Source organism: Syzygium oleosum, unplaced genomic scaffold (genome assembly GCF_021117445.2).
Source record: "Syzygium oleosum isolate NSW1041296 unplaced genomic scaffold, Sole_v2.1 Sole_v2.49, whole genome shotgun sequence".
NCBI classification, from domain to species: domain Eukaryota; kingdom Viridiplantae; phylum Streptophyta; class Magnoliopsida; order Myrtales; family Myrtaceae; genus Syzygium; species Syzygium oleosum.
The window spans coordinates 722,759-790,406 of record NW_026607533.1 but is presented as its reverse complement, the minus strand read 5'-3'; the positions used below and the strand labels follow the sequence as shown (position 1 = coordinate 790,406).

Below are 67,648 nucleotides of genomic sequence, written 5' to 3'. Positions count from 1 at the left end.
TTTTTGAAAGCTGGGGCTGCTGAAGTTTTAGCAATGATTTGGCGATTGTCTGTATTACTAAGTACTAGTGTGTGGACAATGAATGGAGAAAGATTTTAGAAAGCTGGGGCTGCTGAAGTTTTAGCAATATCACTTACTTTCCAGGATGTTGCAGTCATCGGTTTTTGAAAGTTTGCAGATTGTTTAAGAGCTTTACATGGTTAACATAGCAAAATTGGTCACAGTGGGAACCAAACAAATGACATTTTAACGTGAATATGAGATTTTCTACCCTCGGTATTTGCTTAAGATCTTTCTTGAAATGGGACAACAAGCTACAATCTACAATCTACAGATGTGGTGTTTGTGGGGGATTTTGGCATTCGGGATTGATAATTTTTCTGGCACTAGTGAAGGATGGATGCTGCTTCTTTGCATTTGTCGATTTAGTAGACTCAGCGAGGGGGTAGGGGCTGTTTTACGGTCACCAGGAGTCCGTCATTTGTTTCTTCTGGGGCAGTTTTGCTCGCACGGGTTGAGAAACTGAAGGTGGCTGCTCCTATTCTGATATGTAGCTAGCTGATTTGAAGGTAAAGGTAGGCTTGAAATTTAAAACAGCGAGGCATTGAGGTCCTATATGCTAATTTGCATCAGCTATTGACAGTGATGATGCAGAGAGGAACGCCAGACTGATCTTCTAAACGAAGAGGTGTTATCTTTGAAGCATGCACATCGACGCAAACTAATCGAAGATGGACATAATTACGCGTATCTGAATTCTGATCTGGACTTCTCGGGCACCTAATCTGCGATCCGCAATGAGCCTCTCATCTTTGTTCCAACGAGAAGTTTAAACAAACTGAATCTCCGAAAGACAGTACGCAACTATTAATGCCATACCATTATTTTTCTTTTAAACTCTCTACCTGAATCCAACTGATGAATCAAGACTCAAGATCAATGAGCAAGTCTGGGCGGGTCGGATTATGTTGGGTCGAGTCGTGTCGGGTACCGAGCTTAGAAGTGCTTGCTCTAGTCTTGCCCATCATACATAACTTATCAAATGTCATTCACAGGTTACAATTACAGTATTGGAGTTCAAGTGAAAGAGATGGATAGAGGGAGAGGGAGAGGGAGAGGTTTGCCTGCCTTTTGGATAGAAAGAGAGTGGAGGTGGGGGTTGGATGCTCCATAATCACATGATGAGATTGGAAGAGCAAAGGGGTCTTTCTTCTTCTCTTTTTCCACATGTGGATGTGGGTGAGAGCTGTGATTGCTGTGTGAGTGGGTAACACAAGAATTATGCCTCACCGGTTCTTTCGCTTCTCTCTCTCTCTCCCTCTTTTTTTATTAATTTTTTGTTTTCAGGTTTTCCAAGGATAATTAGTTCTTAATTACATCGAAATAGATTACTTAATTACTACATACCCTGCACTCCCTCCAAGTAGATCCCATGTATGTTGGCCTGTGAAAAAGCAGCTGCTTTCAGCACTGGAGTGGAATGTACTATCATCAAGCATCAACCAAACCTTTAGCTACAGAATTGAATAACGAAGTGGAATGAAACGGGAAATGAAGTCGGTGGTAATGGACAAGTTTAAGGGACAGAAAGAACAAGATGGGTTTGCTATTTTTCACCTCGTTTTCGACTTATCTTTTTAAGGCACTAGTGTAGTCATTGATTTCGATGAAATGCATGTTGCTAAGTCGCACCGCACGAGGACTGCGTGTCGTAGAAGAGACTGAAATATTTAGGGTGAGTTTGAGAGAACTTTATCATTTCAAAAGCTTATTTAGAGAAAAATGTTCCGAGTCGAAGTACGGCAAGTGAAAGTGATTGACTGTTTGACGATTGTAACTGGGAAAAATATGTTGGGAAGAAATTTTGATATGATTGCCCTTTGGAAAAGACTATGGGTCTGCATAATAACGTTTATGTTCCCAGAAACAATTTTTTTATCAGAAATAGTTTTTTCTATTTCTATTTCTTGGAACAGTTTCTGAGCAAAAAATAGCGTTTAGTAATTGCACAAAATTTCTATTCCTGAAATAGAAAAAGAATAGAAACGCGTTTAGGGCGCGAATGATCCATTTCTATTCCATGGACGAGTTTCTCCCTTCAGGGTTACCGGCGGAGGACGGCGGGTGGCGGTGGGGGGCGGAGGACGGTGGTCGGCGGCGGCAGAGGATGGCAGCCGGCGGTGGGAGGCAGTGGAGCACGGCGGTCAGCGGCGGAGCACGGTGGCGTCGGGCGGCGGTGACGACAGCTGGGGGCGCGGCGGGAGGTGGCTGGCGGTGGAGGGTGGCCATCGTCGGTCGATGGAGCACGGCGGCTGGTGGCGAAGGATGGCGGCCGATGGTGGGTGACCGTGCGGCGTCGGGTGGCCGAGGCGGGAGGCGGCCTGGCGGCCGAGGGCGGCCAATGGCCGGGTGGTGGCCGGCATCGGGTGGTGGAGCACAATGGCCGGCGGAGGAGGATGGCGGCCGGTTGATGGCGGCGGCGGCGGAGGACGGCAACCGGTGGTGGGTGATCGCCGGTGTCCGGTGGTTGGCGGGGAGGCGGCCCGCCGGTGGCGGCCGGTGTCGGGCGATGGAGCACGGCGGCCAGCGGTGGAGGACGGCGGCCGGTGGCGGGTAGCGACAAGCGTCGAGCGGCGGAGAACAGTGGTCGACGGCAAGAGGCGGCCGGCGAGCGTTGGCCGGCGGGCGTTGGCCGGCGGGAGTCGGCGGCGGAAGGCGGGCGGTAGGTGGTGGCGAAGGACGGCGAGAGGCGACGGTGGGCGGGTTGCGGCCGATGGATTGTTTCTTATTTTTGGAGAATTCTAGAAAAAAAATCATTTCTTTTTTTCTTGTTCCAGAAACAAGAAGCAGATTTTTTTTGCTTCTTGTTTCTGTTTCAAATCTATTTCTGGAATACTTTTTTGTTCCAGAAACAAAAAAATAGATTTTTTTTACTAAACGGATTTCTGTTCTTTTTCTGTTCCGGGGAACAAAAGAACAGAAAAATAAAGAAACAGAAACGTTACTAAACAGACCCTATATGTCAAAAGTCCTTTGATGTTTTATGTGGTGTTTAATGGGGACAATTTAAGTTTTTTACTTTTTAATTTGTTCAAAATTGGAAAAAAAAAGAAACAATGATAGCGATTTTTACAGTTTGAATGTTGAAAAAATATTTAACAAGTTTGTAAATGTTAAAAAAAATCATATTTGACAAATATAGCATTGTATTAATGAATTGGTGAATGTAAAAAAAAAAAAACATTGAAGTGGACTCTTTCTCAATTAAAAAGGGAATAATTTCCTTATAACAAACATGATCACATATGCCATGGAAAGGAAGACGAACTCTCCAAAATTATAAGCATCCTCAATTTTATACTAAACTTATAGCAATTTCGTGACCTTGTTACGTCAGACAATGTGTTATCAAATTGAAGCACCGACCCCTCATTTAAATCAATGGTTCAAATACATGTCCATAAATGGGATTCGGCTCATGGTGTTTCGCCGTACATAATTGTATAAAGTCACTGTTGCTACCAACAACTTTTAGTTGCTTTTTTGTATGGATAGCTTGCCATATTCTTTTGAGTCCTCCACTCCTTTTTCAATACGCCAAAGGCTCGCTCAATTTCTGATCGGTACGAGGAATGGGCACGGTCGAGAACTTCTCGATATCCTGTAAGTTTAGAGTCCCGTTAAAACTCTTAACAAATAATATCTAACTTATGTGTGTGGCCCCAACTAATAGTTATAGGCATCTACTAAATAATATTATACCCACACATATATAATTCAAAATTAAACAAAATATACCACATATGTATTAATGCCTTTGAGTTGGTACTCTTGAGATAAGCTGAGCACTTGTGGTTACCCGATGGAATCACCTTTTTACCCTTTGGTAACTCTAGATCTAAACTAGACAATTAAGGTCAAAATGCATTCATTGGTGTCCCCAGTTATAAAAAGAAGATGTCAAAAGCATTGGTTGCAACTTGCATTCTCTTGATCTCGAAGCACCCAATGATTGCTTTCGAGTGTCGAGTGGTTGTTGCGTGGGTAAATATAAAAGGGTCACGCAGATATTAATGTGCTTAAATCAGGCGTTAATAAAGAGGCAAAGCCAAAAAACAATGCATGAAATTCATATAAAAGAAAAATTAACCTTATTGTGGAAAGACCAGCTAACATGCCAGCTTCTATCTTATCATTCGTCACAACCCCTCCATATATATTTATATATATATATTTTTTGCTAAATCCATATATATATATTTGTATATGTATATGTTTATATAACCTGTAATGCCTCCCCAACCACTGTAATGATTTTAATTTACTTTACTTAAAGAGTATTGGCCCCAAAAAAAAAATGTACTTTGGCCTATACTTTATATACGATTTTTCTACGTCATTTATATGTGAAATATAATTGCACTTTCTCACCCTTTTTTAAATACACTATCAACTGCTATGTAAAATACACTATATTGAATACTTTATTAGATACACTGTTTTTTTTTTTTTTTCAAATACACCATCGACAATTCGAACATCGGGTGACGATTTTCTGCACAGCACGAGCACGCAACTCAGCCTCGGCACGAGATTAGCAAATTCGGATTTGCGATACTTGTGCGATAATTATGTTAGCTCTAGCGACACAATTAATATACAAAAATGCATTACCCGAAATTAACCGGTTCAGTCTGTTCTTGCGAAAGATTACGTAAGACCTGACAAGTCGCACGTTCCTAATTAAACGCTTAGTATATGATAATTTGATCACTTTAACTATAACTAAGTTTTGGTTTTTTTTTGTTTCCCTTTTTTATATATAGATTTATAATTGAATTTCATTTTTGACTGCACAAAGATGAAGCATAATAACCAATCCTGAAAATTGGGCAGCATTACTTTTTTCTAAAATAATTTTGACTGCTACGACTACGAGAGCAAAATTAGTCGTCGTAGACAACCCAAGCTTAGAATAAATGGAAAGAAAAAAAGAAGAGAGAAAAAGAAACAAATGCCAGCATTTTCTTGTTGAAAGTAATTGCTTAAGGCACCTAACTCCTCCTTAATTAGTCCATTTGCTTGAATTTTCTCAGGCATTGCAGGCTGACTGGAGAAGGACTTAGGAAGACTTTCACCCCATTCAAAGTTGCATGTAGCTCGTGTTTCATCGATCATTATCGGTACAGAAACGCCCGACCAATGTGACAAGCAAGCGATGCACGATATTTCAACACACGAGGCAAACTATCTAGTAAAACCCTCGCGACAAATCTCAAATCGAGAAAAATCCGACTTTGCTCGTGCCCTCCGTATCGTCATCGACGGGGTTCCGGTTCCGTGCGGCCCGAATTCTCTTGCTTTTGAGATGTGGTCCGAGCTCCCTGCTTCCGTAAGAACCACCAAAACTGTTATGGTTCCGGACCGTACGGAAAAAGCTATTCGATCGCGTTAAAAGCCGATCCGTTTCACGATAGAATTAATCGGGAATTCACAAATAAACCCAGCCCTTTTGCTTGGACTAATAATTAAGGTCGGGGTGACCTCCGATTTGATCATAAGCTTTTTATATAAAATTAATATCTCTTAATCAAAATTAATGGTGAAGCTATGGGATTAGTTGGGAGAGATTTTGGCCTATAATTAAACAGCAAATGAATGAAATATAAAAAAAATTAAGAAAAAAAGGACCGGCCATTTGCCACCGAAACATGCCTAAAAACAATGACTGTTTTTTTAGTGGGGTGCACGAAGGGGTGTTGCTGACTTAATTGCCCAAATATTCTCGGTCAATTTTTTCAATTTATTAATATTTTGCCCATTTTATTTGGTTATATAAGTAATTTCGTTTATTAAGACTTTACCAAATTTTGGGTTTTCTCCATTTTCTTTATTCTCTTTTGTAGCTCGATTGCACAGACAAGTTGATATCGTGAATCCATGATCTGATAAGTTTCTGTAGTTCGTGCACCATCTTTCTTTTGATTGGACTTGTAGATATTTGTGCATGTAGAAATATAATATGTGTTTGTTCGACGAAAAAATAGTCCGGGAAATCACTCTAAGAAAAAAAAAAAGAGATCTTAGAAATGACACGCCGTTGTTGTTCACGGGGCTAATTGATTTTATGATGAATTCAGTGCGGGAATCCAAACACTTTGTGATCGCCTAACAAGTGCAATGACTTTGTGGACATGTCGAGCCAAGAAAAAGTTCTAGCACATTTTCATGAAAATCTGGAGCAGGATCGTCGGCTTAACGACAAAGTAACGAATTTGGGCTTAGTCAGAGCTCCATGACAAGAAATAAATCTCAATAAGAGTGAAATCCTAAAGTTCAATGCCAAGTAGCCTCAAGTATTATCATTATTTCCCCCAAAAATTACATAATTTTGGCAGCTAAAGCCCGTAAAAAAACATTATTAATTTCGAGCACATCTCCCTAAATGAAGAAAGAAGAAGAAGAAGGAAAATAAGACAATATAGAATAACAATATCATTATTGGAAAAAAAATGAATGAACTTTGTGTTTGGACATCACAAGAGGAAAGAAAAAATGGCCAAGAAAATGACCACCAAAAAATGTGAAAAAAAACATGGTATGCATTAATGATCAAGAGAACGACCCTTACTACACAAGGCAAAATATTGACGCAACTCCCTCTCTCCGCGTACGGAAAAAAGAGAGAGAGAGAGAGGGAGAAGGAAAGAAAAAGGGTGGGGGGGAAAAAGACTGCATTGACCCTTAAAAAGTCAACGCAATTCTCCATTGCAAACCCCCAAAATCCAACCAACACCCATGAGATTGCCTTGCCTTACCTTGCCTTGCCTTGCATACAACCCTTTGCATCAAACATTCTCCTCACCATCCTTGTTGATTTGTCCCCTCCCTCCCTCTTTTATTGTATATTTTTCACCCCTTTTCTCCCCCTCCCCTAAGTAATCTAAAGTCTCCCATGTATGATCGTATTGTGTACATGGCTTTGCCCAAAAGGAGGCAAGCAATCTTTCATCCTTTCCACATATGGAGTTGCACATCAAGATGAAGAGCACCCAATGCCCTTTTGATCGAAAGAGAACATTCCGGTGTTTAGCCAAAAAGACCGACCGAAATTCCGAAATTAAATCCACCTGCGACGCGGCATGGCAATAAAAGGGGTTATTTACAGTCGAGCCGTGTCGCGAATGACAGTAATCTGGTGAACTGGTAAATTGCATTTTTGTTGCCTTGTCTGGAGAAGCTTTCTAGCTTCCGGCGCTCTAACGGGCTTTATCGACGGGTTTGTTAATCTCGCAACTACCCTTTTTATCGAGGAAATGTGAATCCATCTGGCATGCCAACATGTTTAGAAGGTAACACTCGTATCTTGTCTGGCTAGATGGATTTAGGAATGTGGATGTAGGTTCGGGATTACATACCCTGAATGCCATGTTTTTATTGGACTCCACTTACCAAGTCCGGCGATGATGGGATATGAAGCGACTAGGCTCGTATTGATTTGAAGGTAACACTCATATCTTGTCTGGCGAGATAAATTTAGGGACGATGACGTAGAGTCGGGATTACATACCCCCCAAGTGTCGTATTTTTATTGGATGCCAGTTACCTAGCGGGGTGATGACCGGACATGTAGCAACCGGGCTCGTATTATTTGGAATAGAACACTCATAGCTTGTTTGGCGAGATAAAGTTAGGAATGATGATGTAGGGTCAAAATTACATACCCCCGAATGCCGTGTTTTTATTGGACGCTAGTTACCTAGGCCGGTGATGACGGGATATGTAGCAATCGGGCTCGTATTATTTGGAAGGTGACACTCATATCTCATCTGGCGAGATAAATTTATGGATGAGGATGCATGGTCGGGATCACATGCCCCCGAACGCCGCGTTTTCACCGAACACCCACTTACCGAGTCGGCCGACGACGGGACACGGCAACAACCGCGCTCGTGCATTTTCCCGCCGCCCCGTCTCGACCCGCCGACCGCCGAACCCGAGGAAGAAACTCGACCCGATCGCCCCCGATCGACACCCCGGGGGGAGAGGAGGAAGTCAGCAAGATCGACGGCCAGTCTCCTCCGCCAATGGGATGGCACAGGGGACAACAGCCCGGTGCGAGCAGGCAACACGGCCATGTCTCTCCAATAAGTATAAAAGGGAGCGAAAAGCCAAACCATCTCTCCTCCATTTTTATCACCAGATCAGCGCTGAAAAATACCCAAAAGAGAAATTTCTCATTTTTTCTGCTCCTCCCTTTCCCTTCTTCCCCCAATTTCTTCAAACCAAATCCATCTCTCACCCGCATTGTAAAAAAGAGAAAAAGATCGAATTTTTTCTCGAAAATTCGTAAAAAAAAAAAGGGAAATTCCATTATCAAAGTCTATATATACTCCATTCACCGGATGCTGCAATCCTTCTTCTTCTTCTCTCTCTTTCTTCTCAGCTCTTCCTCTTCCTCCTTCTCTCTCTCTTTCTGAGGAAAAAGGAAGGAAGAAAGTGGGGGAAAAAATAAAGAAAAATAAAAAAAGAAAAAGCATATTTTGGTTTCCTGGGCACTTGAATATGCATTTGGAATTTTATCGGGAATAAAAACGATTGATTCACGGACACGGGCTGTGGTTTGGTGGGGTGGGGTGGGGGGGCATATGGAGATCATGCCCTCAGTTCCGGCTGTTGTTCTTGTTCTGGTCGTCAGATCTTAGCGGTGTCGTCGCGAGATTCGGCGTCTCCCGGGTTTGTGTCCTGATCGGTGCGAATCTGGACGTGGGTCGTTTTCGATTTTCAAGAATTGGGTGGTTTTTGGATCTTGATGGATTGGATGGGCTCGGTTGTTTGTTTTGATTAGGTGGGATTGAGTTCTGGGGTCGGCGAGGCGAGGATCTTATGCTGCTTCGGTCTTGAATCTGAAGATTGTACTTTTTTTTTGATAATTTATTTGTTTGGCTTGGCATCGAGCTCGCGGTTCGTGCTCATCTGTCGACAGAAGGTATTGATATGTGTTCTGGGATTGGTCGTGTGTGTGCATTTTTTATTGCTCCTTTTCGGTTTTTGGGTGGATGGTGTTTAGGTGAATTCGGTTCTGATTCGTGGACAGTTTTTGTTTGCTCGATTTGGATGATTTATCGGTTTTCAATTGTGGATTGAAATCGGGTGGATCTTATACGGACTGTGTGGTTTCTAGTGGAAATGGGTTTTTCATTCCGTCTTTGAAGTGCTCACCTTTTGCTCTCTTGGTATTGTGAGTATTTCGGATTGAGTGGCGTGTGTTTTGATTGATGAGATGATTATCTTGAATTGTAGAGGCAATGCAATCTGATAATGGGAAGCTATTCATCGGTGGAATATCGTGGGACACAAATGAGGACAGATTGAAGGAGTACTTTGGTGCTTATGGAGAGGTGGTGGAGGCAATCATCATGAAGGATCGAACCACGGGTCGTGCCCGCGGTTTCGGTTTTGTCGTTTTTGCGGATCCGGCTGTTGCCGAAAGAGTCATCAAGGATAAGCACAACATCGATGGCCGGATGGTGAGTGAGTGATCTCAGCAAGTCTACTTATTACTCTGATATTTCTTTCTCGAGGGTTAATTATGAATTGTTATACATGGTGATGTAAATGCTTTGACTTTCTATTGAGATTACAAGTCCAACATTGTAATTGCAGGATTCTGTATTCAACTAAATTCGAAACTCAATGTGATATTTGCAAACACTTCCTTTTTCTTTTTTTTTCCCTTCTCCTTCTGTATGAGTACATTCTTTGTCCCATATTCTCTCAATTGGAGATTTCGGAGCTAGTACGTTGCAGTTACATGAGGTTTATTCTTGATCATCAAGTTCTGTGTCCTCAGGTCGAGGCTAAGAAAGCTGTTCCTAGGGATGACCAGAATATTCTGAGTAGGAACAGCGGCAGCATTCATAGTTCTCCTGGCCCTGGCCGCACCAAGAAGATTTTTGTAGGAGGTTTAGCATCCACAGTAACTGAGAGTGACTTTAAGAAGTACTTCGAGCAATTTGGTACAGTCACAGATGTTGTGGTAATGTATGATCACAACACCCAGAGGCCTAGAGGCTTTGGGTTTATCACTTATGATACAGAGGAAGCTGTGGACAAGGTGTTGCTCAATACTTTTCATGAACTGAATGGCAAAATGGTTGAGGTGAAGAGAGCAGTTCCCAAGGAGCTATCACCAGGTCCAAGTCGTAGCCCACTTGGTGGGTATAATTATGGGATGAGTCGTGTCAATAGCTTTCTCAGTGGATACACTCAGGGATATACCCCAAGTGCTGTGGGAGGATATGGACTTAGGATGGATGGTAGGTTTAGTCCGGTTGCAGGAGGTCGAAGTGGATACCCAGCATTTGGCATGAATTTTGAGACAGGGCTTAACCCAAATTACGGCGGCAATACAAATTTCAGTAACAACATCAGCTATGGCCGGGGACTGAATCCTTATTACGTTGGCAATTCCAATAGATTTAACAGCACAGTTGGATACGAAGGAGGCAATGGAGGAAGCTCTTCCTTCTTCAGTTCAGTGACTCGGAATCTCTGGGGAAATGGGGGCCTGAATCAGGCCACGAACCCTACAAGCTCCAACACCAATACAGGAGGAAATTTGGGCATCGGAGGAAACAGCTTTGGCGGTAGTGCTATTAATTGGACCTCCTCACCAATTACTGCTCAAGGCGGTGGAAACAGCGCCTCCAATGATAGTGCAAATTTTGGTTATGGAGGTGGTAGCAACAGCTACGCATTGGGCAGTGTGGGGTATGGAAGAAACAGCAGATCTGGTGGCCCCTTGACATCATCATATGGTACATCAAATGGTGCTTATGATGGTGCCTTTGCAGACCTTTATGCAAGTGGTTCAGTGTATGGTGATGCTACTTGGCGCCCGCCAAATCCTGAGAGGGGAGGATCTGGTTCATTTGGTTATGGAATTGGCAATGCTGCTTCAGATGTTTCAGCTAAAAGTTCTCCAGGTTATGTTGGTGATTACAGCGTCAATAAGAGAGTGAACTAGAGGTAATGTCTCACTCTGAGATCTCCATGCAATTTATTAAACTCCTCTTAGTACTTCTTAACGATTCCTCAACAAAGATTTTTTTTTGAAAGAACCTTTTATTTTCCTTTCCATATGTCAAGGGGAAGAACAATTCTTTTATCCTGGTATATTTGTTTGATCATTCTTTTAGGGGCGCATTTCAGATTAGTCAGTTGTTTTGATTCTAATGTTTGCAATAGTTGAACAATATTGCTCTGAGACAAATATTCTACACTGTTAAAAGAAATACTCATTATCCATTAATTTCGTCTCCCCTATCTCTATTACAGTCTATCACAAATGCCACCAGTTCTTCCCTTTTTTTGGATTGCTAGCCATCATTCTTCTGCCATGACTAAGCCTGTTCCTGAAGTAGATGATTTTATGTCCTCAAATTAAGGAAAAAAATAGATAACTATTACGCGAGATTCTAATCTGTTGTTATTGGGGTTTTTCTTAAGATGATCCTAAATGATGAAATCCCAGGGTGTCCCACTGATTCCTCTGGCCCAGTAGGACAATAGGTATAACTTCATTTACTTATGAGGTTGCTTGGTATGTGAAAGTTTTACATATGGCTTAGAACCCTATTATGTCATCTCTGAAGATCCTTTGGACCATCCAATTTGACAGTGTTGGCTGTTAATTCCTGGTGGTGCTACACCATGCTGCCACGATTTATCCTTTGGCATATGGTGATAGGCTGATTGCACTGTTTTCTCCTTAATAATGTAATGGTTATGTGTGATTTTTTTGTGGGGTGGATAAGTAAGTGCATAAGAAGCTTAACTTTTACCTGGTGAAGCTTTTCCAACAGCATATGTGCTGAGAATTTTCTCGAGGGCTTTATCTCCTACTATGGCTGTATTTGGGCGGGTTTGTGTTGGGCGAGATAGTTGTGTTAAGAACCTTAACTTTCACATGGCTGAGCTTTAGGTCGTAGCTGCATGTGCACGAGAACTTTCTTGAAGAGTTTAGCTTCTGTAATTAATGCAGTTGCGCATGCATTCAGAATTGCAAATTTCAATTGAACCTTTATTTCATGGTTGTCTTAAAGATCCACTGCAAGTATTTTCAGGGATAATGAGGGTAAATGTAAAATTTGTCTGTCTACTCTTTTGGTGCTACCAGTACCAGCTGTGCTGTGATTCCTGGGTATATGCTCACAAATTCATCTGACCCTTGATTCCGGATTAGGATATCAAAACATTTAAGCTTGTCTTGAGTACTATTTGACCTTTGCATGTACTTAATATGACCCAAAAGCGGAACTAGGATTCCTTGTGAAATTGAAACTGAGGCCATGAAACTGTCAAAACTTTCATGAATGAAATGGTCAATATGCTTTTTATTTCTCTACTCATATGTTTTGAGATAACATCTTGGAAAATTTTACATAATTTGCAACAAGATTTATTAAATGCATTGATTCAGCTCAGTTTTAGAAGTCTACGTGTGAGATGCAGGAGCACAACTAGATTTATCAAGTACTAGTTTCTGGTTGATTAGTGAATAATATGAAACCCCTAAAACATTTTCATGTCTGTGTATGGCTTGATGGCTTAATATACTAGTGAAGGTTAAATTTTTTTTCTGTTGTAGCAGAGCACAGACTGAAAATGTCAACTTGCGAAATCATGAACTTTGTGCTGCTTTTGGGTTAAGTTTGTTTGAAATTATGTGCTTAAAAACACTAGTTTCTAGTCCATAGTGACAGACGAGTTTTCATGCTAGGGAGCAAATGTCATAGTAGTACTAAATTATTACCCTCATATTGGCAGCTTCTGGCACTTCTTCTGCTGTTGTGCTACTTTAAGTTCTCTCTGTCTCTGTCTCTCTCTCTCTCACGCAAGCCAATGCATTGGCAAATGCTAATATATTAGAAATGCTATTTGAGGTGCTTTTACGTTCCAAGAGTCTGTTGCATTGACTTTGTCTACTCTCCAACATGTGTATGCTGATAATTCCTTTGTTTCCTACTTGAAAGAAAAGGTACATAAGCACACCCCTGTTTAATGAAAGTTAATGGACTCCCCATGCTTTCTGAAATCTGCTGTGCACTCCCATTAAATGTGGAGGATTGGTTCCATTTTCAAGAGAAATACCCCTTGTGTGTTGGAGTGCAGTGGAAAACCCTCTCTTAATTTCGTTGGAGTAGACAGTGTTTGTGAAATTATCTTTAGAATATTATATACAATTGGGTTTTGGGTTTGTTTAATTCAATGTGGGAATGATTCAGTTTAGACCTTCCTCCCAATGTTTCTCTTAGCTCTCTTCTTCACGTCCTTCATTTCCAACAAAAATCAAGAGAGGGAAATAAAGAGATATGGCTACACAGGAGTAAAGCATTCATTTTCCTTTTAATGAAACCGACAATATAGTTAAGGTCTTATATGCTCATTCAATTATATCTCGATATCCATCTAGTATGATGTATGGAATATATGACAAGGTGGAGTGTTCGAGGATGTCGATTGATAGGTCATGTCTTAGAGGCCCAAGTTGTATGTCCAAATGCTTATTTCTACACCAACTAATATTCCTTGTTTGTTTATGTTAGTGTAGAGGAAGGATAATCTATGGTCTTTCCAAACCATCGTGAGAGAGAGAGAGAGAGAGAGAGAGAGAGAGAGAGAGAGAGAGGGAGAGAGGCATTTTCTTAATGAAGGAAAATGGATCCTGGATTGGGTCTATTGGATTTTCACGTGTTGATATTCGGGAGGAGATGGTTGTAACACTAGACAGACAATGAGGGCATTGAATACTTGTTCCATCTGAAGTTGAATTGCTTTTTTAGTGTGCGGCTGTGATTGATGGACTTTTGTCGTGCTTAAGCATTTATCTGTCGGGATGTATCAGTAGTGAATGTTGACCGTATTATATTTAGAATTTATAACCATTTCGTGGTCCAAGTTAAAAGTTTGAATCACCTTTATCACATGAGACATCGTAGCTAGTACTTGTTGGTTTTTTCCTGATGATTGTGTATCACATGTATGCATATGTGTTTCACGCATGCTTCTGTAGAGGTGTCAATTTGCTCCAACTGAGGTCGTTATCCTCCTGTCCTTGTCTACATGTTGAAGTTCAGGCAGCTTTTGTATAGAAATATTATTTCTTGTTGGAAAGTGAAAATCCTTTGTATCACCATTTCATGTTAGAAGTTGCTTTCATTCAACAGTAATTTATTGTTGCACAGAGATCCATCTTTTCTTCCTTTAATTTAAGTATTTAGTAATTGTGTATACAAAATATTCAGCATTTTGATCTAACAAGTTTGCCTTTTTTTTGCATCAGGCATTGCTTCCTAGGGAGATCATCTCCATACATTCAGAATGCAGTAGGTGAAGAAGAAATTGGTGAAGCTGGTGAACTATGATCTGGGATATCTCTCTAAAACTTTGGTCAAAGAAATTGGTTGTTTAGAGCTAACGGGATTGTCTTTTGGAAAATTAAACTTACAGATAGAAGTTACACAAGGATTTTGTGTTGAGGCTTGAGTTTTTTGAGGTACAACTTTAGGTTGTTTTCTGCTACTTGAGTGATGTAAAATTAGATTTCGGATATAGTCGGAAATGTATCATGCATCCTTGGTGAGGTGGCGATACATAGAAGCATAGACTGATAAAATTTTTCCCCTAGATTTTTATTTCCTCAATTGTCTGGCAAGGTTGTGAGTTCTTGTCCAGGTTCCTTTCTTTCTGCAGATTGTAACTGGAATTCTTGATTTACTAGTGTGAAAACGTTAAGGGATACCCATGTAGGGTCCCGGGAATAAGCTACTACATAATTCGATTCTTTCTTCCGTGGATACTATTAATGAGACACATTTGAGCTTTATTTGATTGCAAAGTCTAAGTTTGTCATCAAGTTACTTCATATTTGCGCGGTTTGAACTTTATTTCATCTCGTGGTACGAAGTACTTCTTTGACATATCCGCTTATGCGTTTGCTTGTGGTAATCCAGGATTTTGGTGTAGATTAGTTTCTTATTCTTTTTTTCACGTTCTTGGTAAAAAGTTGTTTTAATCCTTGTAAACTTATCTTTTGCTGTCATACACATTCCATTCTGTTGACTAGTTTCTGTTACTCTGGTTAATGTGGTTGTCATCTCACTTCGTTTCTTCACTGGGTTAACCAGATCTCTAGGAAAAGCATCAGTCACTGATGTGTTTGTATACATAAGATGTCAAACTTGATTTCTTTTTCATATGGGGAAGTTTCCAGTACAGTGCACTCACTGGTAATCATGTGCTTGATGGCCTAACATAGAAGGAAAGTGTGTGGAACATAGCAGGTTTGTGAGCTGTGATGGAGCTCTCTGGTCCCATTGGCTGAGTAATATTTTCTTCTTAGGGACAATGAGATGATGATAATGACAATCTTCTCATGGTCCAACAGATCATGCACTAGCTATGCTCAGGTCCCAATAGGTAGATTTTTTTAGAAAGGCATCTCTCTCCCTCTCTCAAGTGATCACCCTTTATTTGCATCATCTTTTTGAAAGCCCTCTAATGATGAAGATGACCTAAAGAGAGACCGCCTTGGCATCGTCGCAATCGATGGCGATTTGCATGTTGTGAAAGAAGCACATCATGGATTTTACCAAAAAGAAAGAGGCATTTGTGGAGGTGGAATGTCACCTTTGTACTCTTTTCAGTCTTCAAGCTAAATTTGTAGCCAAAATTCCTGGCGTCATAGCGGGTAATCGATTTTATGTACTTTTCATTTACGAAAGCTGGGTGATCCAAAATTTGAGCAAGTAATTATCCTCTAACTAGTAGGGAATACCCTCATCCTTCTTCAATCTCAAATCCTTGTTTCATGAATAGCAGTTACCTATTCATTTGAGGTTTTGATTCTCTTGAACAATGTCATAATGGCATAAAAGAGAAGGCGAGATACGAAATGGTGCGCAGCGGAGCACAATGAACCACATTGCTGATCTCTTGCGATAGGACTTTTTGGTTGCTGTCATCGCCGTGTTGCTCTAGAACCTCGATGAAGTGCTTTGAATATGCATTTTACTTCTCATCTGTGAGAATTCATTAGCTAAACAATTGTGTTTTTGACTAAGGTACAGAATCCCCCCATTCAGCTATCATGTTGAGCATACTCTGATGCAAGTCGACGAGTCGGCTCTGAAACCAATGGTGTGAGAGCAAAAGCACCAGATTGAAAAGATAAATAGAATCACTCGAAACCGAGAACCACATCATCAGCTCTCGCAGAATTAGGAATGTGTATAACAGAGGAAACAGATTTCTCAGACATGAAAGCCTGGATCTGATGAGACTCTTTAACCTGACAATAGTTGTATTTCTCGAAATGCAATCAACCGATTTAGGAATGATGAAAGAAAAGAGTTTCGTATTACACTCCGAGTTGCTATCGAATTTTTTCTGTGAGCTAATTCAATCTGTAGCTTCCACTCGCTTTCTCAGAACCACCAATCAGTCCCTCTCTCCTCATCTTCTCTTCCTTGGACTTCCTACAGAAAATCACCCAGCTATTGACCTCTAATGCTATGCAAGCACCAATCAAAGATGACAGGCACAAACAGTAGCTCAGCTTCTCATAGGACCTGCCTAAGCCCATTGCTTCAAATCCTTGGAAGACATTCACGACTCCTATTACCACACAAGCATACCCAACAAAGTGGTGGTATGATTTCCAGTATTTCCTGAACTTGTGCGTGGTCCGGGGCCTGAAAAGAAGCGCCAGCATCTGGAGCGCGCCGAGGCAAAAAGCCGCAAACCCGAGCTTCCGGTGGAGCCCGTACACCACTCCTGGAGACAATTCCCCGAGCCTAATCCCGATGCCGAACCCGACAGTTCCAAGGAAGAAGGCGGACAGTTGTATCCCGGCATGAGCAAAGAACCACGCGGGTCCTAGCGCCTGCACATGCCTCAGGTACCGGGCGATCACCACTCCGGTAGGGAGCAGGATTCCCCAGGCGATGGCATTTATGGTCCCGTGAACCGTCTTTAGAGTTCCAATGTTGCTGTGCCGAGAAGCGGCGGATCCCGACAGGACATCAATCGTGGCAATGGATGAGAGATCATTCTCGGTGGTCGGGTGAATGGTTGGTGAATAGCCTTGGACATATAGTCCGCGGTTCCAAACGAAATGGATTCCTGTCTTGTTCGGAGTAAGCTTTAATGTGACATAAATTTGAATTTGAGCTCCATTGTGGACCGTGGCCAGTTTCCCGCCGTAGAGCGTGGCGGAAGACGACAAGAGGTGGACGTCGTCAAGCGGGCGAGAAAGAAGCGGTGCCTTTTGGAGCTTGACCGTCGGGTCCAGGACAAATGGGAGGAGCACGATCTGGCCTGAGTTCGGGTCCGGGAAGGCGATAAGCGCGCGAGTCCCGGTCATCTCGGCGGAGGTGGGGTTGATCCCCCACCCGACCCAACCGGACGGGGAGATGAAGGTGCCGAAGAAGGCGAGGTCGAGGGTCGCATTGCGGGGGTGGAAGGTCCAGGCCAGGGAAGCTTGCTGGGTGGGGAGGGAGGTGCATTTCTGGAAAGACTTGGTGGATGTAGTGGTGGTGCAGTGAGCAGAGAAGGCAGGTTCAGGACAGGAGGACAGGAGGAGAGCGAGGAAGAAGATCAGATGATGAATTGGCATGGTCATTGTGAATTGTGGAAGAGAAGATGGTGAGATGAAGTTGAAGATGAGTTGGGTACCCTGAGTGACAAGCTCTTGTTGGTGACATTTTTATGTGATGGGTTGGTTGTTGAGGAATTTTTGGGAAGTGAAAGTGATTGCTCATCATAGCTACTCAGGAAGCTGACTAGAAAAGTTTTTTAGTGCTTGGCTTTGAAGGTAAGATAGCCCTCAAAGATGACAATTCTTGTCATTTTTTTCCTTCTTGTCCTACAAATGCTCTTTTCACTTGACATGAGTTCATTATGTTGTGCTTCACTTTGAAGCTAAGTTATTACATGTCCAAAACGACTTTTTGGACATGAGAATGAGAGGTTTCGACACTTTGTATGCCCGAACTGTGACAGAATATCTCACTAATTAATATGGCGACGACGAGGATCGATTGTTAAGAACCTTATAGTGGAATATTGAGGTGGCATCATGACATTCGCTATATACAATCAACAAACAATGATTACTAAAGATAATGGGGGAGATAAATTCAAATGGTTCTCCAAGCATGCATTTGCAATATGATGGGACTACTTTTTATTTTATTTTGGTTCGATCATTTATAACTGCACCATCCCGAGTGCAAAAATGCAACTTTATGGACATCACATAAGCTGATCTAATCTCGATAAATCTATAGATAGAAATTATTTGATCTATGAAATGTTCACTCTATTGATACTAATGAATAATATCTAATCGGTTTGTCCCAAAAATATTGAATCACAATTCATTAGGGAAAAATTATCCAAATAGTCATAAATTTATTGTACTTTTGCCAGTTTAATCCTAAATTCTCATAAATTTTTTGTCGATTTGCCAATTGAGTCTATTCAGCTGATTTTGGTCGGAATTCTTTAATGTGAACGCCGACTGTCTTACGTGGTATGGTCGTGCTGATGTGGAATTTTTTTTTTAAATATTTAATATGTCTTGATAGTTTATTGATTTTTATGATTTTTTTTTCCTTTTTTCTTCTGTCTGGGCAATGGTTGCCATCGCCTGCCACAAATGAGGCTTGGTCGAGAGAGGGCTCTCCTTACCAGATTTGGTGAGGCTGGCTCTCGCCTAGGCTAGGGTAGCCTTGCTGGGCGTTGCCCGGGCGAAAGCGATGCCCGGTAAGGGGAACCCTCGCCAGGGCTTGCCCACACCGACTGGGCCTCGCCCGTGATGGCGATGGCGATGGCGATGGCAACCCTCGCCCAAGTGAGCTCAGCCCGCTTGGTCATATCTGGGGGTCGGCCATTGCCTTATGTCTAGAAGATGATCACCGGTAAAAGGAGGAAGAAAAAAGGGAAAAGAAAAGAAAAAAAGAAAGTAAAAAAATAAAAATAAAAAAAATAAAAAGATATAATTAAAAATTATCTATTTCCGGCTGATTATTTTACGTGGTGCAGCCAGCGTCTATGCCACCAATGAACTCAATTGGAAATTAACAAAAAGTTAAGAATTATAAATAATAAAATTGAAAAGTTCAGGGGTTTCGTGGACAATTTTTCCCAATTCATGAAGAAAGTGCAACTGGTTCGATTGGGCTTCGCAAGCAACAACGGGTCAAAAGGGCCCGACCCGCCTCGTTCGGACACCATCCGCGACGGTCGTCGATCCCTGGAAGCCGACACGAAGAAGAAGAAGGAGAAGGAGAAGAAGATGGGGATGGAAGCGAGCTTGGTGGGGGAGCGGGCGGTGCTGGTGCCGTACGCGGCGGCGCACGTGCCCAAGTACCACGAGTGGATGCAAGACCCGGCCCTCCTCGCCGCCACCGGCTCCGAGCCCCTCTCCCTCGATCAGGAGTTCCAGATGCAGCGCTCGTGGACTCTCGACCCCCTCAGTACGTCCTCTATCTTTGTCCGTGTTGTGGGGGCGTGTGTGTTTTGATCTGGGTTTGTGCATGTATGTGTGTACGTTCGAATCGCTTCGTGCTCGCGAGCTTCCCTGGATGTTAGCTGCAAATGGGTTGGTGTTTTTGTGGCTCCGATTGCTGATTAGGGATTCAAATTTCGATCTTTTTCCCTTGCTTCTGAGCAGTGAGCCGACCCGTCTGGTTTAGGGTTCTTTCCTGGCGGAGTAGATGTGGGCTGTGTTGCTCTCTTTTTTTACCCCCCTCTCTTTGTCCAATCTCTTTCCTTTTGGAGGTTGTCCCGTTGCTTCTGCATAGTTGACATTGCGAGGGTGGTTCTTGCAGAGCAGACGTTTATCATATTGGACAAGGAAATGGTGGATGGGAAGTACGTGCAGGGAGATCCCCATGTCGAAGGTGAGCCTCACTGTCTTCCGTTTTTCATGTACATTTTCTCGTTAGTTCGACAAGAAAATCCTGAGAAAGAGCTGAAAAAATTGGAGCTTTGCGATGGCTATTCTTTAGGGTAAGAAAAGGAAGGTTCGCCTTACCCGTCATTGATCAACTTGGAGGTTAGGCGTTTGCTAATGACGGGTCTGGTAGTCTGCGGTATAACGGTGCTTATGTGGACCGTGTGTATTTAGACCGGGATGCTTGATTTTTTGCATAAAAAACATCAACTCTGATGTGAATTCTTGTTCGGTCATGAAGGATTTGGGCCTTCCGGTTGAACTAGGATAATACTCTGTTGAATGTATTCCTCACATGCTGCAATTTTATAGTTAAAAGAGTTCTAATCTTGTGCTTATTCCAGCCATGTTTTTTTTCTTTTTGGGTCTGAATTCCAGCCATGGTTGGTGATGTGAACATATACATGAATGATTTGGACGATCTCCAGATGGCAGAGATTGAGATAATGATTGCGGAACCCAAGAGGTACTTGATTTTCTTTTCCAGCATTCCTGATTGATAGGATGGGATTGCAATTGGTAGCTTAACTTACCTTCTTAGGTGAGTTGTCGATCTCAATGGTACAGAGTAACTAAGTCTAAACTAACTGTATCCAGAGCAATCGAAATTATTATTAGCTTGATAATATTCTAGATGTGACAGTCCTCTTGAATATTTTCTGGAGTTTCTCTTAACAGTCAATTACCTAATTGATTAAATCTTATTAGCTTGATATTATTCTAGACGTGACAGTCCTCTTGAAGATTTTCTGGAGTTTCTTTTAACAATCAGTTACCTTATTGGTTGAACCATATTCCTAAAATATCAACAAACATGTACAGGTTTTCGACATGAGAGGATTTTCTTTGAATATATAAGAAAAATTGATGAGAGATGACACCAGGTGTTGAGCAAATGGCTGGAACTAATGTTAAATGTAGTATTTTTATCATATTTTTTCCGGACATTATGATGAATCATAATCTACATTGATTGCTACTCTTAGCACTTACAAACATTCTTTTGTCTCTCACAATTCATAAAATATATAGATAGATCTTATTTACTACATATATTGTTTTGAGATCTGTTTGGTTATCTGCTCCTATTGGTCCTAGGAGTGCATAACTTACGATAAGTGACACGAGTCTGTCGACTCAGAACATTTGGGAAATCATTCTTACTCAATTATTTCAATTTGATTATATTCTTTGTTGACTCCATATGTTTTGCATTGGTATTAGCTGCATTTATTATTGTCTCATTTCTTCTAGCTTAGCCGTGGCAAGGGACTTGGAAAGGAATCTGTTCTGATGATGATGGCTTTTGCAATAAAAAACTTTGGGATCCACACTTTTCGTGCAAAAATCGGAGAATCGAACAGAGCATCTCTTCATCTATTCCAGAAATTGGTCTCTCTCTCTCTCTCTCTCTCTCTCTCTCGGTGTGTGTGCATGCGTGTGGGTGCGTGCGACTTTGGCCCACATCATGGGGATGATACCTTGAGATTGTTATTGCAGGGCTTTGTGGAGTCTTCTTACAGCGAAATCTTCAAGGAGGTCAGAATCTTTTCCCTGCAGTTGGCGCAGATCCTGCTGTATAGTTTTCATTCGTTCTATATGTACTGGTTTATGAAAAATGAAAGTGTTAGTCATCTCTTTGCTGTGCATACATTTTTCTGATTTGTATTTTTATGTTTGAGCGCTGGCATGTGGATAGTCAGTTAGCCGCCGGAAAATTTTCCCTATTTTATGAGCATGAAACAACATGACCATTGGCCCAGTTCTTTACTTTTAGCTCTATGGCACTCGTCAGAATGTTGCTCTATGATATGTTCATTTCTTTCTTTTCGCTTAGGAATGAAATGGCATTCCCATCTTCTGATCCGTTCTACAGGTGACCTTGGACTTAGATGTGACAAAGGCGAAGCTGGAGGAGCTACAGTATCTACTTGGTGATGTTAACCACGAATAAGAACGGATGTGGTCACCTTTCTTTTTTAGCTATGAGCAGTTATCTTCATTTGGGAGAGTGTTGCTGACGTGCACAATGATTGGCGCCGAAAGAGTTGAACAGACAAAGTAACAGTTTATACTACATCGCATTTTCTCCCCCTTATGTATGTAGAAGTCAGCATGCCCCAAAGATCACTGTTTATCTCTTCATTGATAAGTTTAGGGACAAAATAGGTGAATTATGGCAATATATTTTCAGCTACATTGGGGGCTAGTAGCAGGGGTGAGCAAAAATACCAGACCAAACCGGCTGGTTCTGGGAAGTTCCTGGTTTCTAAAATTTGGAACCGGTGAATATTAGTCCCGGATGGGGCTGATTTTTTTTTTAATTCTTATTATTCCAAAATTCCAAAACCTTTATTCCCATTCTTTGCTTGCTTGCTTGCTCTTGCGAACTTTTGCCAAACTCTTTTTCACGTGTGATATGTAATGTAGATTGTAAATGCATTTGAATTGAAGCTTGAGAACTTTGTGGCAAACTCTTGTAGTGATTGTTATGATTGGCAAACTTTGTGGCGAACTCACAAACTTGGTTCTTGATGATCATTATAGCTTTGTTTGTGGAGATGATCATCGTGTTTAACTTACCAGGAGCTTTTTCTATTAACATCACTAGTGTAGTGGTTTAGCCTATGCAAACACTTGTAGTATTGCAGGGAATAGGAAAAAAAAAAGGAGATACGGCCAATTCCTGGACCCACCCAAGAATTGAACCGGACCGGACCGGTCAGCCTGGTTCCCGGGTGGGTCCAAGACTAGGTGGGCGGTTCCCGGTTCCACAAACGGGGAACTGGCCCACCCTGGAATTTATTATCCCTAGTCAATAGGAAATTTTAGCAACAAGCAAGATGAGGGTCAAGTTAGAAATGCCCTCATGAAGAAGGCTGGCTGGTTCACTGTTAATGATCCCACTGGGTAGTTGAGTTCAGTATTGAGCATAGGTTCTTACATTGCCTTAAAAGTGTAAGAAATCTCAACATAAGCTCTAGATGTAGATTGAAAATTAGGGAAGTTCATGAGTCGCGCTATGAGTTTGGAATGCTGCAGACTTTCTAAAATAGTATTAGCGTCAAGTAAGTGACAAAGCAATGCAGAGAAAGGCAGTGTGCTGTTGCCCTATCTAGTTTTGCTTAGTTCTTGAGTAGCTTTCTTGAGTAGCTTTTCTCGTGATTATTCCCAATGGAGATTTACAAATGGTATGTCACATGAATTGTGAAGTGAGATTGAAAATCATTTGGGTTCTTTTGGATTATAAAAGGCCCCTTGTACAGCTGATCACCCATATCTAGTGCTTTTTTCGTCTAGATCAACAAAAGAAGTGCTTTCATGGATTGTGCTTGAGAGAGGATGAGTCTTAGAGGCGTATCTGTAATCTAAAAAAATCAGGGTTGCAGCTCAGGAGCATTGTGCCGTGAGTAGGATTTGATTGTGTTTGTGTTAATCAACGACTAGTCTTGCATTTGCGGCGACTACCACACGGGGCATGTGAATGAGTTCTTCATTGATGCTTCAGAAGCAACAAGGCAACTGCATTCATCTACACGTTTGGTCTGACGAGGAATGCAGGGGAAAGAACATGCTCCGAAGCGGATGTGTCAGCGAACAATGTCAAGGTCGTCAGCGTGGACGCAACGCAAAGTAATGTCTTGATTCATTGTTTCAGCTCAACTTTAAACAAGTTGTTCCCTTATTATAATCACCACTAAAGTTCATGTTGGTTCAGCTGAAAGCAAAGCAGAGGGAGGACGTGTTCGTCACTAGGCCGCTTTATTGTATTCATTCTACATCGAAACGGCACCCATTGACTACCGGGTGGTGATGCCGTTTCAGCGTAATACAGAAAAAATCAACAAGAAGAAGAAGAAGAATGTCTAGAAGCTCAAAGCTGTGGGCGACGGTTACGTTTGCGTCCGGTTGAAAGCGAGGAAAGTGCTTCTTTAAACTCAAGCCTCTGATGCAATCACGTAGATATAAGGCCTAGTCAAACTTCCTCTCCTTGATTTCTCCTCCTCTTAGTGATAAAGACGACGTGTAATCCGAAAAAAAGATTAAAACAAAGGAAAGACCCAAAGGGAAAAAAATATTTTACTCGGTAAATGTTAACTAGTATAGATAAGGAATAATCACACAAATGGTTTTTTCACTTTTAGCCAAATGTGTAATATGGTCTCTAAGTTTTTAATTTGTTCAATATGGTCCCTGAATTTTACCCTAATATGTAATATGGTTTCTAGACTTTTGATACATGTTCAGTGAAGTCCCTAAACTGTATGAAATTTTCAATGTTGTCATTCCATTAATTCAATATCAAGGGCAATATTGAATATTTTTATATAGTTCAAGAACTATATTGAATATGTACTAAAAGTCCAGGGACCACATTGAATAAATTTAAAATTCTTGGATCACATTGCATTTTTGGCCAAAGTTTGAGGACAATTTGTGTCATTTTTCCTTAGGGCAAAAGTCACCAAAACCCGAAACTATGCCCATTATGACATATGTACCCTAAACTACTTATATGATATAAGAAATCCCAAACTTGTACCTGTGTGACATATTTACCACTCTGCCAAAGAGAACCGTTAAAAATTTATCTACATGAACGTCAGAAAACCAAACAATGTTGACATTGCTAAAAACAACATTGTTTTGGCTGAAATATCATTTAACGGAACATGGATAAAATGTGTCATGATGAGCGTAATTCGAGATAAATTAAGAGCAAATGCGTCCCAGTGGACATAGGTTAGAGCTTTTTTATGACTTTTTTCCCTTTCTCCATGCAGATAAAATGCAGCTAATAAAATGACAAGGACGAAACAGAGAGAGGAGTGTGGCGGGGCTGCTACCTCACGCTCTTGGGCCAGGCTGTCGACCTAGCTGTCTCTTGTTTTATTTTACTGCGAATGTTTGGAAAAACATCATCGAAACCTTATTATAACCTTATTTTAATTGCGGGCGCATCGGAACCACACGCCATTCTACCAATTTTCTTCATTTTGGTGGGACCCCAATTTAACTTTAGGTTAGGTTAGTTCGTATCTTGATGTACCCCCGAAATAATTTACAATATCTTATTCATTTAATTTCTTTATTTAGACCCCTCGGATTAATAAAAGAAAGAAAGAAAAGAAGTTAAAAAGTGAAATGGACCAAACTCCACATGCCCGCCACACGCCGATGGAATTTTATATTTCTCGAGACGCGGAATCAACTTGACTTTCCGCATTGAAAGAAAGAGAACTAAAGAAACGACAATGAAGCGCCGCAATGGGGAACTTTCCCTCGCCTTTCCTCGATTCTTCTCGATGAAGTAAAAAATGAACGACGCTTTGGCAAAGGCTGGAAGTATGATTAATTTCAAGAACAAGTTGACATATAAAAAACCCTAAAACTTCAGAAATTTCAAGGGGCAAAGGAGGACTTTCCAGGCTGCTTCCCACCTCCAGCCTGTAATACACCTTACCCAGTACTCACCGTTCATATCATAAAATCTTGATCAATTTTCAGGAGGGAAAGAAAGAAAAGAGAAAAAGAAAATCTTGGCCACTCATTATATGAGAGATTCCACTATATATATGAGACCTAGTCTTAGCAAATTCAGTCATTACTATCAAACACTAATTCCATTACTTCTTCTTCTTGGCTGAAGAAGACCATACTCACTCTTTCTCCTTCTCCATTTTTTGATCATCTCATCTTGCATTTTCATCCACCTGATTAACAAGTTCTCTTTAGAGAAGATACTATTGTTCTGTAAGCCGAGAATCGCTATGGAGATCGCTCCGACGAGGTCCGTGCTCTTTCTGCGGGTCCTGGTGTTCGCTTTGTGTGTTTCGTGCTCTCGTGCGCAGACCTGCCGGAACTACACGTTTTCCAACAAGAACGCCTATGCCTCGTGCGTCGACCTCCCCGTGCTGAGCTCGTACCTCCACTGGAACTACACGAAGTCAACTGGCACGGCAGACATCGCGTTCCGGCACACGGGCACCACGACCTTGAGATGGATCTCGTGGGCGATAAACCCTAGGGGGCAGAGGATGGTGGGGTGCCAGGCGCTCGTGGCCTACATGACCTCGAGCGGGTCGATGTATGCCTACACGTCGAGCATCGACAGTTACAACACGGACATGCCGGAGGGGGCCCTGAGCTTCGGGGTGCCGAACATATCGGCAACGTACGAGAGCGGCGAGATGACGATATTCGCGAGGCTGGAGCTCGGGACGAGCATGGTGAGCGCGAGCCAGGTGTGGCAAGAAGGTCCGATGAATGGACCCGGAACCCCCGGCATTCATTCCACGAGTGGAGCCAACATGCAATCCACGGGGACGCTCAACTTCTTGTCTACCTCTAGCACGTCGGGTGGAGTATCGTCGTCAGGATCATCAGGAATTAGCTCGACGGAGCGAAAAAAGAATGTAAGTTTATTCTTGGGTGAATTAGCTTTAAATCTACCCATTGGGCAAGTTTGACTTTTTGTTTTACCCTCTTTACGTCTATGATGAACTTCATATCTGGTTACGCATGCATGTGCAACCATATAATCTATATTTAGGTCGTGCAGGCCATTAACATAAATTACTGACGGAAAAATATATAGATATATATTATATATAATTAGCTATACGTTAAAGTTCATTTAAGAGGTGGTTGGTCCATTATTCATTTATTTGTTTTCTTCTTTTTTGTCGGGAAAATTGCGCAGGTTCATGGGGTTTTGAATGCTGTGAGCTGGGGAGTAATGATGCCACTGGGAGTGTTATTGGCGAGGTACTTGAAGGTGTTCAAGTCAGCAAATCCAGCTTGGTTTTATCTCCACGTGACGTGCCAAGCATCTGCCTACGCCGTGGGCGTCGCCGGCTGGATCACCGGCCTGCGGCTCGGTGGCGACGCCGGCGGCGGCGGCAACGTCGGCACTCACGGCAACATCGGCATGGCCCTCTTCATCCTCGGAACTCTTCAGGTAAATTTTACTTGATTCTGCACTAGTTTCTCATCATCCACAACCATCAACTATTCAATGACTATATTACAATTTGGCGGTCACAACTTTAACCTAGTAATCAAATTGCACCCAATGGAATCTTTATCATTCTTAGATAGTTTCTTTTCGCACGGTACGGACGTAACGTTGGTATATTTTGATAAATATCATTTGAATTTATGTCTATCTTCTCTAGAAAAAGAACGGTGGTAAGAAATCGCCCACGGTATTGTCCCTCTAAAAGATCCCACTTACCTTTCAACGTTAACTTTTATACGCAGTTCTGACTCTAGTAAAATAAAAATAGTTCGGTGAAAATGAAAGGATGATAGGAAAATTGCAATTTACTTGGTTCCGTCCAATAATAATAACATTAGTGGCGTAATTATTGGTTCTTAATAAATTCATAAATTGATATAAGGTCTTCACGGAAATCTCAACCTTCTAAAAGCGGCAGGGGTCATGTCTCTCCTGTAAAGTCTTCGCTTTCCTTTTCTTTTTCATTAAATGGAGCATAACTGAGGCATCGTGCCGTGATTAGTAGTGAGTCAAAGCTTCAGAATTCAGCCTTTCTGGTTAGTGGGTCAATTTTGCTGTTTCATTTGAGTTAAATGAAAGTCAACTTGCATTACTTTATGCAATTTGCTAAAGTGGACGAGCATGAATTACACGGAAGTGGCGCGTCTTTGTTCACACTCCTGCCCAGCACGTTGCGTTTCTTTAGTAATTCTGACAAACCTCTTGCTTAATCAAGTCGATTCTTTGATGAATCGATTCTACAAAATGGTTGTTCTGTAGCGCCATCATGGATAGACCCGTTCTCAGAACGAGAGTTAATAAACCTCCTAAAAGAGTCTGTCGAAGTGTTCAGTCCTAAAAATCAATCCCGTGCATATTTGTTCAATGGCATGTGTCCTAATCGAGGGTAAACCCACTCGGTTAATGATGATAAATCGGGATTTACGATCATATTTAACCGAATTAACTGGATGGAACCTAGTAAAGGAAGGGATTATCGACGAAAAGAGTACGAGTTAAAGAACCAAACGTGTTTATTTCGCGCTGATTGATCATACCTATCCTTATTTTCTCTAGGTTTTTGCTCTTCTCCTGAGGCCAAAGCCGGACCACAAGTACAGATTCTACTGGAATATATATCACCACTCTTGTGGGTACACCGCGATTGCGCTCAGCATCGTCAATGTGTTCCTGGGTTTGGACATTTTGGACCCGACGAAGGTGTGGAAGCAGACGTACATCATCGCCCTCATCGTTTTAGGTGGCGTTGCCCTGATCATGGAGCCAGTTACGTGGGCCGTCGTGATCAAGAGGAGGAGGAGAGAAAGATCGCAGAAGGACCCAGCCATCGGCATGAACGGCCCTCATAGCAATGGCTACAATGGCAGATCCCAAGATGATGGTGTTTAGATCCATTGATGTTGTGTTTGATTAGCATATGTACCAGGTTATCAGTGGCTACTGCGTACTGAGGAGACTCACGTCTTTTATTTTCGACTGTTTCTTCGTTCTTCTTCCTTTTTGATAGATCCCATGTTGGTGGGGTATACATGTCTGAGATGGCTATTGTTGATCTCTTTGTACTTTCTTGGTAGGATTATATATCGTGGTTATCTGTGACGGTATAGAGTTGTACCTATTAAGCATCGATAGCGCGTTACTTCTCATTATGTATCCCATCATTCGTGTGATCGACACGCTTTCTCCTATTTTTCTTTTCCCATTCTTTTGTTAGGGTTTCGACCCTCGTCCCGATTAGATACAACAAAGAGGAGAAAGGAGGAAGAAGAAAAGAACGATTTCTCACGATACCGACTGGCTTTGAACAAGGAGAAGGTAGCTTAATTCATCTCGAATTGAAGAACCATTTCTTTTTAATTAGCATGTCTAATCAAGGAGCAAATTGGGCGTGGTTTCATCACATAGGCGCACAAGCAATTCTATTATCCACAAATCAAACCGGCATCATCCCTTTGAATTTTCAATTATAGACAGCCCAAAAATAATGAATTTCATCCTTGGAAATGTGAAGATCCATTCATGTGCCTGGTTTGATGTCCATCGGCCCAATTATGGAGGGTGATTTTGCTCCAAAGGATGCCAAATTACCCCTCCACACCGCTCACCAAACTCATGGACAAAAGCCACAATCACCTAAAATTAGGTTAAATGTTTTGCGGTGCTCGTCGCCTTCTATCACACTATAAATGAACCCCCCCACTGTTGTTCTTGATTCATATAATCAATTTAGCTGTTGGATGTGCAAAAGCACCAAAAAAATCACAAAAAATAAAAACAAAAAAATCACAAAAACAACAGAAAAGAAAAAAACTAGAGAGAAGAGGAGGGAGTATATTCTCAAACATGGGTTCCAAGATGATGGCAATAGCTACAATTTTCCTTTATCTGTTCTCAGTAGCAGCTGCCATGAGAACTAGAGGTTTTTCCACGAGAGGTCCAGCCGAAATCGATGTGAAAAAATTCGGAGCGAAAGCCGACGGGAGATCCGACGATAGTCAGGTACATACGAACTTCATCAATCATCTGCTTTAAATTCTTTTTTTTTTCTTTTTGGTGAAAGACATTTGAGACGTGTTTCTAAAAACACCCTCCGAATCGTCTACACCCGTATGAAAACATGAATTTTTGTTTCATACAACTTATGCAAGAGCTGCAATTCTCCTTTTCTTGAAGCCCTAAATAAGTTCTTTTTGTTTTTTGTGTTGCTTTCAATTCTTGCGCGGGATTTTCTTGTAGATTATTATGAGCGCATGGCAAACGGCATGCACGTCCCCAAGCCCTAGCTCGGTGGTGATATCCAAAGGGAGTTACATGGCGGGCCCGCTGAAGTTCCAAGGGCCATGCAAGGCCGACGTCAACCTAAAGGTGGAAGGCACCATCAAAGCACCGTCGGACCTGAGCAAGCTCAAGTCGCAAGGCGCTTGGGTCTTGTTCCAGAACGTCGACGGCTTGACCCTCTCCGGGGGCGGATCGTTCGATGGCCAAGGCGCGGTGGCCTGGAAAGAGAACAACTGCGCTCAGACCGGCAAATGCAACACCCTCCCCACCGTAATTCTCTCTCGTTCGATCACGTCTATCGTTGGAATGACTCTATTTGAATTGAATGTGACATTGCCTTCGATTTTTGCTAGAATTTGCAATTCACCTCGGTCACCAACTCGCACGTCCAAGACATCACCTCCCTCAACAGCAAGTTGTTCCATGTGGAGCTCCTGAACTGCAAGAACGTGACGCTCCAGCACGTCACGATCGATGCGCCAGAGGACAGCCTCAACACCGATGGGATCCACGTAGGCCGCTCCACAGGGGTCAACATCACCGGCGCCGACATCAGGACCGGTGACGACTGCATCTCGCTCGGTGACGGGAGCCAGCAGGTGCACGTTGAGGGAGTGACGTGCGGGCCGGGCCACGGGATCAGCGTTGGGAGCCTTGGCAAGTACCATGACGAGCAGCCCGTGGTTGGTGTGACCGTGCGGAACTGCACCCTCACCAACACAATGAACGGGATCCGCGTCAAGACGTGGCCGAACTCCCCGAGCGGCGTTGCCACCAACATGCGCTTCGAGGACATCACGGTGAAGAACGTGTCCACTCCTATCCTCATCGATCAAAACTACTGTCCATATAACAATTGCCAACAAAAGGTATTCTGATATTATCCACCCTTTCATGAGCTCAATTTGCTATTACAAGCGATCCCACATCGAAAGATCTAGGAATTATGTTTAATCACCTGAATTTTCTTTTCCTATTTTCAGCTCCCTTCAAAGGTCAAGATCTCAAATGTGAGCTTTAGGAACATCCGAGGAACGTCTGCAACGGCACTTGCTGTGAAGCTTGTGTGTAGCAGAGGAGTGCCTTGCCAAAAGGTGGAGCTTGCTGATATTAACTTGAAGTATTATGGGAAGAACGGGACGGCCACGTCGCACTGCGCGAACGTGAAGCCTACGATCACCGGGAAATTGTCCCTGCCCATTTGTGCGGGGTCGCAAGGCTGATCGATCTTCATGTTCATTGCGAGATTAGACGCAAATGATCACCGGAATGTTTTAGAGAAGTTTGATTGATAATAGGCACCCCCTTCACGCTCATGGGCGTGATGAGTGACTGGTGAACTCTAGCTGCAAATAAAAATTGTAAAAAAAAGAAGAAGGTGCTTAGTACCACCAAGAAATCGTGAAGAGATTTCTTGAGAAATCAATAAGATGTTCAATTTCCTACTACTTTGAAATTTTCTTGCACAAAACATTATTTAGAACATGAACATGTTCTTGGTGGATGATTACGCCTGTTTCGACCAGTACTCGATAAGTTTCAAATTCCTAAAAACAGGATTAAAAAGGGAAAAATTTTCAAGTAGTTCTAATTGGGTCGCTTTGCGGCTCTCTGTGTTTATTGATCGATGAAAAAATTTACTTGAAGTAACAAGTTCATAGCTGAATGACAAAAGATTACTTCAATTGAATAAATGGGCTCTTAAAGTAGACACATTGGGAATAAATGAATTTGGAAGTAATTGTAATCTTTTTTTTGCTGAGGTCCAAATTAATAGGGAATTTAAGAAATGGTTTTAAATGTTGATGGGTAGTTGCAGTTTGTTTGCCATGGCCAATTTACAGATTACACAACTATAGTAGGCGCTCATGTTTCATGAGTTCTCAATTGCGCATTAAATAAGATAATTAAAGAAAATAGAATAACCACAAAATAAGTAAAGGGAGTCTCGATAACAAAAAGGTCAAATGTCAAAAGCCGGTAACTAATTATGTATATTTAAGGGATTAATTAATGTAATTTTGATTGATCAATGAAAATATCTAACAAATTACAAAAGTAAATGATTTCTCAATGCTTGGGAAGATTTGCAAAATAGAGACAATGGTGATGCCTATGCAGGGAGGTTGCAGCCGCGGTGAGGGCAGCGAACGAGGGGTGAAGCTGCGGCTGGCGATGAGCAGTGAGCTCGCGATGACGGAGGTGCAGCGGCCAGTGAACTCGGCGAGGCCGCCTCCTGGACGGGATCAGGCACTCTCAAATTCTCAATGGCTGGGCATCGGCAGAGCAAGGAAGCAACAGCAGCTTCGGTCACGGTGTAGGGTCATCGGAGCAAGGGACTCGACTAGAGAAATCGGGACCCCAGCCTAGGTGATGGCCGAGAAATAGGATTGCGGCCGAGGATGTGGCTAGATTCGTGGTCGAGAGCACTGCCGAGCAAATTGCCTGGAGTGCAGCCGAGAACGTGGCCAAGTAGGTGGCCGAGGGTGTGGCCGAGAAGCGGGGTCACGACTGAGGGTGTGGCCGGGGTTGCAGCGAAGGTGGTGGCCGAAGTCGTGACCAAGCTCTCTCTCTCTTTCTCTCTTTCTTGTGTGTCACTCTCTAATGTTCTTTAGTTATGAATTGCTAACCTCGCATTAATTAAGACCTAATATGCTTATATAGTGAAAACCTAGGTTTAGTCCTCTCTTTACGAGGTTAATTTCGGCCTTTATAGAAATAATGGGCTCTAATAACTTTTTATTAATTAAACTCTTATGCACTAATTTTACTTAATTAAGCTCAATAACACCCCCCTCCTCCTTGTGATTTCCGGCCATGCATAATACTCAATGGGCTTGACCGAAATTTTGCTTCACTTGTGGCCTAAGTTCAGAACCATCCACCACCGGTCCAATTAATGAACTTATCTATATGCTCCTAATTATATATGCAACTTAACTATTTTTGTTTATGGTTCTGGATCGATCCCTATTTTTCTTATGCAATAAATGGTTAATTGGATTGCCAAAATTTAAGTGTCAACATAGACAAAATGGGTTTCCGATATTATTTTCATTTCAAAATAAAATTGAAAATGAGAGAATTGTATATCAAGTGATGATGGTATTTCCCTATCTGATTACCTAGTAAATGCCGTCAAAGACCCTCTCCGACGAGAGAGTCATTGCTTCAAATACAATAGTAGGTAAACCCGGAATTAGGATGCCTTATCGGAGAGTGTCAATACGGTCGATACTCGAAGCCTTCAAAGAACCAAGAGAAGCAAAATGATGGATTGAGCTTGAGGACGAGACCTGCTTTGATAGTAAGTGAAGCATTTTTGTAGTTTGACTTTGGAAATCCAGCACAGGACAAAACCGGACCGCAACGATAGGAAGATGGATCGATTGTCCGCAATTATAACCCTGGTTTATGCTTAGGCAGGATAGAGAATGTCTAGAACACGGGACACGGACATGGATAATTAGCAGAAAACCGGTGGAAAAGCTAATGATAGCAGATGGGGAGTCGGAACCAGGAGGGAAAACGAGGGACTTCCTCCCACCCGCTCAATTCCGGATAGATTTACCTTAAAATGGGCTAAAAGCTGTTAATGGCGTTCCAAGCTTTGCCACAGCTGCTGTATAAATGGCCCCAACACCAAGGGGAAAGATCAACCAAACAGCATCATCTTTCTTCTTGGTTGACGACTCAGCAGGCACCAAGGAGAGAGAGGCTAGAATCGTCGTGGTAGAAGGAAAAAGATGGCAATGAAGTCATACGTTGGTGCACTGCTTTTGTTGTTGTCTTTTTCTTCTACTATCAACGCCCAGGTCTTTCCCATCGGGAATTATGGTGCAAAGGGTGACGGCACATCAGACATAAGCCAGGTGCAAGATACTCTTAAATTAATGGCTTTATGGTTTTTCTTTTCCTAAACCTCTCCTGCTGATAAGGGTTCTGTTTTTACAATCTTTTTCAAGGCATTGCTAAGTGCATGGAAAGCGGCGTGTGCATCCGCTACTCCTGCTAAAGTGCTGATCCCGGGAGGAACGTTCGCATTGTCGGAGGTGGTCCTAGAAGGCCCTTGCAAGGCCCCTGTCGAATTCCAGCTCCAGGGCACACTGCGGGCCCCGGCGGACCCGAGCCACTTCAAGACCGACGGTTGGGTCGCGTTCCAACACGTCGACGGCCTCACCGTGTCGGGCGGCGGGACCTTCGACGGCCAGGGCAGAACTGCCTGGGAGCAGAACAACTGTAACAAAGATACAAATTGCCGTACCCTCCCCATCGTAAGTGCCCATCGACATTATTCGTTTCCATATAGATTTCGAATCGCTCGGTCGTTATTCTAGCGGATACGGCAGGGGTATATCCGAACTTAGACAATGTGATTAACCGAGTTTTGAACATCGTGGGAAATTGCTAACATCCGTTGAATTTCGACAGAATTTGAGGTTCAACTTCGTCAGCAATGCCCTAATCCACGACGTAACGACGCTCGATAGCAAGCAGTTCCACGTAAACGTCTTGGGCTGCAAGAACGTGACGTTCCAACATTTCACCGTGTCCGCGCCGGGCGACAGCCTCAACACGGACGGGATCCACATCGGACGGTCGGTCGGGGTCTATATTATTGACACCACCATCAAGACCGGGGACGATTGCGTCTCCATTGGTGACGGGAGCCAGCAGATCTTTGTCCAGGGGGTGAACTGCGGTCCGGGCCACGGCATCAGCGTCGGCAGCCTTGGGAAGTACCCGAACGAAGAGCCCGTGGTGGGCATCTTCGTCAAGAATTGCACCATCAGCGGCGGGACCAATGGCGTGAGGATTAAGACATGGCCCGCATCGCCGGTCGGCACGGCCTCCGACATGCATTTCGAGGACATCCAGATGAACAATGTCGCCAACCCTGTGCTCATAGACCAGGGATACTGCCCATGGAACCAATGCCAAGCAAAGGTAAACACATGAACATGAGAATTAGCATAGGTCATGCCCATTACATGAATGCGTTCATTCACAGACCAAAGTAATAATTAGAAACGAAATGCATGTCGACCCGTCTGCTAAACGAAATCAATTTAATCTGGAACGAACTTCAACGCTAGTTTTGCTCACATTTCTCAAGTCAGTTAGGAAACAAAAACGCATCGCACAATCGAATAAAACTTATACATATCGGCCCTAATCGGTATGTTATTCGATTTGTTCAGGTTCCTTCCCTAGTTAAGATCAGCAAAGTCAGCTTCAAGAGAATCAGGGGAACCTCGGCGTCCCAGGTCGCAGTGAAGATCGCCTGCAGCAAGCGTGTGCCATGTGAAAACGTCGAGATCGCGGACATCGACCTCGTGTACAATGGCCCCGAGGGCCCCGCCACGTCGGAGTGTTCGAACGTCCAGCCTTTGATCTCCGGCACGCAAAATCCTCCGGCTTGTGCCAAGGTTGTAAGCTAAAAACTTCGCTCTTCGCAGGGAATATGAATCAACGCGTACGTTTCTTTATAAAGGATGTGAAAAGGCCGAGCTTTGAAGACGACGATTCCTGACCGAAACTTTTTTGTTTTTTGAGCATTTTTGTGTACCCCATACGGTATAAACATATTAATACTAGGAAGTTATCTAAATTATTTTAAATCTGATCGCTATGTTCCACGATGATATTGAGGATCTGATTGCACGGTATTCTAATACCACATCGGACTCCGTTTCAAGAAAATCTTCACTCGTACGCCTTACTTAGCTATTAATTTATATTTAGTTTGCGAAAAGACAAGATCAGCCTCCATAAATTTTCACCTACTCCAGACCTAAGTTTCGCTATATACATGTCGTGAAGCCTAAATTTCACATTACCGTACATCGAAAGGGTCGAAGAATCTCGTATGCTTGATCGGTTCGTCATCGTAAAATCATGAAACATCGACCGCATAGTGCGATGGCGCCACTCATAATCGATGTGATCATCAGGAGGCATCGTAATGAAGCCCGCTTTTCTTGTAATTTTGGGTCATCAATCGTTTCCATTTTACTCTGCTAAAAGAAGAGAAAGCGAATCCCGTTATGCTAAAGGCAGACTAGTGCGGTAGGCCTAGAAGTAATTGATGAAATAGTCTTGTTGTTCTTGATTTTGGGGTGCAAATCTTGGGATAATGCGCTTATATCCTCCATTAAATAATTGGAAGGGCGTGAATTAAAGTAGGTTCAGAGTCCAAATTCTAATTAGCTTCACATCCCCACATATGCCTCCACAGCCATGAAAAAGATTGTGCCATTTAAAGGGCGAACATGCTTTGAATCAATGCGTAAAGGCACCACTTTTCCCATGGGCTAATGCGGTGGCGGCTGCCCGGATAGGTGACAATCATTGATAGGTTGTTTCTATTGGAAACATGTGAATCTGGCCACGCCGTATGATATATACAGTTCGACCCTCCCACATCAATCAAATGCCCTCCACCATGGCCGGCCATCGTGGCCCTGCCGCCTCGTCGAACACGGTCACCGTTGCTCGCCGCCATCCATCGGTCGACGACCGTCGCTCTCCACAGCCCTTCAGTCCACCACCAAACTTCGGCCACAGGCGACGGCCACTGGCAACCTCAGATCCGAGTCCTTTGGTGGTCGTCGACTAAGTCCGTGGTTTTAGGCCCAAGGTCAAAGAGAGAAAGATGATGCCTGAAGGTGGTCGAGGTGGCTGCGACTCGGTGGCAACGGTGGCTTGTTAGATGGTGGCATAATTTGTTAGTTGCCAATCGTTGTGATCATGTCGAGTAGGTTTCCATTCAATATTGACCAATTAAAGGTTGGTTCACATTGTTCATCATGTACATATATAATATATTTATACATTACTGTCCGATCAGGTGAAGGTTCCCTCACGAATCCGAACATGATCGGATGCCCACGGTTGATATATCTTCGAGAGCTTAGACGGAGAGAAAAAATGGATTCCTCGTGGGCTACTTAAGGCACTTTATTTAGTGTAAACCAAAAGGATCAGAGCCGTTGGATGTTGTTCAGTACTGCTATAATTAACAACAAAAAGGACTTGCATTGAAAGCGCCTCCTTTCAAGAGGTTAGCCCAATAAAATTACCCGTATCAGGTTGTGGTTTTAGTGAGATGCTCTACATCAATCGAAAACGTAAATTTAGGAAATGATGGATTTACTTACTCTAGGAGGTGTTGAACACGCACCCATTTTACAGCAGATGGAGCAGCAGCCGTGAAAGTCTTCCTTGGTGAAGCAGGGGAGCGAGATACTTCATCCTCAGTCACTTCCCGATCAGACAACAGATACGAAGGACGATGGCCTCTACCTCCTCTCGACAATTGACCACCTGATCTACCCCTTTTTCGGGTCCTTTCGGTGCGATAGATCGAACAAACCCTACGCCCGCCGCCCTTCCTCTTTCTAATCCTTTTGGATGGTGCTACACAAATAATGCGTCTTTTTGCCTAGGCTCTATTATGAGTTTAGACAGCACAACTGTTCCTCTTCTTTGTTTGGGGCTATATGTGAATTTGATCTTCTTTTTCTTTTGTTGGGCAATGTAACAAAACATCTTTTGTTAAAAGCCATAAGAAGATGAGGCAATCACGATCTTCCACATAGCTTTTCTTTTTAACCCAAGTACATAATTTAGGACATTCCCTTGAAGCTTCTCTTTGTAATCAACAACGAGTGTTTAAAAGAAATCCAGCATAGACATCATAGATATATTTCGGAACAACCACTACTCTCTAATTGATTATGCACAAGTGAATCTAGCTCAGTGTATAGAAAAAGGAAATTTTTCTTCTTTTCTTTTGGTAAAGGAAAGAAGGTAACTAAACAACAACACATCTTTCCTTAAAGGCTCTCTATACATCGACCCACTCAAACTTAGGCACTACATCAAGATTGCATACCGCATGCTGTCACTCACTATGAGATGATTCATTTCCGATACTTGATGACCGAATTCATGACTAGACACCCACACCCCATCAGCCCCATTCACATGGGGAGGAGAGAAGCAAGAGATGACCGCGACCGTGGCGCGGAAGATGCCGTAGAGCAACACTGGGAGCCCGCCCCAACCGCGCGCCGACCGCCCGTCCGGGTCCCGCGCGAAGATCGGCAGGTCGGCTCGGTTCCCGCCGCCCAGCATGGCTTCATCGGCGACTTTCGAGCTCTTCCTCCTCACCATCGCGCCAAACATCCGCCGCATGCCTGCCGGCGGGGATAGAGAGGAGGGGACTTCAAGTTCCAATCTCAGGTGGAGGATGTGAGAGCATGAGATCAAATGAGAGAATCAAGGGCCTTGGTGTGTGTATTGGGGGGGTTTTGATAATGGGAGAGTTGGTGGGGGTGTTGCTAGTGCTTCTGTTTGTCACACTATAAAAGAAATAGAAACCCTTTATTGTAAAGGAAACTTAATGCACAATCAAGTTTGTGGGGTCTATAAAACGCCAAAAATGACGACAAAAAAGATGTATAATTAAGCACATACATTGCTTTTGATGGAGATTTTCTTGAATTATTTGAAAAATCTCTAAACTTAGTACATCAAAAGGAAGAATTTTATTTTCCTGTTTTTCTTTTGGTAAACTGGTGGTATCTTTCCAGTTCATTTGAATGTGAACCGACGGACCAGAAAATCTGCGAGAAACGAGACAAAAAGTTTCAGGAGGAGATCTTATACAAACGAGTTGGCTCAATTCCAATCTGATTGAGAATTATAGCCGTAGATGAACTTGATTTGATTTGCTTTTTTTTCTTTTTTCCAGACATGATAAGGAACAAATTAAGGATATGTACATTTTTCAGATGTGAATATATATATCACACACCAAGAAAAGGAATATCTTGCTTTGATTGATGGCTCAGTGCACTTGGGAAAATGAGTGGTCCATCCATGTGTGAGAGAATCGGGGCTCTGCATTATGCTTTTATCAAGCCAGACAAAATGTATTGCATGTTGGTCATTCTTGAAAGCTACATTTCTTTTCTAAAAAAATTACAAATAAAGATATGCTTACCAAAAAGAAAAAAGAAAGAAGAAAGATACACAAATATCAGACTAAGAAGAAGATAAAAGAGAGGACAAAACAATTTTACTATGTGTTATGTGTTATTTCGCGAATATCATGTATAAAACGTGCGTCGAGAAATTGTTGCCTAATTTAAAAGTTATACATAGGCAAGACATGATACACATTCAAGTAGAACTATGTTGCTATGTCATTATTGGTGGAACCATCAGAGTGCATGATTTGAATAAAATAGGCATGCTTTTATTTGATATTATCAGGAAGTGGTGGTTGACCAGAAGCCACATTTGCACAAGATTTGGAAGTCAACGCTTACATGTTACGAATAGAGTCTCTGTTTTTAGGACATTCCTGAGATCCGTGTAATGAGAAATGTGCAGGATCTGGAAGCATATGATCAAGGCCCACTACTTGGTGGTGGCCCCTTTGTAGACAGTGGGCCTAGTTAACCTTAGCCACATCAGTTCATTTGGCCCGAGCTTCTTTTAAGGGGTCGGTGGTGGCGGTCGCAAGGAGACGGGTCGCCGGTTTTGGTGGTAGCAGCACCGGCGGTAGCAGCAGCGGCGGAGGGTGATGATGGCAGCGGCTTTCTCTCTCTCTCACTATTTATATCTTTCTCTTTTCTCTCTGTCCATTTTCTTTATTTTCTTACTACTAACAATTGCTGAATCAATAGCCACACCATCATAAATAAGTAGGCTAATGGTCAAAGGACTTGATCGAAAATATCGAACAAGTTAGGGCACTCAGTTGCGCTGGAAAAAAAGATCGAGGACCTAATTGCAAAAGGAACATAAGTTGAAGGATTAAAATTTCAACTCCAAGAACCCAAAACACACATTCCATCCGCAGTTAAACTCGCAGCCCATGGCGGTGTTCGAACGTGGGCCTAAAAGAAACATACAAACATGACATGAAGCTACGATTGACATTGTAATACCACAATCGATAGCTAGACTTCTCATTTTGGCCCCCAAAAAATTGGCAATCAAGATAATAACTCGTTAATTACCCAATCTAACAAGAAAAATTTCTAATTTCATTTCATGTTCATTGCGCAAAAATAAGTTCAAAATCGTCGCGTTCTCGCATTGTTCAAGAATCATTTTCAAGAGCACGGACTTGTGTGCTCAAAGTTCTCCCATGAACTTGGAATGGACACTCTCGCACTAACTAAGAATTAGTTGGTTGCTCGAAAAGTCAAATACTCCCTACTATCGATGAAAATAAAAAAAAAAGAAGCATTCTAGTAAATGTGAAATTACAGATCTATGATATGAAAGGTCAATTGAAAAATTAAAATACCAACTCAATCAAAATAGGGGTGAACAAGACAGACCGACTGAACCAGGAACTGCCCGGACTAGATTGGACTGGCCAGTTTGGTTCGGTTTCCGGGAGTGCCGGTCGAGTTCTCGGCTCCTAAAAGTGGAACTGACGTCTGGGTGGTCCGATTTTTGATTCCAAGGGGGAACCGGACCGACCGGACCGGACCGGACCGGCTATATATATTGAGAATAAAGTAACACATGTTCCATCCATTGCTGTTCTCCCACAAGTAAATGGAGTCTAGGCAAATGGCGATACTTGTTCATCACTTGAACCGGGTCACGACAAAGAAAATATCATAGGAACAGGGGATAGTATGAAAACTAGGGAGAGACATCTGGCTCCAATAAGCAAGTTTCAGAAGCCTTGTCTTGTTGCTAGTGATCTATCTTCCAACAAAATTGCTGGCATCCGAGCATAGAGTTGTTTAGGAAGAAGTGGAGAATTAGAAGAAGTTGGTGTTCCTTTTGTTTCAATGGAAATTGATCAAAGTGATGTAGAATGTAATGGAAAAGATAAAGTTATAAACAATAAGTGACAAGTTTCATGGGACTGGATTTGACCGATGGTCCAGTTCCTGGTTCCAGAAATCGGGAACCAGTCTTCTTGGTCCGATTCCCAGTTCTTGGATGAAATTGGACCGAACTGGGAATTGATAACCCTTAAATCAGATCGCCCAGTTGCTCAAATTGGAATCTTAAAAGGTTTGGTTTTAGCTTTGTGCATGAGTCATAAGTACTGAAACGCAATTCTAGCTTTTCAATAAAGCTGAGTTTTCCATTTGGTCAGACCTCTTGGTAGATAGATAAAACAGAAGATATTAAATGTTTATGTCTTTGTCAAGTCTCAACCACGAATTTCTTTAAAAAAAAATGAATTTAATGCATGTAATTCTGAATAAATCATAGAAACCGATCTAGGCTCCGTTTGTTTCGTGAAAAATAAAAGATTTGAAAAATAACTTCTAAAAAATAATCGCTTGTATCGTTTGAAATGATTAGTCAATGAAAGATATTTTCATTATCGATAACAATTTACATTTAAACATTTTTATAGACGATAAAAACATTTTTCATTTGTTTATTTTTATAAGCGATAGAAGCAATCAGTTTTAGAAAAATATTTTTCAAATCACTTATTTTCCACGGAACAAACGCATTCCTAAACATACAATTTCTTCTTCACGACACCAAAATCATATGGCCATATAAAGCGGAAGAAATCCAGTAACTTATATCCGGACAAGAGCCAAATATCATTGTAGTAATCATCCTACATCTTTCTGATTAATTGTACATACTCTGCCAATCATGCCACAATCATAAACTCCCATCTTTTTTCATCACGACATGCCTCCTTCTCGATTAACACCCATCTTTAGGTGGGGAAAAGTTTGAACATTGTGATAAGATAAGATGTGTAAAGTTAGTGGGGAGGGAGTTCCCCTTTATTACGTAATTTCCCTCCCCTTTCACCCACTTTTTTCTTTGCATACTTTTCATTTATTTATACATTATTGTTTTATTTTATTTTATTTTATTTAAACTTTAAGCCTTTAAGCTAGGGCTGACAATCGAGTAGAGGGCATTTAAATAAGACATAGTGGTCGCTGAAAGTTGTTCTTTTTCCTGCCCAAAGGCTCCATGTGAATATGACTTTTTTAAATCTTGACTTTTTGGTGGCCAATTGTCTTTTAAAGTACCCATCTTATGCCCCTCTCTACCTTTGCACATTATCGAAAAGATAGCCCAAATTTCTTAGGCTGCTTTAGATATTTCACAATTAAAAAATTTGCATTTTTATTTTCTCTACTTTCATAGGGTTGTGATGGATGTCAGTCCATATCCTTTTTTTTTTTTTTAATTTTGGGAGTTTTGTATTCTGGGCTGTGAATTTTCTCTTCTTTTTTTTTTTTTTTCCTTTTCTGAAACTCTCGGCAACGCGATTCCGTGATCTCTGGCGCTAGATTTTCACATATTTTTGTATTTGGTATGGCATTGAATATCGGATTCTTGAAATAATTGAGGGTGCCAGAGAGAAATCTTGCTTCATCATGCATTTTCAAGAAACTTCATCAAGTCAAGTATACAATAAATGCACATGAATGACATCGCCGTCCCGTGAGAAAGATACAAGGAGATAAACTATTATAAATTATTAAAGGATTAATACTATGAAAAACCCCAAATTGATATACATGTGATAAATTTACTCCAAATTATTTTTTTGACCACTAAAAATTTCAAACTGGTACACCTGTGACAATTTTATCCTGAACTAATTTTTTAACCACCAAAAACTCCAAACTGGTACACCTGTGATAATTTTACTCCGAACTAATCTTTTGACCACCAAAAACCCCAAACAGGTACACCTGTGACAAATTTACCCTCCATTAGTTTCCGTTAAATCTTACTGTCAAATTGTTAAGTTTGATGACACGTGATAATTAACGGATGCACCAGTTTGGAGTTTTACCCCTTTGTTGGTAACAAGTTTACCAATTTGTGATTTTTCGTGATGGTAATCCAATTTAACAAGCACTAATGGAGGGTAAATTTGTCACAAATGTACTAGTTTTCGATTTTTAGTGGTAAAAAATTTAATTTGGGGTAAAATTGTCACATGTGCACCAGTTTGGAGTTTTTGGTGGTCAAAAAATTAGTTCGGGGTAAATTTGTCACAAGTGTACCAGTTTGGGGTTTTTGGTGATCGAAAAATTATTTCGAGATAAAATTGTCATAAGTGTACCAATTTAGAATTTTTCGTGGTATTAACCCATTATGTGAATGAAGGTTTAGACAAAACACGATTATTTTTTTTTTTTTGGTAATTCTTTAACTTTCTTCTTTGGAATAATGTAGAAATTGGGGGTGGAGGGTCCTCATCACTAGTGTGTATCACTGACCAATAGTCATCGAATTGGATTTAATTATTCGATTAAATCGCGATTACGGCGGCAGCGCACGGCTCGATCGGACGGCTCAGATCGCTCGGACCGCCCTTTTCTGTTTTTTTTCTTTTTTCCATGATCATAAATTCAATCTCCAGCTTTAATTTTTTTCTTCCTCCTCCTCCTCCCTAGCTAAGGAGCATAATTCAACGGGTGGATCCCACGATCTTACGAGCATTTTCTTCCTTGTGGTTTCCGTCTCCTTTTAATGTTTTTATGCGCTCACCCACAACTTTGTCTATAGTCACTCATAGGGTTTATCCGCAAGTCATCGTGTCCTCGTTCGCAGGCTCTCATTGGTGTCCCTCGCTTGCTTTCTTCTTGTGCTCGGTTGTTGTTGGTGTTGAAAAACGTTTGGTGCTTTCCTCCTCTCTCTCTGTCTTCCCTGGTGATGGTCCATGGAGTTCGTCCATGAGCCGCCGTGTAAGAAGCTGAGATGCGAGCTGGGCGGCGATGACCGGCGAGCCGAGGCCGAGGCCAAGAACGGCATGGAGGGCCTGCCGAGGGAGATCGTCCTCGACATCCTGTCGCGGCTGCCCATCACGTCGCTCGTGCGGTTCCGGCTCGTCTGCCGGTCCTGGCGGGCTCTAGGCCGAGACCCGCTTCTTCCCGACGCGCAGCTCGCCCGCACGGCGGCGAGGGATCCGTTCCTGGTGTTCCACAGCGACTTCCCTCTCAGGAACCAGCTCAGCTTCGTGGAGTTGTCCGCTCAGGACCAGGATTGTGGGCACAGCGGATCCAAGAAGAGTTCTGTCGGGAAATTCAATCCGCCTTTCTTGAATTCGATGCCCGAATTCGACGTGGTGGGTTCCTGCAACGGCTTGCTGTGCCTCGCCGATTCGCTCTACAGGGAGACGCTGTTCGTGTACAACCCCTTCACCGGGGACTGCAGGGAACTGCCACCATCGCGGCAGTACGCGGACCAGACCGTGGTCTTCGGGTTCGGTTTCCACCCGGAAACCAGGGAGTACAAGGTGATCAAGATAGCATACTACCCGAACCCATCTAGGGCGGGGGCGGGGTCCCGCCGGGCGCGGCGGGTCCCGCACGTGCAGTCGGAGGTTCAGGTCCTGACGCTCGGGAGGAGCCCGGCCTGGCGGAGCCTGGGGCGGGCGCCGTACCAGATCGACAAGAGGCCATCGGAGACGGTGGTCAACGGGAGGCTGCACTGGGTCGCGGGGCCTCGGAGGTACCGGACGGCGCGGCAGCTCGTGTCCTTCGACCTGGCGGACGAGCAGTTCCGGGAGGTGCTGAGGCCCGAGGGCGGGCCCATCGGCCGGTCCAACTACCAGCTGATGGCCCTGAGGGGCTGCCTCTCAGCCATAGTCTACTGCAATTACGGGAGGCTGGAGATTTGGGTCATGAAGACATACAATGTGAAGGAGTCATGGACGAGAGAGTACATCATCGGGTCATACATGCCGAAGGCTCTCAAGCAAAACGTGAACTTCATGCCGTTCAAGATGTGGAAGAGCATGAATGGGAGGGTCTCTAGGGTTGTGTGCGGATTGGACAATGGTGAGATATTGTTGGAGTATAAGAGCCGGGCATTGGCGGCTTATGACCCCAAGAAGGGTAAGTTTAGGGACATTTCGTTGCAGGGCATGCCCAAATGGTTCCATTCATTTGTTCATGTGGGAAGCCTCAGCTGGATAGATTCCCACTCAGACACATGACAATTTCTTTAAAAAACCCAAAAGAAAAAGAAAGGAGGAAGAAGATGCTTCATTGTATTGTAAGTTCAAGTTCATATATTTATTATTTGAGATATAATTAGGGTCCATGTTCTCTCTCTCTCTCTCTCTCTCTCTCTCTCTGTGAGTCTGCTTTTGTGAATCCAGAGTTCTTTTGTTTAAGGCTTGTGATTGGCATCAACCCATTCAGATCATGTGCTCACGTCAGATTGGATTTGTTTTTCAAATGGGTGCGAGCTCTTTCCAATCTGTATGGGGTGTGACTCATAGGCCAGTTGGACAAAAATAAAAACTTTTGGGTTGGCCTTGGCCCCACCAGGAGGAATTATCTAAGTAATCCCTTAAACTTTCCAATTTCTTCCACAAGCATTTCAACCAGAACATAAAAGATAAAGAGGAAGGGCAATTCAGCAGAATTGTGCTTTCCCTCGTGGTGGGGGTTCTTCCCCATCTTGATCTTGGCTTAATAATTAAGTCATTCATGACGCCGTGCCGTCGTGTCCGTATGTGCGAGCTTCGCGTACTGTTTATGTGCTCGATACACCCTTTTCATGTTCATGATCATGATCATCTTTGTTTATATCAAGTCAGAGCTAAGTCATGGCCGCATAGTCTTCAACATTGTTAGGTTGAGCGGTTGAAAATGTTTGGCAGTATAGGGATTCTTTTAGAACCTACCCCAGGTGGAGTTGCTCGATGCAAATGCCAAAAATTCCAGTATTTCCTCACCTCAATGCAAGAATACCTACCCCATAAAAAGATACAGAGAGAGAGAGAGGCATAAACTAGATGTTTATGACCATGGATTAAAAAAATATTTCATGATTTGTCTTTATGGCTCAAGTTGCAGAAAGATAAGGGCGCATGTCCATTGGATATTTCCGCCGTATAGCAATGGCATATATGCAGAGTTGAACATTTCAATGTCAAAAGAAGGGACTAACATAAGGGTCAAAAGGTGAATCATTGGAACATGAAAAGGGTTTCTTTTTTATCAGGGTTATCTCCCACATTCATTCAGTGTGCAGATAATCAAAACTCTGCATCATGACCGCTCATATAGAAGCAAAGAAAAATATTGGCGTTCGAAAGGAAGATCAGGGTTATGTTTCCAAGCTTTTGTTTTCTTATGCAAGTAAAGTTGGCACAAAAAATCAACAGCTGGTCCCATGAATGAAACAAAGTATGTGGATCTTTTCTTCTAGTCATGGCAAATACAAGAGATGAATTGTAGCATGACCAAGTAAAACTCATTAGCAGCCACAAACTTGTTTCACACAAGAATCTGTGCAACATAATCGGTCTTTCGATGGCTTCTTTCGCACACGATTGATGAAAGGTCCAACCCAGAATTACATCGCCTTTCATTTTTGTTTTTAGATTCCACAGTTCAAAAAAAGAAAGTTATTGATTGAAAAAGGTGGATTGAAGCCAAAACAAACTGAACTTTGTTCTGGTGTGAATGTTATCCTCGCGGTTTGGTTCGGATTCGTTTGAAAATTCTCAAACGAAACATCTGAGGTCTTTTTTATAGAAAGCAAGACAGGCCAGATTGAATCAATCAAACATGGCTCCTATAAATCAGTGGATCACACATCTTGGACATCCCCCTGGTCTTTTTGTCTCCATTTTTGTTTCCTCTAGAGTAAGGACATAAGATGGGATATGGATTTCTCAAAAGCGAAATGACTAAAAGAGAGGGGTTTCCGTTGACCCTAGTGCGAAAGAGATCTCAAGGACCTTATGGTCCTGCTTTTGTTGTTGTGAAATGATGTAAGACCATGAAGAGAAGCACATAAATCACCATTGATCACCCAAGAGTAAGGATCGAGTCGGTGTTACCATCATGTGACAGTGATACTGTGCTAAGAGACATGGATGATCTCTCTCTCTCTCTCTCTCTCTGAGTGCTCATGGGGATGAAAATGCAGAAAGCTGTAAGGTGAGATGCAACTAATATGAGCTTAATCGCCTACAAGTCACCTGACCACACCCCAATGAGTTTTACAATGGAGCGATGGACTTCGACATAGGCACAGAGGATACACGGATCACAAAAGAGAGGTTCCGCGATGTTGAAGGTTTTGAGCTTGGTTGGGATGCGCATTTTGGGTTTAGAGAGAAGGCTTAGAGATCGGAATGTAAGCCAATCCTCAATCTTCGTGAACCGTTGCCCTGTCATGTAAGGACCAATGACAAAAACATGCCATTTCTTCACAGTATTGCTCGTAATTCCTAATGAATCAATTTCCTCCAAAAAGATATTATACCGGTTCACAAAGGTATCTTCAATAAAAGCTTAAGGGGACCGAAACATTCGAGTTTCACATATTGCCCAGTCTGTCCTTTTTTACGATTGTATGGGATTGGAGTTCACATTGCAATGATAAAGGGTTGTCTCATCAGCAATTTCCGTCAACACTCTTGGCTATGATGGTCACTGTCTAAATTGTAGAGCATGTCAACATCTTGAGCACTTGAACTAGCAGAACATCACACCAGCAATAATGACATTACGAAATCTGGGTTGGCATACCAGAAAACAAACATATAAAAACAAACCAAAAGTAATTGAGTGCTATGAATCTTAATGGGGCGGCCTGTAACTGTGGAAGAGTAATCGACGACATTGAGGTGACTTACAGGAGTAGTGCCAGAAATTTGATGCCTTAAATCAGCCAACCAGTGCATCTTCTCAAGCGCTCTAACACATACTTTTCACCAGTAAGGCGCTCGACCAGCTCTAAGCAGTGCAAGGAGATCAAATAAGGATCACAGCAATATATAAAAGTCAGTTTAGAGTCGAGACCATATGTGTTATAATATAGAGTATATCTGATCAAGCAGACACACATCGGTGTTGGTCACAGGTTTAAAAACACTATATATCAACCACAATTGAATTGGGTGGTCTCGGAACGATAATTACTGTTGGCATAATTGCGGCAATCGTGAATACCCATCCTCCAGTCAGTTTCCCATGTATCGTTAATTTTGAGTACAATGTCCAGGGAATCCTCTTCACTATATCCCACAAACCAGCATCTTTGTTTGGGTAGCCTTGTCAACTTTCTTCTAAGAAGAGTTCCTTGAGAAAAAAGGTGTAGATTCATTAGGCAACATGACTGAACAAAGACAAAATGAACTTCAAGCCTGACGATATTCATAACCAAAAAATTTGCAAAATCAGCATCTCAGACTAAACTGACTATAATTCAGCATTTGTGGATCAGAAGAGTCGAAGAATTCATAGACTAACCTGGGATCGATCCACCTGGCAAGGCCGCAAGTGCCAGAGCAAACAAATTTTGGGGGTCTTCAGGTTGAAAATGAAAAAGAGATGCCTAAGACATTTGTAAATAATACTAGAAAATCAATGCAAACATGCTGTAAAAAATCCACTTGTTCTAGGCAAAATATCATTAAATTCCAACAAAAATTATGGGTAAACATCACCATAGGATGACCCAACAAATTAATATCCAAACCCATATCCATCAAGTAAGTATCTGAAATTTGAAAATTGATAAAGACAAACCATGCCTTAGAATTGGATGGTGGTGAAGAGGTTTTGATGATGACTACGAAATGTTGCAAATCCCAGAGATGGAGTGCGTGAAGAGCTGATGTCACTGACTGAAATGGTTCTGTCGTTGCTCTAAATGGCAGCGCTGCTACATATACTTTGTCTCTTCCACTAATGTTCATGGTCAATTGTAGTGACGCCAACGCCATTTTCTCAAATTAATCAGACAGCTGGTGGAAGTTAAAAGAAGCGAAGAAGAGGCAAGTTTGGATAATCTGCAGATGAATCCTCATTGGTCGTGTAAAATCCAACGGTTGACAATGGGCTCACTAATTGGAATAGAAAGTAGCTGTATCCAATGGATTCCTTTTATTCCTATTGATGTCCATTGTCCAAAATACTTCTTTTACTATATTTTACGCTCCAAAAATTAAATGCTTATCTGGTAATTAATTTCCACCATGGCATCCACCCCTGGTTGTGAACTCAATCTGTCAAATAATGTGAAGCAGAAACTAGCGATAATGACAGCCTAAAGTGTATTGCCTTATCTTCCAAGATATCAACATAAAAGCAATCTGAAAGATTAATTTTCGTATTGATAAATACAGCGGGGAAGTAATTGATTAAATTTAGGAATAAGAAATAAAATTGAACTTTCAAATCTACTATACTAATAAGCCTACCACTTTCAATGGTAGTTTTCGTTCAACTTTGTTCTCCTTGGTACCAAGCACATAGATGAACTTACAGAGCTAAAACAATGTAACCAGTAACTTGATGCCCTAGTCCAGATCAACAAAGCTTCTTCTCAAGCGCTTTAGCACATCCTTTTCGCCAGTAAGGTGCTCAACCAGCCCTGTGCACAAAAGTTTTATAAGATCAGAAAAGGATCATGATAGCATCCAAAAGTTAAGTGAGAGTTCCTCATCCGATCAAATAGACCCAAGCATCATCTGCAGGTACATACAAGCACAAACATATGAAGTAGCTGAATTTTGTCCTATCAGATTGATTACCATTGGCATAATCGCGGCAATCGTGATGCCCAATTTTCAAGTCGGTCTCCCAGAGGTTGCTGAATTTACATGCAACATCCAGAGCATGCTCTCCACATGATCCCACAAACCAGCACCTTTCTTTCGGTAGCTTTGTCAACTTTCTTTTGAGAACAGTTCCTAGAAGAAGAATGTACAATCAATACGCAAACACAGACTGGACACAGTTGACATGAATATGAATTTCAATCTCCAAGTCTGACCGGACTTTTATCCCCGGGATTTCGCATCATCAGCAACTCCCTCTGTTAGGACCAAACTGACTCTAACTTAGAATCAAGCTAAATATTTCCAAATGATTGCATGAGGAGGACTGTAGTAGTTGGAGAATTCATAAACCAACCTGGAATTGATCTACCTGACAAGGCTGCAAGCGCCACGTACACATTTTCAGGGTCTTCAGGTTGAAAATCAAACACACATGCCTAAAACATAAACAAGAAACCAAGGAAAGTCATCAGATCAGGTCTTAGTGCTAACAGAATGTGGGCAACACTTGAATCGAATTCAAACAAAAGAATTCAGAGGCATTACATCAACAAAAGAAGACCCAACAATACAATTAACTTCCAGAACTTACACCTATCAACAAACTTGCCCCTTTATCAACAATTCGAAATGGGAACCCATAACGCAGAATCCACGCAAACACAATCAATCAAGAACCTGAGAATCGGATGGTGGCGAGGAGGTTCTGACGATGACCATGAAATGCTGGAACTCCCAGAGCTTGAGCGAATAGGCGGCCGAAGCCAGCAGCTGAGCTGGTCCTTTCGTTGCTCTGAGCGGCACCGCCGCCACGTACACTCCGTCCCTTCCGGCGACACTCGCCGGCGACTTCAGCGGCGCCGTCGCCATTTCTGGCCGACTGACCGGACGGTTGGTGGTAGTTAAAGAGCAGGGGGCCGACAGTTCGGATAATCTGCTCATGAATCCTCGTCCGTCGATCTTGATTGGGGAATAATCCGACGGCTGCGATTTATCTACACAAATGGGCTCTCCATTCGCAAAGGACAGGCCCAATGTGAAAAATAAAAAAAAGACAAAAATATATTTTTAACCGAAAAATCTATCTTATAAATAGATGATTTTTTTTTTACTCAAGACAAATTTGTCAACAACTCTCAAATACTATCTTTATTAATTTTACAAATATTCATAGTCATTGGAACGAGCTAGTAGTTTCAAAATAGTGTATATGCATCGGGAGTTATGTAGTACCGGTGCATTCTGAAATGGGTTTTCGAAAAGTTTCGGTAAAAGGAAATGGCGACCTACATCGAACTTTAGTTCGGGAAAGCGATCAGAAGCGAATTCAATAAGGTTAACCAAGCAATAAGCAAATAAGCATGCTGCAACATATATAACCATGAACAAAAGGAAGAGCAAGTAGACCCTATAGAAGTAGTATTTATTTTTATGGAGGCCAAGAAGCAAAATCCCAAAGACCAAGGAATCATGGAACTCATCCTCTTGAGATCTGCCAAGTGACAGGGCCAATCCACAAAGACAGATACTACATAGTAATTTTTACAATACCAGAACATCAGAAAACCAGTAGATTGCTTTATTAGATCCCTAGACCAAGGTCACTGAAACAAACCCCCCTAGCACACCAAACACTCATGCACAGACAAGACTTGCTCTCACTCCCTCACTCACTCTTCCACAGACACATCACTCATCAGTAGTCTTCTTCTCATCAGCTTCTGCAGCAGCAGCAGCAGCTCCCTTCTCTTCCTTCTCTCCCTCCTCCACTCCTCCTCCTTTGACATCCTCCTCTTTCGGAGCCTCCACGGCGGAGTCTGGGTCTGGTTCGGCCACCGCTGTCTCCTTGGTCTCTGTCTCCTTGTCCACGACCGCCTCAGGTTCCGCTGATTTCGTGTCGGCTTCTTTTGCTTCCTCCTTGCTCTCGGCCGGCTCGGGTGCCACCTTGGAAGTCTCCTTTGGTGCCTCGACTTCTTTTTCTTCTTTCGATTCAGTCTGTTCTCCTTCAGTTGTTTCGGGGACGCCGTCTTCTTGTTTGGTCTCGGGACTCTCGGTTACGGTCTTGGTCTCGGTCTCGGTCTCGGCTGGCTCTTCTCGATCTTCTTCTTTCTTGGGGTCTTCTTTTCTTGCGACCACCACAACTTCCTCTTGATGGACAGGAGTTTCGATTGGCTCTTCAGACTTGTCCTCCACGAGCGCAGCTTGTGCTGATACAACCTGTTTCATCCACAAAAATCATTTCATGTATACGGATCAGCAAAATAAACAAAACCGTAAGAAATCATATCGTAGGTCGATCCTTTCATTCGAAAACATAATCTAATAATAACACGTTTCTTCATTTTCGGGTGTCTTTCGGCGAAGAATGACGATCACGGATTGATTGTAACTGTCCTACTTGGCAAAACAGTTTTCGGAAATCATCTCTTCGACTAGAGCTAAACGTGTTGAACCAAGGTTTCTACTCCAAGAACTTTAATGAGTAGTTATTAGAGTTACCTCGACGGTGGCCATTGGAGATCCGAAGGAATTACTTTTTTCAAAAGCTGCTTAGAAAATAAACAGAAGCTCAAGCTACGTGGGTCAAAATTGAAGGTCGAGAGAGGAAGGAGAAATGAGAGAGTGGAGTGTTGGAGTACGAGAGTGAGATGAAGATGATCTAGTGGAACAAGCTATTTATAGCAGAGTGAATCGGTGAATAAGGTGGTAAAAACAATAGAAAAAAGAGAAGAGAAAGATTGGAAGAATCTTGGGATTTGACACTCCTCGTTCACTGGCTCCAAGAAAATTAAGCATGTTGGTGTCATAATTAACACTAAGAAAAAAGTTTTGGGAAAATGCCAAAATATTTTTCACCTTTCATCTAAATACTAATTACATGTTTGTGCTTTTCAAAATGCATATTTGTACTTTTTACCTAAATATCAATTATAGAGTCACGAGCGCACGGCTGAAGAGTCAAGAGAGAGAAAGTTATACTAAGCGAAAGAGAGAGGGAGGGGAGCCGACGCAAAGGGGGCTGGTGTTGACGGCATCGATAGATAAGGGCACTTAGAGATGACGGAGATGGTGACCGGCGGCAGGAGGGGTGGCGGGTGACGTTCGAAACATATAATTTGAAAAGTAAGGAGACATGTGGCCGATATCTAAATAGAAATTGAATTCTGTTTTTGGTATTTTTCTCGAAAAGTCTTAAATGATATAATTTCTCTTATGGTATTCTTCCTCTGTGATCCAATCTTCATTGGAAAAGCCAAAGAATAATGGAGGTCATATCAGCCCGGCCATCATCGTCAACATCATCTCACTTTCGGCCTTTGAGTCACCGTGTCTTGTGCAGCCCCCACTGAAGGCGACCTAAACCATCATACACTCACGTTCATGCTCTCTCTTTTCCCTCTTTTTTTCCTTTCTTTCTTCCCCTTTTTCTTTGTTAGGTTTGATTTTCTTCCTTCTGTAAAATCCATCATTAATTTCTTTCTACTGATCTGTCAAGAAATATTACTGTGACACCATCAATTCCACCAAACTGTTCAACCAGATTGATCTAGAAGTGCCCTCTTCTATCCCTGACAGTTCTTGCTTAGGCTTTGAAATTTTTCTGAGTTTGATGAAAGAAGGTCTAGACCCTGAAGAGTTGTAATTGAATTGGGTTTGACAAATTAGATGGACCTACTATATATGTCTACTTAGGAGTTACTGATACTTTCCACTTATTAAGTGCATGTACAATTAATGATTCGGGTGGATCACGTCTCAGAGTCACTTTGATCTAAAGATCACATATCGTTCTGTTTGAGGATCATGGATCCGAATCACAATGATGATTCTTTTTTTTTTGATTAATAGTGATGTAGCATACAAGAATCCAGCTTTTAGCAAGATGCATATCCCTCTCCAAAAAAAAATTGTATTCTCTTTATCATTTCCCGGTTTTCGCAGTACCTATGTTCCTAGTGTTGCAAATCGAACAACAATTGTTTTTTTTTTGGCCAGTTAGCAAAATGAAGACAATGGTTAAATCAAATTTAATAAGGTAAGTAGCATTTGTTTAGGGTGAAAGCATTCCTATGTAGTTCGAGATTCGAGTCGGTACAGAAAAAAATTAAATTGTTGGCATTTTGGGTAACAGACGGTCCATTCCTAGGAGTTGTCCAAGGTGCATCGGCATAGGAAATTGGGAATCCTGCACAAATTACTTGAGACAAACGCATGAAATTCATCATCCCCACTGACTCAAAAATCTTATCAAAGGCTATAGGCTAAAACTCTGGCGTTATTGTTGTCCTAGAGCGACAGATATTGACTATGGTGAGTCATTTTTCATTATCGTTCCACTTGCGTCCCCACGTACGTCACGTTTTTACATTATTAGATTCCACCCTCGGCGAGTATTACAATAGTCTTGTGAACGATCTAAAAGTTGTGAAAGCAGCCCATGCTTATATGTTTTCAAATTTCGAAAAAGTGAAGTTTGGCAGATTGAAAAGACCTTAGATCGTAGACAATCGATTAAGCATTAGGATAAAATACTGATTATTCTAAGTAGAAGTATATCAGGAATTCTTATATCATACTATGCAGAGTTCCGATACTTTACTCCATTAACTTTCACTAGCTCATGCAAATCATTTTGTCCACGTGCACAAGAGTAGCAGCCGGGGCCAAAGTTACTTTCAGTGAGACTGATGTTATTTAAACACGAAATTTGTGTCCTCAGCTCAATATCTGACAACTAATCAACTAACGCCGTTTGAGTTAATTAATGGTAGAGCAGATGGAAGTACTGGATCATTAGGGGTGATCGGTTTCAAGGTGAGTCGATTCCAGACCTGAAATCTGAAACCGATCCTGTTATAACCTGTTCCTAGTTTTTGGAATCTGAAACCTACTCTATGTGCCCTGGACTCTGTTTTGGAACCTACCCTGTTTTTTCGGTCCAATTACAGGGTCTACCCGAGAATCCCTTTTTTTTGTTCCTTTTTTTGTTTTCATTTTTTTCGGATAGCAAATAGGAAAACTTATAACTCAAATCAAAGGTTATAAGTTTGACTATGCAAACAATCTTAAGTATTCATACAAAAGCATATTATCTTAGTCCCAATAATTTAATAGACGTGATAAAACAGCATAGGTTCCAGTTGGATACATAGTTTCTTCGTTACAGAACAAAAATCTTAAGAAAAAGGAAATTGCTCTATATAATACTTACAAGCCATTGAGTTAGACTATCTGCAAATAATGATCACCTCCCTCATCCTTTATGATAGAATGCTTTGAATTCTGGCCATATAAAATTGCAAGTGGACCTCTATATAAAACTGATTCTAAAATCGGTCCGGGTAGATTTTCACTTGGAATTGGAAACTGGACCGGTTCTAACCGATTCCCAAAACATGGAACCGGTTTCGGACCAGTTCAAATGGGAATTGGTTCTCGAACCTGTTTTTCGGGTGGATCCATCCGATTTTTGGGTAAACTTATCCGGTTGCACACCCCTATGAATCATGCAATGGAGAAGATAGTCATAGAAGTAAGAGTAAATTACTCTTATCTCATTTCGATCATTCTCACGAAAACCCTTTTTTTAGGGGTCTATTATCATCTGACAACTTTTCGTGTTCCCTCAGCATACCTTAATTGGAATAGGATGACTCAGCATCAGGAAAAGTAGGCCCTCTTCGCCTCGATTCTCTTATATAAACGATCGAGATCTTATGCGAAAAGAAAAAAAAAACTCTACTCTCTTTTAACGAAATTCATTTGAATGATATTATTTACTTATTTGAACATAAACTCAAAATATTTAATCAAATCACATGATGAAGAAAACTAAATTTGTTCTCTGAATCAAACAAAATCTCAAATGGAAAATGTCAATAACTTCTTGATCTTCATCCCCGCTTCCCCGATTACTCTAATCGGGTACAAGCTTCTTTTCAGCTGTGAAATTCTTGCTTATTTTAATTTGGAGTTAGGCAATTAGGTTGGACGGTGGTAAAGGCCCACCAGCCACCACCATAGTCATGCAAGGCCCCACAGGAGTTTGACTGCTCGCCGATTGGATGATGCCACGTGGCTAGCCGCACGCCGGACAGAACACCTGGAAAGGAGACGTTTCCTCATTCTCATTCTTGATGTGAACGTGGGGCAGGAAGTTCAGGCCAGGCGGCAATAATAGGTGTAACCAATGAATAAAGAGGGAGAACTTAGCAATATACATGCGAAAATTGTACAGAATATGCATATTATCGAAGCAATGTGATTGGTTAGCTAGCCAGTCGATTGTATTAATCGATACATAACATACATTTTCATGGAGGAAGAACACTAGAAGTGCCAAAAGTTGTGTACGGCGTTCACTTTGGTGCCAAAAGTTTCAATCGGATCACTTAAGTGCCAAAAGTTGTGAAAAACGATCACTTAAGTGCCACTTCGCCGGAAATCCGACGTGGTATTTTTTTTATTAATTTCTCAAGCTGATGTGGCTCGCCGGAGGCTGATGTGGCATTTCTTTTTTTTTTCCTTTTCTTTCTTTTCGTTTTTTTCTTTTTTTTCTTCTTATTTCCGATGGCCGGCCTCGCCGGGCGTCGCTTTCCTCCGGACGAGGCTGCTGTGGCCTCGGTGAGGGCCGGCCTCGCCGGATTTGGTGAGGCGAGCCCTCGCCGGGGCTCGCTCTGCCTAGGCGAGGGCTCGCCTCGCCAGATCCGGCGAGGTCGGCCCTCGCCGAGGCCATGGCGGCCTCTCCCGGAGGAAGGCGACGCCTCGACGAGTCCGCCGTGGCCTTGGCGAGGGCTCGCCTCGCCAGATCCGGCGAGGTCGGCCCTCGCCGAGGCCACGACTGCCTTGCCGGGCCTCGCCCGGAGGAAGGCGACACCCGGCGAGGCCGGCCATGGCTGGTGGCTGGCCTCTGGCCACCGGCCATGGTAGAAGAAGAAGAAGAAAAAAGAAAAGAAAGAAAAAAAAATCAGAAAAAATTTAAAAAAGTGAATTATACACGTGGAAATGCCACGTGTTATTAAAATTTAAATATAAAAGCCACGTATTAAATTTGATCGGAATTTCTCGCCGTTGGCACTTAAGTGATCGTTTTTTCTCCGATTTGGCATTTAAGTGATCACCGGCGTAAACTTTTGGCACTTAAGTGATCCAAATGAAACTTTTGGCACCAAAGTGAGCGTCGTACACAACTTTTGGCACTTCTAGTGTCCTTACTCCCATTTTCATGATTGAGGCCCACAAATTGGCAAGAACCGGTCTTTCGATACACAATATTGAGCTTTCAAGAAAGCCAAGTAGCATTCTAGCGATACGTGAGTCAAAGTGCAAAATTAAAATAATAACCTCAAGTGGGATCATTTTTTCCGAAGAGGATCCATAATGGTATTTATCTTAGAGGTGATCGGTTCCAGGATGGGCCGGTTCCCACCTTGGAATCGGGAATCGGACCAAACGGGTTGGTTCCCAATTTGGGGAACCGGGAATCGGCCCACTTGGTCTTGGAACCAAACTACCTTCGCACTATGATTGTTTCTCTAGTTTGAAGCTTCGAACTTAAGAAACTCCGACCGACGCTCGCATTTTCTTTGGTAGACCCATCTTCCTCCCGTGGCTGATTTCGTCTTCGATTACGTTGTTCGCGCTCCCGAAGATCCTATTCTTGGGGTAATTACTCTCTCTCTCTCTCTCTATTTCACTCTCTGCGTGATTTGCATGTGCTTCTGGGTCCGTGAACAAGAAAGTGAAGTGCAAGTTGATGTTTCTGGTACTCGCTTGTATACATACGATGATTTGATCTCAAATTTGCGCTGTGTCTGTCTGGCTGGGGTTTGCCGTATGTCAAGGAGACTAGAGGTAGTAAGTTGGGTATTGACTAAGCGATGTGTGACGCTCACTCTATCTGTTAGAGTTTGTGAACGAGAGGCGTGAGCGAGCATGAGTTGTGACTGAGTGATTAGGGTTTGAGAAGAATGGGCAACGGGAAACTAGTTAAGGTTTGATCAGGTTCTAGCAAAAAAAAATGTCTCACTTTGTAGGTTTGTAAGAATTAAAAAAATAAAATCGATCTGATACGGGTGGGTAGGTCCAGACTTGGAACCAAGAATTGGACCAACATTCACCGGTTCCAATTTTATGGAACAAGGAACCGTCCAGAACCAGTCAGTTCGGTCCAGTTCGGGCAATTCTTGGTTCGGGCGGTTTGTTTGCTCCCTCCTAGTTTATCTCAAATAACACCTGAAATGATCAACTTAATCTTCAATAAGGCCTTGAACTCGTTGACCGGCCAAATCTTCGTTGGCCGGCGGATGGGACAAGGGATTTACGTGAAATTGAAAAATTAGAGAGAAAAGGGGAGGGAAACTGTACATGTGGTAGTTGGGTGGGCACCCAGGCACAGCGAGATTCCGGCGTCTATTGTCCGGCTTAGGCGAGTGCAGTTGCACTACCGTGGTCGCTGAGAGAGCTGAGAGAGAGAGAGAGAGAGAGAGAGAGAGAGAGAGAGAGAGAGAGAGAGAGCTTGGGCAAGGGCCAGCGTCTAGACAGTTTTGGGTGACGGTGGCGACCCTTATCGCACTCCACATCGGCGACCGTGGCCGCCCTCGTAGATGTCACAACCCTTGCCTAGACGCTTAGACACCACTCACAGAAACAAAAGCACGACTGAACATAGCGAATGCCTGGCGATTACCGCATTGCTGATGGAGATCATGCTGCTACAATTTGGCCCAGAACATCATATTGCTTTTATTTGTGAACTGGGCATTTTATCATATATCAACTTTTAATAAACAACCAACATAAAATCAACATTTTGACTTCCCATGATTTGGCAAGCAACAACAACGACAATCTAGAACAAAAGAGTACCTACAATTTTCATGTGGATTTGTTATTGGATCTATCAGATTGGGAAGGGAGAGGGACATTGGCGAGCGCAAGGACATTGGCGATGCCATTGACAGCGGGGACCGGCGTCGGCGAATGGCTGAGCAAGGAGGTGGGCCCGGTGGACAGCGAGAGAAGGGTGTGAGATATCACGAGGTCGCACATGATCGGGGCCTTCTTCATCTGCACCATGAATTGTTACTCAAGCTGCCTTGCTTCCTCGCGTGAGTATGTTTGTCTCAGCCAAGGATTGGCAGCAGCGGCTCCGCCTAAGCCAGACTAGGGACGTTGGAGCCTCGCCAGTGGCTGCGGGGCGCTGCCGACACCACCACAATCTCCCCTTCCCCTTCGGGAGAGCGTGAATCTCGCGAGCTCGCTGGTGGGGAGGCTGATGTTGAATCTATTAGTGGTGCGTTTCTGGATCGGTTGGACAGGCAGAAGTTCAAACGGAAGGCGAAACGGTGATGCGACTAGAATCGGCGGACTCGGTTAATGATATCGGATCAGGCTCAAATTCGGTTGTTTTAAGCGAAATGGCGGTCTGAACACAACACACGGCCTTTGGCCGTGACTAACGATGGATTTTAGTGATTCGGGATCGTTTACATGGGTTTTTCTATTATTTTAATATTTTTTATGGGTTTTAATTTTAAGGACAGTTTTGTAATTTTGATATTTTATGTTTTATAATCCTAGTAGGGTTTGGTTTAAGGATATATAAGCTTGTTTTAGGGTTCTTTTTGGAGAACAGAATATTATCATCAATATTGAATTTCGGGATTTCTCTCTCTAAGCAAGGTTTTGCTTGAATTACTCGCTGAACGCTGCGTCAGGCGATATCAGAGCCTATGGCGACTGGCGGTGGTCTTTGTGACGATGATCAGGAGACTGGAGCTCCAATCCTTGGGGACGACGCGCTGCAATGTTTGGAGCAGCGTTTAATGGAACGCTTGGATTAACGAATCGATCAAAGTCTTCGTCGTTTCGAAGAACGATTTGATGAGTTAACAGATCGATTCGAAGGTCTCGGCATTGATGTGAATCGGAATCAGCGAAACGGCAGAAGACCGGGTGCAAATCTTGCTCGCGGTGATCCTGTTGATAGGCCTGTTCCTGTCCGCAGGCAGCATAACCCTCTGTTTTTAGAGAGTTTTGAAGAAGAAGAAAACGATTATTTTGATGAGGAACGTGCTGATTATGGCGGCAGACATCGTTATGGAGGATTTCAAAGAGGATATGATAGGAGAGATGGAAGATGACGTTACGACGATCGTGAAGGTAACGACTTTAAATTGAAAGTCGATATTCCTTATTTTAATGGAAGTCTGGGCATTGAAGAATTTCTGGATTGGATTGCTGATATAGATAGATTTTTCGATTATATGGAGACCCCTGGTGAGAAAAGGGTGCGATTAGTAGCCTGTAGATTAAAGGGGGTTGTGTCTGCATGGTGGGAGAGATTGCAGAATAAGAGGGAGCGAGAAGGGAAAGATAGAGTTCGAACTTGGACTAGGATGAGGAGGATGCTGAAACAGGAGTTCCTTCCACCCAACTATGAATAGATTATGTTCCAGCAGTACCAACGTTGCCGGTAGGGCAATCGAACTGTACATGAGTATACGGCCAAATTTATAAGATTGGCGAAGCGGAATAATCTATCGGAGACAGAGAGACAGCAGGTGGCCAGATATCTCGATGGTTTGAAACCCTTCATTCGAGATAAAATTGGGGTGCAGTTTCTGCGAAATTTAACTGAAGCGAAGAATATGACGATGAAGGCAGAATTGATGCAGTAAGACAAGGGAAAAAGTGCATACGAAAATTATCGAGATTTCAGTTCGAGCAGTTCGATAGAGAAGAGCGGCTTCAGCAACCGCAACAACCTAGGGCGAAATCAAGAAGATAAGGCATTAGACAGGCATCTTATGAACGAGCCGAGGGATAAGGGAACGCAAGCATAGAAAACTACGAATCCTAACCCTTATGCTAAACCAGCCGCGATAAAGTTTTACAGGTGTAATCAACCTGTACACCGATCTAATGAATGCCCTTAGAGAAAAACCGTAAACGTGGCAGCGAGAGATGAGGAAGAAGATGGGTATTGCTGTGAACCAGATGGTGAAGAAGACGATTTTGAAGATGAAGAAGGGAAGTAAATTGTGTGGTGCGCAGGATGATGTTAGCCCCAAAACAGGAAGATGATTCGCAGCGCCATCAGTTATTCCGAACTAGGTGCACTATTCTGGGAAAAATATTTACTGTGGTTATTGATAGTGGAAGCATGGAGAATATCATTGGGAAAGAGGCAGTGAAGAAGTTGGGAATACTCGTGGAGAAGCATCCTAATCCCTATACGTTAGGGTGGATTAAATCTGAAGTGAAAAGCATTCAGGTAACTGAGCGATGTAAAATTCCATTCTCCATTGGAAAATATCATGATGAACTGTATTGTGATGTGGTAGACATGGATGTATGTCACATGTTGTTTAGGAGGCCGTGGCAATTTGATGTAGATGTGCAGCATTCGGGAAGGAGCAATCAGTATAACCTTGTGAAGGATGGAGTGAAGTACAAGTTATTGCCACTGAAGAATAAAGGAAAACAAGCTACTGAAAATAATTTCCTTACCCTTACAAGGAAATTTGAAGCTGAGATTAAGGAGACCCAACAGATTCACGCGTTAATAGTGAAACAAGCATTCGAGCCAGAGGCTGAATTACAAGTGGAGGAGCAGCCCAAATCAGTTAAGCCTTTATTGAAGGAGTTTAGTGAGCTAATACCTGTGGAGATCCCAGATGGGTTGTCGCCTATGCGCGATATTCAGCACCATATAGACTTAATTCCTGGAGCTAGTCTGCCTAATTTACCGAACTACAGGATGAGTCCTAAAGAGAGCGAGATTCTAAAAGAAAAGGAGGAGGAGTTGTTGTGAAAGGGGCACATTCAGAATAGTATGAGCCCATGTGCTGTTCCGACCTTGTTGACTCCTAAGAAAGATGGGAGTTGGTAGATGTGTGTAGATAGGAGGGCCATTAATAAAATAACCGTGGGTTACAATTTTCCAATTCCGTGATTGGATGACATGCTGGATAGGTTGCACGATGCTAAGTGGTTCTCGAAGCTGGATTTGAAGAATGGGTACCATCAGATTCGGATTCGGCCTAGAGATGAGTGGAAGACAGCTTTCAAAACAAAGGAGGGGTTGTACGAATGGTTGGTAATGCCTTTCGGACTTTCCAATGCTCCAAGTACTTTCATGAGGCTTATGAATCAGGTTTTGAAATCTTTTATTGGCAAATTCGTTGTAGTTTATTTTGATGATATCCTGATTTATAGTAAGACTGAGGAAGATCATCTGATGCACTTAAGGGAGGTGTTGACAGCTTTGCAGATTAATAATCTGTATGTTAATCTTAAGAAGTACAGTTTTTTAACTAATAAGCTGTTATTCTTGGGGTTTATTATTACTGCTGAAGGAATAGAGGTAGATGAGGCGAAGGTAAGAGCAATCAGAGAGTGGCCGACTCCTAAAGCAGTTCTGACGTTAGGAGTTTTCATGGGTTGGCTACTCTCTATCGGCGATTTATTAAGAATTTCAGTACTATCGCAGCCCCGATTACTGAATGTATAAAGAAAGGAAAATTTCTATGGGGAGAGGAAGCAGAGAATAGTTTTGCTATTCTGAAGGAAAAGTTATATACTGCACCTGTTCTTACCTTACCTGATTTTGATAAACTGTTTGAAGTGGACTGTGATGCTAGTGGAGTGGGTATAGGAGCTGTTTTATCTCAAGAGCACAGACCAATTTGCTATTTCAGTGAGAAGCTTAGCGAGGCGAGGCAGAAGTAGAGCACTTATGACAAAGAATTCTATTCTGTCGTAAGGGCTTTGAAGATCTGGGAGCATTATCTGATTGGGAAAGAATTCGTCCTTTATTTTGATCATGAAGCTTTAAAGTATCTAAATAGTCAGAAGATGATTAGCAAAAATATGCATGCGCGATGGTGTCAATTTTTGCAAAAATTTCCTTTCAGATTACAGTACAAGTCAGGTGTGCATAATGTCGTAGCAGATGCATTGAGTAGGAGAGCTGGTTTGTTGATTATATTAAGCCAAGACATCTTGAGGTTCGAGCAGCTGATGGTGACTTTGGGCAAATTTGGAAGTCATGTGCTGCTGGTCAACCTGTGCAAGAATTTTATGTGCAGGATGGCTATTTGATGCGTAGCAACTAGCTTTGCCTTCCTCGAACATCTTTACGAGAGAAAGTAATTCGTGATTTATATGATGGTGGATTAGCTGCACACCTGGGTTGTGATAAAACTATTGCTGCAGTTCGAGAGCGATTTTACTGGCCCCAGTTGCGTAGAGATGTCAGCAGTTACGTACAAAAGTATTATGTTTGCCAGACTGCTAAGGGAAAATCTAAGAATACAGGTATGTATATGCCATTACCTGTTCCTGACAATATATGGGATGATCTGTCCATGAATTTTGTGCTTGGTTTGCCACGACCACAAAGAGGTGTGGATTCTGTTTTTGTTGTAGTTGACAGATTTTCCAAGATGGCGCACTTCATTCCTTGTAGAAAGACTTCTGATGCAGTAAGTGTGGTCAGGTTATTCTTTAAGGAGGTGGTTCGTTTGCATGGTGTCCCTAAGTCTATTACCTCTGATAGGGACATCAAATTTCTGGGGCATTTTTGGCGGACTTTGTGGAAACTGTTTGACTCATCTTTGAATTTCAGTAGTACAGCTCACCCGTAGACTGATGGGCAAACAGAGGTAGTTAATAGAACTCTGGGAAACTTGATTCGAAGCATTTGTGGAGATAAGCCGAAGTAGTGAGATATTGCTTTATCACAGGTAGAGTTTGCTTATAACAATGCAGTTCATAGTTCTATTGGCAGGTTGCCTTTTTCTGTTGTTTATACAAAGGCGCCTCAGCATACTTTGGATTTAGTACGGTTGCCTAAGCAAGCGGATAAGAGTGTAGCAGCAGATCATATGGCTAAACAGATTGTGGAAGTGCATCATGAAGTCCAACAGAAGCTAGAGGAAGCTAATCAGAAGTATAAAGTTGGAGCAGATAAGCACAGGCGAAAGCAAGTGTTTGCGGTAGGTGATCAGGTCATGGTTTTTCTTCGTAAAGAGCGATTACCATTTGGATCTTATAGCAAATTGCAGCAAAAGAAGTATGGGCCTTACACTGTCAGCAAGAAAATCAACGATAATGCTTATGTTATAGATCTTCCACATAGTATGGGCATATCTAACACTTTCAATGTTGCTGATTTATCACCGTTTTATGAGTCCACAGAGCCGTTATATCCAGATCCTGATTTTAACTTGAGGACGAGTTCTTTTCAAGTGGAGGAGAATGATGCAGAATCTATTAGTGGTGCGTTTCTGGACCGGTTGGATAGGTAGAAGTTCAAACGGACCCAACTCGAATGCGTTGACCCGGGTCGAGGGTCAACCCGGATTAGCGACCTGAGTCCTGAATTGGATTGGGCCTGGTCCGGTGGTAAAGGCCAAAATAGGACCGGTTTGACCAGGTTGAACTAGCCCTGAATGGCTTGCAGATCGGTCCGACTGAGTCTATAGGCCCAACTTGGGTCGGCTCCCGCATGCACAGGCACGCAAGAACGCCGGCCCGGCGAGATTTGGCGATTGGCCGGCCATCTTACCCGGCCATTGGCTTGGCCTGGCCTGCCTTGGCACCTAGGGTCAAGGCGGCTCCCGTATGGCCGGCCACAGTGGCCGTCGAGCCCTAACGTCGGTCGGGGCTTGGCCGGCCGACCCAGGCCAATCTTTAGGCTCCCTTGGCCTTCGGTGACTAGCACAAGGCCAACCACGAAGACCAAAGCTCACTAGCCAGCCCCTAAACAGTCGCCCGAAGGTAAAAAATAACGAGCCTCTCTTACGCATTTCGTCGAACACCTGACTTGCACAACCTAAACGAAGGAACCCCGACCTATTTTAGGATCCTAACCAGCTCTAGTGACCATGAGAAGGGTCGGTATGGGCTGGGATTCGCACAAAATGGCCGGCACGAGTCCCGGCCAACCAGTGAAGCAAAACAAGGGATAACAGGGGGGACTGAGAAGCCGCACCTGTCGAGATGCATCTAGGGGGTCGTCGGCGATGTACGCTCTTCGAGAAGGCTGGCTGGCTGGCTTCCTCTTTAGACCCTGCAAACTCTTAGTTCACTCTTTTACTCTCTGTCTCTCTCGAATTCTCTTAAAATCTCTCTCTCTTTGCTCTATTTTTGGCTGGGGAAAGAAGAAAGGAGAAAGGGCTGGGTTGGCCCAGCCGGGAAAGAAAAAGAGAGGAAAAAAAGGGGTTGGGCTAGGCCTAACCAAGGGAAGGAATAGGAGGTTGAGTCGACCCCGGCCCAGTTCCGCTTCGTTTTTTTTTAATAAAAAGAAAGAAAAAAATGTTCTAATTAACCCTACTAATGCAAATGCACCTATTATCTATATGTCATGCAATTTAATAGAATTTTTTTTGTTTAGGGATTAAATATTAATCCATAATTTTCTATATAATAATTTTAATTGGGTAATTAAAATTTAGGTGTCAACAGTTTTCAAAAGCACGAGCTAATTGAAAAAGTTCATACGTTTGAACTTGAAGGCGCCTCTCATCTCTGTTCATGCTTGAATATTCGTGTGTGAGCCATCAGCTATGAATCTCATGTTCATTGTCTTTTGTCCCATTTGTGATTTCCCCTATACTTTTTTAATTGATTTTTTCGCTCAATTTCTTTATTTTAATTCTTTCGGAAGAGAAGAAAGAAGGGCTTCAATCGGGCTAGGCAATAAAGGTTAGGCGGTGAAAAAGGCCCACCAACCAATTGGATGATGCCACGTGGCTAGCCACGCGAAGGACACATTTCCTTATCGCCATTCTTGATGTAATTGGAGAGGAGATAGGGTGTGTCTTGCGACAATAGTTACATGGTGTAACAAGCCAAAAAAGAAGAAATTTTTTTAAACTTAAATGCAAAAATCTAATGGAAAATGTATATTATGCAAGCCATGTGATTGGTTGGTTAGCTGCTTTGATCTAGTGATCGATACATAACATAGTTTCTTGTGATTGGGGCTCATAGACCCACAAAAAAAATAGTCTTTCAATACACAATATCGAGCTTTTGACGAAGCCAAATAGCATTTTAGCAATATGTAAATTAAAATACAGAATGATTTGTCCATAATTACTAAACTTTAGTATGTGATAATAATCGGCACGAAAGATGATCCTATGCATAATTACCAAAGGTGACTACAAAAGGACTAATTGAATCTCCATGTCTCTTTGCTTCTGTGGTAGGCAAAGGTCTCTTTGCTTCTGTGGTAGGCAAAGGACAGGATCAGTTAAAGGAACTCAAAGCAAGAAAGGAACTGTGTCCGAAGATTTATTAAACTAGAAGTTTTGAACCTTTATGTACTATAAAAATGGCCGATTTGGTTCATCTGTGGAATAAACGAGGTGACTGCTTTCGATATTGTCTTTAGATCGTCGAAGAAGCAAGTTTTCATATTGGAAGGTATGTAATTTTCAAAACGAGTGATATTTCCTTTCCTTTTTCTTTTGCTAATTGTCTAATATTTCCTTTGTTAATTCTAATTGTCTTCAATCTTGATGCTGGATCACAAACTTTTCATTATATTCTTTCTTAATTGGTTCACTTTATTCAATGATGTTAATATTTTATCAATATAATAAGTTTTGTTTCCTACAGCATTAGGACAACCATTCTTTCTCTAGTTAGCTCAAAGTGTCCTTTCTTTTCACTCCTTTTCGCCTCCGCACTTCACTGGTTGACCCTGCAAATTTTAGTTTGCACTTTGCACGACATCGCCCATGAGCGGCGATATATGCCATCTCCAGCTGAAAAATCGATTCTCGGAGCGACCAATCTCCAGTCCAACGAAACAGGACGAAATAAAAGACCTGCCAAACACTCGCCTAGTGGTGGCAACACTAGCGACCTTGGTAACTTTCTCTGCCGATAGGCCATTCCTAGACTTGAATTTGAACCCGCGACCGAAACTCGATACAAAGCCCTACCATGTGATTTAAATTAGGAAAGTCTTCATTCGACTTTTGGTTGACCAAACATATGAAGTAACAATAAATCCTTGTTGGAGTTGGATTTCTAGTTTCAGTCGACTAAAAAGCGATTTGCTATTTTGGATTTAACTATCATAAATACAAGAGGTTGTTTTTGCTTTTAGCGCATTAAAGTAAACAAGAGGGGTATTAGTGTTTTCTCTCTATGAGTTTTTTAAGTAAGTTCTCTATGAGAGATTGTAAGATAATACTTGTGGGTTTTGCTTTGTGTGTAATTCAGGGCTGGAAAACGCTTGAGCGATTGTAAACTCTGTATTCTCAGAATTCATAGTGGATTTCTTGGCGGGTGACCTTCTTGTGAAGTACCGACACTTAAACCGAACCACGTAAATGTCTAGCATTCTTTTAGTATATCGTTGATTTCTCCAGTAATTTCTTCTTCTCGTGTTAGAATTGCATAGTAAGATCTGTTAGCTTCCATGTTATTTCGCAACAACTTAGAGCCAAAGTGAGGTTTGTAGAGTTGTTTAGAGCTTTTACTTGTCTGATTACTATATGGAAACGTTGTGTTTGCAATTATGTCCAGAGCAAGAGTTGAGATTGATAAGTTCAACTGGTGGGTATTAATAATTGTGCCTTGTCAACAACTCAAAGTATGGCGTAGACATTGGATGGAAAGGATAAATTGTTAGAAAGTTTCGGTCCAACATTTGAAGACATTTGTTAGGCCCATGCAACTAAGAGGGAGGTGGCTACTTTTTTGGGATAATTGTATAAAAAGTCCTAAATCTATTGTACGATAGCCAATTCAATCATAAATCTTTCAATCCGTCAATTTAGTTCAAATCTTTTGACGATTTGTCAATTTAATCATGAACCTTTTAATTGTGTCAATTTAATCCTAAACCTTTTGAAGATTTGCCAATTTAGTCCTAAACCTATTATTTGGATTATTGGCCGGAAGGACTAAATTGACAAATCATCCAAAGGTATAAGACTCAGTTGGCAAATCGTCAAAATGTTTATAACTAATTTGGCACAATTGAAATGTTTAGGACTAAATTGACTGCCATACAATAAGTTTAGGGCTTTGTGGACAATTTTTCCGGATTTTTTAAGAAGATATAAACTAATTTTGTATAACCAATCCCAATGAAAATTATGCTTCTACCTCAACGTAAATTAGCTTTATAAACAACGGAAATTAAAAAGTTTAGAAAAAGAGAAGTTGCAAATGAGATTTATAGAGATTCGTTTCGGGTGTGCCTACTTTTCTTTCCAGCTCTAGC

General features: G+C 42.3%; 10 protein-coding genes across 14 annotated transcripts; 6 read left to right on the top strand and 4 right to left on the bottom strand.

Moving 5' to 3' along the window:
- Positions 1-8,330: 8,330 nt before the first annotated feature.
- On the top strand, positions 8,331-14,902 carry LOC115689514 (heterogeneous nuclear ribonucleoprotein 1). Its single transcript, XM_030615575.2, has 4 exons — positions 8,331-8,989; positions 9,304-9,530; positions 9,854-11,031; positions 14,348-14,902. The coding sequence occupies exons 2-3, from the start codon at positions 9,309-9,311 to the stop codon at positions 11,027-11,029; spliced, it is 1,398 nt and encodes a 465-aa protein (XP_030471435.2). The 5' UTR covers positions 8,331-8,989; positions 9,304-9,308; the 3' UTR covers positions 11,030-11,031; positions 14,348-14,902.
- Positions 14,903-16,348: 1,446 nt separating this feature from the next.
- Positions 16,349-17,799, bottom strand: LOC115689515 (cytochrome b561 and DOMON domain-containing protein At2g04850). Its single transcript, XM_030615576.2, has one exon. It carries the CDS (start codon positions 17,684-17,686, stop codon positions 16,460-16,462), a length of 1,227 nt encoding a protein of 408 aa, XP_030471436.2. The 5' UTR covers positions 17,687-17,799; the 3' UTR covers positions 16,349-16,459.
- Positions 17,800-19,184: 1,385 nt separating this feature from the next.
- On the top strand, positions 19,185-22,583 carry LOC115689565 (uncharacterized). Its single transcript, XM_030615653.2, has 6 exons — positions 19,185-19,544; positions 19,899-19,970; positions 20,402-20,489; positions 21,283-21,415; positions 21,524-21,562; positions 21,900-22,583. The coding sequence occupies exons 1-6, from the start codon at positions 19,220-19,222 to the stop codon at positions 21,975-21,977; spliced, it is 735 nt and encodes a 244-aa protein (XP_030471513.2). The 5' UTR covers positions 19,185-19,219; the 3' UTR covers positions 21,978-22,583.
- A 3,031-nt stretch (positions 22,584-25,614) lies between these two features.
- On the top strand, positions 25,615-28,643 carry LOC115689524 (cytochrome b561 and DOMON domain-containing protein At5g47530-like). The gene is made up of 3 exons (XM_030615586.2): positions 25,615-26,439; positions 26,727-26,984; positions 28,101-28,643. Exons 1-3 carry the CDS (start codon positions 25,795-25,797, stop codon positions 28,431-28,433), a joined length of 1,236 nt encoding a protein of 411 aa, XP_030471446.1. The 5' UTR covers positions 25,615-25,794; the 3' UTR covers positions 28,434-28,643.
- Positions 28,644-29,315: 672 nt separating this feature from the next.
- On the top strand, positions 29,316-31,189 carry LOC115689548 (exopolygalacturonase-like). The gene is made up of 4 exons (XM_030615623.2): positions 29,316-29,543; positions 29,781-30,092; positions 30,176-30,691; positions 30,806-31,189. Exons 1-4 carry the CDS (start codon positions 29,388-29,390, stop codon positions 31,043-31,045), a joined length of 1,224 nt encoding a protein of 407 aa, XP_030471483.1. The 5' UTR covers positions 29,316-29,387; the 3' UTR covers positions 31,046-31,189.
- Positions 31,190-33,465: 2,276 nt separating this feature from the next.
- LOC115689525 (exopolygalacturonase-like) lies at positions 33,466-35,263 on the top strand. Its single transcript, XM_030615587.2, has 4 exons — positions 33,466-33,694; positions 33,788-34,096; positions 34,254-34,769; positions 35,024-35,263. The coding sequence occupies exons 1-4, from the start codon at positions 33,569-33,571 to the stop codon at positions 35,261-35,263; spliced, it is 1,191 nt and encodes a 396-aa protein (XP_030471447.1). The 5' UTR covers positions 33,466-33,568.
- An 8,127-nt stretch (positions 35,264-43,390) lies between these two features.
- On the top strand, positions 43,391-44,842 carry LOC130136743 (F-box protein At3g07870). Its single transcript, XM_056307009.1, has one exon. It carries the CDS (start codon positions 43,525-43,527, stop codon positions 44,800-44,802), a length of 1,278 nt encoding a protein of 425 aa, XP_056162984.1. The 5' UTR covers positions 43,391-43,524; the 3' UTR covers positions 44,803-44,842.
- Positions 44,843-47,093: 2,251 nt separating this feature from the next.
- Positions 47,094-48,769, bottom strand: LOC115689527 (uncharacterized). Of its 3 annotated transcripts, none has more exons than XM_056307015.1 (5): positions 48,364-48,769; positions 48,080-48,164; positions 47,750-47,908; positions 47,464-47,563; positions 47,094-47,342 (listed from the first exon to the last, which is right to left on the bottom strand). In XM_056307015.1, exons 1-4 carry the CDS (start codon positions 48,553-48,555, stop codon positions 47,490-47,492), a joined length of 510 nt encoding a protein of 169 aa, XP_056162990.1. In that variant the 5' UTR covers positions 48,556-48,769; the 3' UTR covers positions 47,094-47,342; positions 47,464-47,489. The 3 variants fall into 3 exon arrangements, with proteins under 3 accessions (XP_056162990.1, XP_056162991.1, XP_056162989.1); XM_056307016.1 differs by having other exon boundaries at positions 47,094-47,302; XM_056307014.1 differs by having other exon boundaries at positions 47,094-47,563.
- Positions 48,080-50,421, bottom strand: LOC130134454 (uncharacterized). Of its 3 annotated transcripts, XM_056307011.1 has the most exons (5): positions 50,071-50,410; positions 49,748-49,829; positions 49,366-49,524; positions 49,098-49,205; positions 48,080-48,136 (listed from the first exon to the last, which is right to left on the bottom strand). In XM_056307011.1, exons 1-4 carry the CDS (start codon positions 50,332-50,334, stop codon positions 49,132-49,134), a joined length of 579 nt encoding a protein of 192 aa, XP_056162986.1. In that variant the 5' UTR covers positions 50,335-50,410; the 3' UTR covers positions 48,080-48,136; positions 49,098-49,131. The 3 variants fall into 3 exon arrangements, with proteins under 3 accessions (XP_056162986.1, XP_056162987.1, XP_056162985.1); XM_056307012.1 differs by lacking the exon at positions 48,080-48,136 and having other exon boundaries at positions 48,909-49,205; positions 49,763-49,829; positions 50,071-50,421; XM_056307010.1 differs by lacking the exon at positions 48,080-48,136 and having other exon boundaries at positions 48,909-49,205; positions 50,071-50,408.
- Positions 50,422-50,718: 297 nt separating this feature from the next.
- LOC130136744 (uncharacterized) lies at positions 50,719-52,051 on the bottom strand. The gene is made up of 2 exons (XM_056307013.1): positions 51,892-52,051; positions 50,719-51,609 (listed from the first exon to the last, which is right to left on the bottom strand). Exons 1-2 carry the CDS (start codon positions 51,904-51,906, stop codon positions 51,082-51,084), a joined length of 543 nt encoding a protein of 180 aa, XP_056162988.1. The 5' UTR covers positions 51,907-52,051; the 3' UTR covers positions 50,719-51,081.
- Positions 52,052-67,648: the final 15,597 nt, after the last annotated feature.

Excerpts from the sequence above, each read along its gene's own strand:
- LOC115689514 (XM_030615575.2), top strand. The coding sequence starts at position 9,309 with ATGCAATCTGATAATGGGAAGCTATTCATCGGTGGAATATCGTGGGAC. Across the intron at positions 9,531-9,853 it reads ACAACATCGATGGCCGGATG|GTCGAGGCTAAGAAAGCTGT; the intron begins GTGAGTGAGTGA and ends CTGTGTCCTCAG.
- LOC115689515 (XM_030615576.2), bottom strand. The coding sequence starts at position 17,686 with ATGACCATGCCAATTCATCATCTGATCTTCTTCCTCGCTCTCCTCCTG.
- LOC115689565 (XM_030615653.2), top strand. The coding sequence starts at position 19,220 with ATGAAGAAAGTGCAACTGGTTCGATTGGGCTTCGCAAGCAACAACGGG. Across the intron at positions 19,545-19,898 it reads GTGGACTCTCGACCCCCTCA|AGCAGACGTTTATCATATTG; the intron begins GTACGTCCTCTA and ends TGGTTCTTGCAG. Across the intron at positions 19,971-20,401 it reads GGGAGATCCCCATGTCGAAG|CCATGGTTGGTGATGTGAAC; the intron begins GTGAGCCTCACT and ends TCTGAATTCCAG.
- LOC115689524 (XM_030615586.2), top strand. The coding sequence starts at position 25,795 with ATGGAGATCGCTCCGACGAGGTCCGTGCTCTTTCTGCGGGTCCTGGTG. Across the intron at positions 26,440-26,726 it reads CGACGGAGCGAAAAAAGAAT|GTTCATGGGGTTTTGAATGC; the intron begins GTAAGTTTATTC and ends AAAATTGCGCAG. Across the intron at positions 26,985-28,100 it reads TCATCCTCGGAACTCTTCAG|GTTTTTGCTCTTCTCCTGAG; the intron begins GTAAATTTTACT and ends TATTTTCTCTAG.
- LOC115689548 (XM_030615623.2), top strand. The coding sequence starts at position 29,388 with ATGGGTTCCAAGATGATGGCAATAGCTACAATTTTCCTTTATCTGTTC. Across the intron at positions 29,544-29,780 it reads GGAGATCCGACGATAGTCAG|ATTATTATGAGCGCATGGCA; the intron begins GTACATACGAAC and ends ATTTTCTTGTAG. Across the intron at positions 30,692-30,805 it reads ATAACAATTGCCAACAAAAG|CTCCCTTCAAAGGTCAAGAT; the intron begins GTATTCTGATAT and ends TCCTATTTTCAG.
- LOC115689525 (XM_030615587.2), top strand. The coding sequence starts at position 33,569 with ATGGCAATGAAGTCATACGTTGGTGCACTGCTTTTGTTGTTGTCTTTT. Across the intron at positions 34,097-34,253 it reads ATTGCCGTACCCTCCCCATC|AATTTGAGGTTCAACTTCGT; the intron begins GTAAGTGCCCAT and ends GAATTTCGACAG. Across the intron at positions 34,770-35,023 it reads GGAACCAATGCCAAGCAAAG|GTTCCTTCCCTAGTTAAGAT; the intron begins GTAAACACATGA and ends CGATTTGTTCAG.
- LOC130136743 (XM_056307009.1), top strand. The coding sequence starts at position 43,525 with ATGGAGTTCGTCCATGAGCCGCCGTGTAAGAAGCTGAGATGCGAGCTG.
- LOC115689527 (XM_056307014.1), bottom strand. The coding sequence starts at position 48,555 with ATGGCGTTGGCGTCACTACAATTGACCATGAACATTAGTGGAAGAGAC. Across the intron at positions 48,165-48,363 it reads CACCACCATCCAATTCTAAG|GCATCTCTTTTTCATTTTCA; the intron begins GCATGGTTTGTC and ends CAAATGTCTTAG. Across the intron at positions 47,909-48,079 it reads GCCAGGTGGATCGATCCCAG|GAACTCTTCTTAGAAGAAAG; the intron begins GTTAGTCTATGA and ends TTTTTTCTCAAG.
- LOC130134454 (XM_056307011.1), bottom strand. The coding sequence starts at position 50,334 with ATGAGCAGATTATCCGAACTGTCGGCCCCCTGCTCTTTAACTACCACC. Across the intron at positions 49,525-49,747 it reads GTCAGGTAGATCAATTCCAG|GAACTGTTCTCAAAAGAAAG; the intron begins GTTGGTTTATGA and ends TTCTTCTTCTAG. Across the intron at positions 49,206-49,365 it reads TTGCCGCGATTATGCCAATG|GGCTGGTTGAGCACCTTACT; the intron begins GTAATCAATCTG and ends TTTTGTGCACAG.